Source organism: Oreochromis aureus, linkage group 22 (assembly GCF_013358895.1).
Source record: "Oreochromis aureus strain Israel breed Guangdong linkage group 22, ZZ_aureus, whole genome shotgun sequence".
Lineage (NCBI taxonomy): Eukaryota > Metazoa > Chordata > Actinopteri > Cichliformes > Cichlidae > Oreochromis > Oreochromis aureus.
Window position 1 is genome coordinate 21,075,217 of NC_052962.1, and position 72,089 is coordinate 21,147,305.

The 72,089-nt window shown below is 42.0% G+C and overlaps 1 protein-coding gene across 2 annotated transcripts; it reads right to left on the minus strand.

Moving 5' to 3' along the window:
* Positions 1 to 14,419: 14,419 nt before the first annotated feature.
* LOC116322615 (teashirt homolog 1-like) lies at positions 14,420 to 45,691 on the minus strand. 2 transcript variants are annotated; one of them, XM_039606007.1, is made up of 3 exons: positions 45,098 to 45,691; positions 44,321 to 44,928; positions 14,420 to 19,000 (listed from the first exon to the last, which is right to left on the minus strand). In XM_039606007.1, the coding sequence occupies exons 2-3, from the start codon at positions 44,358 to 44,360 to the stop codon at positions 15,651 to 15,653; spliced, it is 3,390 nt and encodes a 1,129-aa protein (XP_039461941.1). In that variant the 5' UTR covers positions 44,361 to 44,928; positions 45,098 to 45,691; the 3' UTR covers positions 14,420 to 15,650. The 2 variants fall into 2 exon arrangements, with proteins under 2 accessions (XP_039461941.1, XP_031598587.1); XM_031742727.2 differs by having other exon boundaries at positions 44,321 to 45,691.
* Between the last annotated feature and the right edge of the window lie 26,398 nt (positions 45,692 to 72,089).

Here is a 72,089-nt window from a genome sequence, read left to right on the forward strand (position 1 = left end):
AGCTGCTCCGTGCATTGTGTCTTGGACAGGTGTGACAAGAGCAATAACTGTAGTTTCCCCAAGAAGAATGCTTGAAACCACACTCTTCAAATTATGCACCAGCAGATACAATTTTTAATAACCTTCATATTTTAGTTAGAAGACAAGACAAGATGAATCTCCAAAATGAAAACCCACAAAAGTAACAGGACTTTATCTTGCGCGCAGCAAGACTTTGATTTCGTTTTAAGAATAAGAATTTGTTTGTCTGAGCGTATTTCCTGAACACTGAATTGAAATAACCTTTGCATTATGCATAAAGGCAAAGTTCAAGTGAGAATCAATCAGTGTCAAAGAAGTGCGGGTCTCACATTAGATCTAAAAGCTTAGAATTACGCTTTTTGGTAAATCTAAGGTTACGAATTTTCATTCATCAAAATGACATTTTCCACAGCGCATGAGGTTGAGCAGGAGTCATGTTTGAGAAGCTGAGTGAAATAAAAAAGAACGGCTCATGACTGCAGCTGACTTGACTGGAAGCAACAATACACAAGAGTCCTATTATACCAACGAATTAGCAAAATAAAAGAAAAAAAAGATTTATTCACAGGTAAGTATACAGATAGCGTATCCGTTACACCTGCATTCATTTGGATAGAAGCAAAAGATTCACCTTTTATTGTATTAACTGAGCACTGATCATTAAATGTGTTAAAATGATAATTTTTTTAAAAATATATATTTGCTCATATACTGTATCAGGAGTGGTTGAAGGCAATGTGGATCTTCCACTAACTGCAAATGCCTCTTAAGGTTCCACAGTCCTCTGTTAGTATGCCTAACTCTGCAGAATTAATAAAAAAAAAGATCTGATCCACAAAACTGTATCATGTTATGCATCATTACATGAAATCTGTAATAATTTGGCAATTATTTGTGACGAAAGGGCAAACATTGCAAATGTGCTGATGTGTACGTGCACACAAATTCACATTTATACTTACATTCAGTCCGGCCAGAACCTCATAGAAATTACTTCACAAATAGTGACGTAGTTGCTGCAAAATGGCACCTGCAAATAAACCTTGCTTTTATATAGGAATATAAATGGTAAACTGACTAGGACTTTTCTACTATAACTGGAGACTCAAAGGACTTTTTAACTACAAGCCTCATTCCTCATTCACACACACTTTTGTGCGAGCACTTTATTCTACATGTAAACACTTTGACTAACGTTTGTGCTCTGATGGATGCATTGGGAGGAACTCTGGGCTCAGTATCTTACCCAAAGATACTTTGATCAATTCCCTGATACATCAGGAAAATCAATTCCCGGACCTTCCGATTGGTGGATGACCCACTCTACTGCCTGAGCCACAGCTTCCCCAAATAAAGCAGAAAACAACAAGTTGAGAGGAGTCCACTATTGCAAAGACACGCACTGTTTTTGCAATTATTTGCAAACCTTCACCAATCTGTCTGATTGTGACTACAGTCAATCGGAGCACGATTGTGTGGAGACATCCCGCCAGATGACCAGTGCAACCAACTTGTAAATAGTGGTCACAAAAAGGTTTGGGGGCGAGGCGCGCTCAGACTCTGGGCAACTAGTTAGTCACCTCCACTACTTGTAACTGGTCCCTGAATGCAAGAAACTGAATAAAATCGCAGAGCAACCACTGATTTGTGATAGCTGCGAGGAGGTTGCCATCCTGTTCATTTTCTAGCGTGACAACTCCACAGATCTTATTATATTATTCATCTCTGTCTCTCTTCTACAGCGTGTCTTTTGTTCTATCTTCCTTCTCTCACACCCAACTGGCCGCAGCAGATGGCTGCCCCTCCCTAAGCCTGGTTTCTTCCTGTTAAAAGAACGTTTTTCCTTCCCACTGTCGCCAAGTCCCTGCTCAGAGGGGTCTGTTTGATTGTTGGGGTTTTCTCTGTAGTGTTGTAGGACATTTACCTTAAATTATAAAGGCCTCGAGGTGACTGCTGTTGTGATTAGGTGCTACATAAATACAACAGAATTAAACCAAATGTAGAATGAAATAGCGAGGCATTTATGTTGTCCTTCTCTAGTCTTACTAGCTACTTAAAGTGCTTCCCTCTCCAGGCCAAATTCACCCACTCACAGCACTTTATCCAATTAAAAAAACTGAAAAAACAAGGTGGTGATGGCTGAAATGCCAAACACACGTCTTTAGGCCACAAACCAAATGTTAGGATGCCTGGGTCGTTGACCCGGGGCTTTTGAGTTTATTATATTATTTATCATTTCTAGTCTTTGGGTTTCTTAGAGTTCCGTCTTATGGTTTATGTCTCTGTGTTCTATAGTTGCTGTCTCCCCTGTCGGCTGTATCCCCTTGTTAAGTTCGCGTCTCTGTGTTATGTTTCCTGTTTTACTTTGAAAGTCCGTGTTTCATATTTGTGTATCTGGTTTTGCTTTCCTTGTCTCGTTAGTCCTGATTTGCCCCAGCTGTGTTTCCCTCCTGTTGCCCATTCCCTGATTGCTCCCTCTATGTATTTAAGCCCTGTGTTTCAGTTTGTCATTGTCGCGATCTACCCTTAACTTGCTGTGTGTTTTGTCTACGTAAGTGTATTTTGTATTCTTAGTTTTGTTACACTTTTGGGTTCAGCATTAAAGCTGTTTTGAGTTCACGTCTGTCTCCGTAGTCTGCACTTTGGGTCCTCTTCCTGTCTGCACACAGCCTGCACCTAACAGAAGAACGCGACCAGAACATGGACCCAGCAGCACTCGCCCCGTCTGATGAGCTCAGGGAGGATATCATTTATTCAGTGGAAAAATTATGTGACCTGTGGCTGAATCATCCAGGGAGGATTTCAGCGTGCTGTAGCGAACCGGCTACAGCGACTGGTTTCTGGTCTCCCCTGGCTTTTGGACTCACTTCACCCACTCATACAGGAGTTTTTCCTTAATGAGCTTCATCTGCATGCCCCTGTTGCTACCGCTCACCTACCCAACTCGGAGAAAGATGTGCTGCCCAGCCTGCCGGACTTGGAGTTGCCCGCCCATTGGAGCCATCACCGAGGAGGAAGCGGCGGCCGCGCCACCGGCGTGTCACCCCACAGCCGGACTTCGGGATGTCAAAACAGCCGGCTGTGGTGAGTGAAAAGGACACTTTTTCTGTTTCTTCAGGCCATGGGACTATTTATTCTGGGGCTATATTTTTTGCATCACCTGCCCAGCCTTTGTTCATCTCCGCTGGAGGGTCCGAGGGGCCCGTCCAGCCTTCTGTTCCGCTGGGGTTCTGGAGAACCGCGCCAGCCTTTGTTTGCCTCCGCTGGAGGGTCCAAGCGGCCCGTCCAGCCTTCTGTTCCCGCTGGAGGGTCCGAGGGGCCCGTCCAGCCACAGCAACCTGCCTCTGCTGGAGGGTCCGAGGGGCCCGTCCCAGTCTTCTGCCTCTGCTGGAGGGTCCGAGGGGCCCGTCCAGTCTTCTGCCTCTGCTGGAGGGTCCGAGGGCCCGTCCAGCCTTCTGTTCCCGCTGGGGTTCTGGAGAACCGCGCCAGCCTTTGTTTGCCTCCGCTGGAGGTCCGAGGGGCCCGTCCAGCCACAGCAACCTGCCTCCGCTGGAGGGTCCGAGGGCCGTCCCAGCCACAGCAACCTGCCTCCGCTGGAGGGTCCGAGGGGCCCGTCCCAGCCACAGCAACCTGCCTCCGCTGGAGGGTCCGAGGGGCCCGCCCAGCCACAGCAACCTGCCTCCGCTGGAGGGTCCGAGGCCCGTCCCAGCCACAGCAACCTGCCTCCGCTGGAGGGTCCGAGGCCCGTCCCAGCCTTCTGTTCCCGCTGGAGGGTCCGAGGGCCCGTCCCAGCCTTCGTCTCCACCACCTACATCGCCGCCTGCAGCGCCCACATCGCCGCTTGCAGCATCCCGCCTGCGCAGCTTCATCCACGCCACCTGCAGCAGCAGCTTCAGCTCCGCCGTCGTCTGGTCCAGCTTCAGCTGCGCCGTCGTCTGGTCCAGCTTCAGCTGCGCCGTCGTCTGGTCCAGCTTCAGCTGCGCCGTCGTCTGGTCCAGCTTCAGCTGCGCCGTCGCCTGGTCCAGCTTCAGTGTCGCCTGCAGCGCCGCCTTCGCCCGGTCTGGCCTCGGCCACAGCTTCGCTTGGTCCTGCCTCGGCCACGCCGACGTCCGGACCACATCCTGCGCCTCTACGGCGCCGGCCTCCTTCCAGGCCTCTGATTGTCCGGCCTGCTCGTCCTGTCCGCCTGCTCGTCCTTTCTGGCCACTTTCCAGGCCGATGACTGGACGTCATTGCCGTCGTGGACGGCCCCCTTCCAGGCCGATGATTGGGCATCCTCGCCATCGTGGCCGGCCTCCTGACCTGCTCCGTCGCTGCCGGTGCCTCCCGCCCGGCCGGCCTCCTGACCTGCTCCGTCCGCTGCCGGTGCCTCCCGCCCGGCCGGCCTCCTGACCTGCTCCGTCGCTGCCGGTGCCTCCCGCCCGCCGGCCTCCTGAACTTTTTTTCTGGACTCCTGGGCCGTCGTCCTCCGGGCCGCCCCTGAACTGCCCGGGTTTGGACTATTGTGCCGTCGGCCTCCGGGCCGCCCCTGAACTTTGTGTGAACTGTTTTCCTGGCCGCCTGCACCTTTTGTGAACCTTTTCTTGGTTGTTTGGAGTAGTTTTCTGGGTTTCGTGTTTGCTGTTTTCTAGCTCCTTGAGTTTAGTTTGTTTCGGTCCCTCCGTCCTGGACCCCGCCCGCCCGCCCTGGTTGGGTTGTTTTTGTTTTTGGTTTGGGCTGTCTGGGAGCCAGCCCTTTAGGGGGTACTGTTAGGATGCCTGGGTCGTTGACCCGGGCTTTTGAGTTTATTATATTATTTATCATTTCTAGTCTTTGGGTTTCTTAGAGTTCCGCCTTATGGTTTATGTCTCTGTGTTCTATAGTTGCTGTCTCCCCTGTCGGCTGTATCCCTTGTTAAGTTCAAGTCTCTGTGTTATGTTTCCTGTTTTACTTTGAAAGTCCGTGTTTCATATTTGTGTATCTGGTTTTGCTTTCCTTGTCTCGTTAGTCCTGATTTGCCCCAGCTGTGTTTCCTCCTGTTGCCCATTCCCTGATTGCTCCCTCTATGTATTTAAGCCCTGTGTTTCAGTTTGTCATTGTCGCGATCTACCCTTAACTTGCTGTGTGTTTTGTCTACGTAAGTGTATTTTGTATTCTTAGTTTTGTTATACTTTTGGGTTCAGCATTAAAGCTGTTTTGAGTTCACGTCTGTCTCCGTAGTCTGCACTTTGGGTCCTCTTCCTGTCTGCACACAGCCTACACTTAACACCAAAAGGTGATGTTACAATGTAGAGGCTATTGTTGCATAGAAACTACTAAAAAATATGAAGCAAAAATAATTGGTGAGAGAGTCAAACACATCAACAGTTAAGCTAATCACTTAATTTGATTTAAACGAGGTAAAAGCAAGCCATGAAACTGCAAACTCGCTTAAAAATGGAAACCACACTATGTTTACAGTCAGTATCCCCAGATTGCAGCAGTGCTGTTTATAGAGTTCATATCACACGATAGACATCTCAAATTCGATCTCTCGTTTGACTTGTAATGGCCTCAGATTAAATCTGCCCTTACGCAGCCAGTCCTCTTTGCTAAAACAGCTATGTGGGTGTGCTCAGCTCACCAAACTAGCTCATCGTATAATTCAGTTTAGTGCAATGTCCACGCTCGTCACCGCTCTTCCACCGCCCACCCCCTCCCTTCAGTTCCCTGTCACTCTCATTTCTGCTGCGATCATGGTTGTTGGATAACTGTTAATTAAAGAGATGTCAAACACTTGCCAGTGATAGCAACTTAATTTGGGGCTAGAAAATAAAAACAGCGATATAACATATGTAGTGCCTTTAAAAGAGTAAAAGAGAGAATGGGGGAGGCCTGGTGTGACTTTGCAGGAAGTCGGTTGTGTTGCGGATCCAGGACATGAGTTACCCTCGGTGGAGATGTTAGGCAAGGCAAAAGTGACAGGCCAACATCCATCCGCCTCCTCAACTTGTCTATTTATATGTATATTCATATTCATGAGCTATTGGACCATGCGCTGTTGGCGATGCATTTAGCTTTATTGGAAAAACTGAATCTCAGTCCTTCCCCCTGGCAACTGACAGAGAAAGATTGCAGTGCCCAAGTGACAAAGGACTGGCAGGGCCTGGTACTAAATCATTATATTGACGTGGGCAATGAAAGCAGAATCTCAACTGTGGACTTGCAAAAATGCCTCAATATCACTTTGGGCATTAAGTGGATTGTTACTTATTCTATTAACACATCTTCTAAAGACTTGTAAGTCTTTGGGCAGCGTTTTGAAGACAGGGGAGAGGAACACAGATGACATGATAATTTATTATGACCCCTGTGCTTCAAGACTCTTTCAAACTTTTACCTCTGTGTCGCTACAGACAGGAGCAGTCTGTCTTGAGAACAGAGTGCATATTCATCTGATGAGATGACTGTTAACCTTTAAGTCAGCCAATAATTTTAAAACACAGCAAAACTAAGACTTTCAAATTATCAGTGTCTGCTGGAATAAAAGGCAGCCTGACATCTGTAACACAGAGGAAATGCTAAAGCTGCGTTTGAAGCACTAACTCAGCTGTACCCAGTCAAGAGGAAGATAGGAAGAAAAAAAACTAAATATAGTTGTTGCTTTTAAAATAGAAAGGACTATTAGGAGAAAAAGACTGCAGTAACATTTGAAAAATACAAAAAATAATTATGTATGTATATTCAGCTCAGTGTTATAAGGTTTCATGTGTCAAGACGTAATAAATAAAAATCCTCTGGTCACCCCATAATTCAGCAGCTTGCAAATCCACCTTTAGCAGCAATAACATGAACTAAAGTTTTCTGTATGACTTGAATGAAATGTTGACCAACTCTTTTTTACAACTTTGCTTTGGTTCATTCAGGTTTGTGGGGATTCGTTAATGCATATCTGACTTTCAGTCAGGTTGAGGTCTGGACTTTGACTGGGTCACTGGAAAACCTCAAATCGCTTCTTTTTCAGTGTTTCTGTTGTAGATTTGCTGCTGTGCTTGGGATCATTGTCCTGTGTCATGACTTTGCTTTAGCCCTCAGAAAGACTGCCTCACATTTGATTCCAGACTCAATGACGGCAAGGTGCCCAGGTCTGGTGGCAACAAAAAAACCCAACAAAAATGCCCAAATCATCACCCCTCCACCACCATGCTTGGCAGTTGATATGAGGTAATATATGTTGATATAATGTTTGGTTTTCTGCAGACGTTGCCGTGTGCATTATCACCAGACATCCCCACTTTGGTCCCATCTGTCCAAAGGACATTGTTCCAGAAGTCTTGTAGTTTGTATCGATGAAGCTTTGCAAACCCAAACTGTGGTGCCATGTTCTTTTTAGAGAGAAGAGGCTTTCTCTTAACAACCTTTCAAAAGAAGCTCTGCTTGTTCAGTCTCTTTCAAATTGTACTTTCATGAACTTTAACAGCTGACATGCTAAATGAGGCCTGTAGAGTCTGAGATGTATGTCTTGGGTTTTTGCAGTTTTTCTGAGTATTGCACATTCTGACCCTGAGGTGACTTTGCTGGGACAGCTACTGGGATAATTGACAGCTGTCCTGAATGTTTTCCACCATAATTTTTTGCAGTGAGGAATGATGGACTTTAAATTGTTTGTAAATAACGACTCCCAGATAGATGGGTAGTAACAATTGCTTTTCTGCAATCACTGAGGAGTTCTTTTCTCCTTGGCATTGTTTTAACAGATATAATACAGATAAAATAAGCTGCTTTTGTAGAGGTGCACACACTTCAAGTGCATTTGATAGCAGGACCTTGCTACTATCCTGATTTTTCACAAATTACTTCTGCATTTTCACTTAATTTTTGTTAATTAAATAGTGTCATGGTATAACGTGTCCAATATTTTCGTTTATCTGATCTTATATTTACATCATTTTATGACCTGGTATGGACTGGATGATTTTTCTTATTATGTTCTGACACATAAAACGATTGTAGATACATCAAACTCCCCCAAAATACCAATAACAACAATTTCGAGGTTTTGCAGCGACTGAGCAGGGCAGGCGTCACTGAGTCAGTGACAATAGCACTCCGGCACTCCAGAACGTGATCAGTGCTGACACACGCCCTACTGTGTCTCTAACTTGAAAGCAGTCCAGCTCAGAGTGAGTCATTAAAATGCCAGAGGGCACAGGTGAAAAAAAACACTGTTATTTTTGATAAAAATGCTCAAACAAATCTCACATGATGACAAAAAAAGGCTGCAGTCGAATCATAATCTTACTTACTTAAAAGCAAGGGAACCTCGTTTTTATCAGCATGTATGTTTTGGAATATTCCTGAAACACAAATATCCTTCACTTTGTAATTTTATTCAAAAAGAAGATTTAATTTGCACGCAAAACATGAAAGATTATCTTTTTTTGTCTGAGAAAGATGACTTTGTAGCTCATAATCATTACTTGAAGCTGATTCTTGCACTTCTCTTATTGATTTGTGGCTTCTCTCTCCCCAGATCTGCGCCTCCCCTCTCTCTTCCCCCAGTTTCCTGCACTTCCTCCCTCAGTTCTTCAAGCCTCTGACAGTAGCGCTGCACATATAGACACTGCTGCCTTTGCATAATGTGGATGCGTCGTCTGTAGGTCGAATGAAGCTCCTTCGACATGTGTCAGAAGCTTACCGTGTACGCTTGGACTAATGATGGCACAACGGCCAGCCCACTGCCCCTCAGCATATGCCCACTCTCACTTGTGTGTTTGAGTGTGCGTGCGCGCAGGGGGCGGCAGGGTTCGTCATGCTGATTAAAAGCAAACCCCCCCCTCACAAAGCTCCTCAGAAAAAGACAGCAGGGAACATGAACCACTGTCAGGTTGGCCCAGATGAGGACACAGGATCCGTGTCACCTGAATTTACCGGCCTAATATGACAGCCAAGTTGTGATCCCTTGTCTGGGACGTGTCACGTTTGCAGAGTTTGCTCTTATTCTCATGCAAATGATGTCAGGTTTGGACAGAATGTGAATGAGACTCGTCACACTGTCCAAGGGTCTAAACCCAACCGCATGACAGTGGTTTCCCGCTCAACTCAAGATGAAATAAATACGACATTTGACATTCAAACCTGGCAACCCAACCCAGGAATAGTTCAAAATAATGAGGAATTTGTGAGAGCAACCACAGCACCGCGAGTGTAACCTATTTACTTTTTCTGAGGTGCTAAATGGCACATATTTACATTCCAGCACAAACACGCGCACAATCTGCTGCCTCGAGATTTCTCTGAGAAAAACACTTACACAGATTCACCCTTTATTCACATAAGTTGGCACAGACTAAGGTCTTTAATTACATAATATAAAGTAATTTTTAATAGGCTGAAAAGAATGACACTGTATATAAAGCAGGTAGACGCGCACTATCTCTGGTCACAAAGACATCTCGAAAACTGGAAAGTTCCTGTGGAGCACTCGCTCAAAAATTAAACTATGGAGTGGTGAAATGATAGGATTCCCCCTTAGTGACACACCTATATATAAATATCTTTAGCGATGGTGTGGTGCATCACACCTGTGGGCTTTACATCACTGGAAAAAAAGCTTTGATAGATCCTAAAAGACACTCCATCCATTCAGAACGCTGGCAGCCGTCATTATTCTCAAAAGAATCGACTTTGTCACTTCTCCATTCTTCAAGAGCCTCTCGCTCGGCCTGATGAATTATGTCGTCTGTATCTTCCAAAACAAGGCTCATTCCTGACAGGTACACAACACTTTACAAGATGCTTTTGACTGCCTGCAGATCTCAGCGGGGACAAACTTGTCAACAAGCAATCAAGATTCAACTCTCTGTCCATGATGAGATGTCTCTGGTGATTTTAAACCTTCAGCTTCACTTCAAATTTGGCATCGAGACTTAATGTTTTTACAAAAATTTAAGGTGCTATATTGTTCTGCTGTCAGGATAGCTGCGGTGGAAAGAAATAAGTCTGACACCTCAGGTGTATGTATTTGTTACTTGAGAAAAATAGTTTGGTTTTGATTGACATCTTACAACTTTCAAGTTGAGGTTGGTTCATCGCTTAGGCTGTAAGTAATACATTTTTAGGCTACTAAGATAGAGTGCAACACCCGAAATGACTTTAACAAACAATATTTTTAAGGGATACTCTCTGCAATTTAAAGGGTGGCTCAGTGTGTATTTATGGGTACAGTTTTTTAGGGGCTGGATTGACAGGAATGATCAATACTTACTGATCCATAACCAATATTTATAATTACATTTTTACCAAGGAGAAGGAAAAACTATAAGAAAAAAACACACTTAGCTACAAGGTAACCAAATTGTTTTCTGTATTTAATAAATATATTAGTAATGAATTATAAAAAGTTATATAAACTTTTTTGAACTTTTTCAACTTCTCATTAAAACCTATAATTCTTACAGCATTTAGGAGCACAGGCAGAATAAACGATGGATTTTCTCTCCTCTTTGTATGCTTTTAATTAAGATATTATAAATTGTTATATATATTCTGAAATAAAACAAAACTACTGCTGTTTATAATCCTAAAATTAAAGAAAATAAAAAATCGTGTGGTTTTACTAACTGTAGTCTGACAGCAGAAACTGCTTACATGAAAGCACGCTGTCCGCTTTGCCACGGTGCTGTAGCAGAGAGATTTTCCCACCTATGTTTCATTATAGCGAGCATGCGTTTTGAAAGCGAGGTGCTGCTGTACAGGTTGCTCAGGGAGCACTGAGAGGGGATGGAAGAGGACGAGGTTAATTCGCCAAACCCTTGCTGTCGGCACGAGTACACATGTATGCGTGTCACAAGGATTCAAACGCCGCCCGCGCCGTCGCTCCCTGACATGTAATTCTTCATGGATGTACAGATGTTGCTACTCAGTACCAGAACAGCTTACTGCGACTTGAAGCGCTCTGTTTCGATTATTATAAATGGATAACAGCCTGCATCGTGACGCCTGTTGTCATAAACAGCCTTTTGTTTAACATCAGATTTGTGCTGCTGTCTTGTGAGCCTCTGTTCGTCTGATAATGGTGATGACACGGAGCCAATTTATTTTGTGTCTTTTTTTTTTTTTAAGCAAACAAGAGTCATGCAAGAACAAACAGAACACTGACTGCCTGACAAAGTCATACGTGGAGCTTTTGTATACGTTGTGACAAGAGAAAGACGGTTTGTGTGAGAGGACATATACGAAGCAGCATGTCAGAGCTGTATGTTGACAACATAATAATGAATGTATTGAGTGAGTGATGCTGGAGAGGACAGTTTTCACAAGTTGCTCAACTACTGATCTCCTAAGGCAGTTTAGATTAAAATTATGGAAGCATAGTGTGTGTTGTATTTATAATTATACAATGTAACTATCATTTCACAAATCTCTTAATGAGTTATCCATGCATATGTAGTTTTGAAAGGATTTCCTTCTCTATCATCTACTTTTATTTATTATAATTATTCTGTAGCATTCAATAATACTCTATTTGTGACTGAAGTTCATCTGGCATCACATCAGCTCTCTGTAGGTCTGTACCATCTGTTGTAAACTATCAAATGTATATATATATATAGATATAGATATAATTTCATAACTATCATTCTGACACGGTGATCTCCCTTTAAAAAAATGCAGTGTTTGACTGACTCATCCATCCACCCCAACCTCCTCCCCTTCTTAAACTTAATTTAGACTTCCCTGTTGAATCTATCTAGAGTTCACAATGTAGCTTATGCAAGTGGTCGACACTGTTGCCGGCATTTAAGCCTGCGCCAGCTGTGATGACATTTCAAGGGTAGGGCATGTCAGGTATGTCAGTGTTTGTGTTTATGATGCAACTATGGCACAGATTGAACGCAGAAGCATAAATTTACTGTTATGCAGACTTTTTTGCTTTAAATGTCGTCACTACAAACACAAGTCATCTTTGTCACCGGTAACAGTTCACGTTACAATTAAACATTAAGCTATTATTTGATATAAGCTGCTTGAACAAATGACACATGGGATTGTTTCTTGCGTTGCAGGATTTGTCAAATAGCAACAGTGAAATATTTAAGAAGTAATTTTTTCTCTTTTTTGAAATATTGACTTTTTTTTTTAACCCAGAGGAAACTCAAGTGCATAAAGTTTCCTGCACATTTCTGTCGAGTCAGTCGTATCTACACACATTAGCTGATCTTTTGAGAATTGTACTTCAGCACATTGCTGTTACGTGAGGCTTTATTGCTTGTGACTCGGCTCCGTATTTATCACTGCTGCGTCTTATGTTTCGCCGCCACACAGAACACGCTGCAAGGCACCGGAACGCTATTGTTTCTTGGGAGAAATGCCTCGGGCTAGTGTTCAAGAGCAGCGTAGGGTGGGAGCGTGTCGACTTAAATACCTTCAGTGAAGACATGTCATGGCCTCTTTTATCAGGTGTCTCACTAGCTGAACTATAAAGCTCGGCTCTGTGTTAAACCATTAAGTTAAATCCTGTTTTCTATGACAATGTTTTATTCACTTGCTTGTGAAAAGGATTATTCTGTTTGAAATTGCTCATAGACATTTACTGACTTGAATTGAAAAACCTTACATCAGTTTAATCCTATATGAAGTATACCATCGTAACAAGGTATGTATTAAATTTGTATGCAAGTTTTTATTCAGTGGCTTTTCGGACCAACAGTGTGTAAAGTGGTAAACAATATATTTTTCTTTGGTGACAAACAAGATTTTCATTTACATTTGGTTTAATTCTCTGAACAGCTGCTTGTATATACTGTAATGGATGGGCTCAACAAGAATATGGAAAGTTATGTTAAAGGAGAAGTTTGGTAATTATTGACACAGAATGTTAGAAACCTGCTTTTTTGTTGTTGTAGAGGTTCTAAGTTAACCAAAACAATGTCCAAAGGTTACAAAAAGCTAACTTAAACACACTTTTGAAGATTTGTCAAAAACTGTATCACTGAAAAAAAATTAATGTGGCTCACTTTCTTCAGTTTAAATCAGCAGCGGACAAAACCTACACTGATTACCCAATTCAGTCTGGCGCCATCTTTAAAAATCAGGAACTGAGCATAAAGAAATATTGACCCTTCAGCATGATTGATAACACTGCATCATTGAACCTGTTGTAGAGAACTTAAGATGTCTGCAGCAAGATTTTAGAAGTCTTAAAAGTTTATTGTAAGCCACACTGTGCGACACAGATCTAATAAACATGTTTAACATCTCCTCCTTAACAGGAGAGCCAATCTGAATAAAACCTATAGACATATAGATGTTAATAATCCCTGTATGTGTGACAGCGTATGTATAAAACAGATTTATTATAAATTCCATTTTTTTAAATTCTCGTTTTCATTCCCCGGGGATCACGTTCACGTTTAAATGTGAAAAAAAAGGGTGGTTTCTATTAGTTTTTTCAATAAAAGAAATGAACCAAACTACAGGACACTACAGGAGCTTCTTTCACTGAAAAAAATGAAAATGCAATTCTGTGCTACTGGAAAGAGGTATAAATAATTAAATGAAAATGAGCAGATGGAAAATATTTATATAACAAAACGACTGCTTTGATCAGTGGCTCATTCCAAACAGCTGGCTCTGAACTCTGTATAGCTTTAGCCTTGGTTAGCGTCTTTAAAATGTCCATTTTCAGCTTATTTAAGTATACGAGTAGGTCTGTTACACATATTCTCTACAGTTTACATTGATGAACTATGTGTTAACATAACTGTTACCTTCGCTACTGTTTCCAGCTTGTAACAGGACATAAATGAGGCTGAATGATCTGGCTCCAAATACTAAAAATGAGCCATTTCCAGTCCCTGGACTTCTGCTAACTCACCACAACTAGATTTTCATTTTTGTTGGAATCGCCAATAGTTTTTTATTTCCATCTATCAGAGTCTATTTTGATTTTAAATAATTGCGGTTTTTGAGCTGTTTTGCTGCATTTGTATTGGTTGGTGAGAATATTTAAGCCATAACAGCAGTCGTACTACTTTTAGACAACGCGGTTAGAATTTTGTTCCTGGCTATCTTTGGTTGCAAGTTTGTTACAGAAGCCAACTTTGAACCTCTCTCATCATAGAGCTATTATTCTGAAGCCATAACAAAGGTCTTCTTAGGATTTTTGTCTTGCTTCAGTGGAATTAAAAGTATTTTACCAAGTTAGTATTACTTTAACCCAAACGCTACTATAGTGTAAACTATAGTTTAATACCCAGGTAGAGATATTTTCGTGTAGAAAACTGAAGAATTGATAATTTTGATGAGCATTTTAGGTTTAAAAAATTAAACTGATGGAACTTCAATATATAAGTTCAGCAAAAATAGTGAAAAAATGTTTGTAGAGTCATGTTTATCTGTGTTATACTCTTCTGAAAATCACTCAGACAACACTGCATCTTATTCCAGGACATGGGATTTATTTTACAACTGAGAATAAAAGAATGCCATTCTGAATAACTGGGTTGATGACAAAACCTGGAAATTAGTCACTGAAGAATGTTTTAAATGTTATATACAGTTCCAAGCATCAGAACAGATGCCAGTAAGTTCTGTCACGTTATGTAGACCACACCTAGGGACCTACTGGTTACTGAAAAAAAGGACGTCGTGGTCCAACACGATCCTGTAGCTTTACACAGCCTCCCTGCCTCACATTTGTGTAGAAAATAACATTGTAAAAATGCACACAGTACAAATAATGCAGAACTTTAAAGAGCAAGATATGCTGACATACATGTATACATACTTGCTGATTATTTATACAGTAAGTTTTAAACTTCATTAACTTTACAACTGTAGCTTCACAATGATAAAATTGGTAGCCTTCAAAAGCAAATACTGTACACATTGAAACAACCAGGAAATGATATTTTACTAGATAAACAAATATCCTAAATATTTTGCAAAACTTACTGTGATTTGATGGTAAACAGAACAATTTTATGATCAGCTCCCCAAAATGTTTGTCTAGGGCATAAAAACTAAAAAGGGTAATGTGTTGTCCTTTTTACTCGTACATTTCTTCATCAGTTGACACTTAAAGTGCTGAAATTCACCTTAACATTTTAAAACACTCTTATTCTTTCCCAATATACCTTTACATAAACAGCTGTATCCGAAATTTGCTAAACGGGTATTTCAGTTTTGTTGTCATGGCTGAAATTTTCATAAGACATAATACACTCACTGGTTTACATGAAAACATGCACAAACTGTCTCATAAATAATATGCAAGTCGTGTTGAAATATATTTATCTTAGAAACTGATTCCAAAACAGTGATCGAAATAAGAGCATGGTTTAGTTGTAAAACAACAGGTGGACCATTTTTAAAGGCTCAGATAAGATGCAGTGCATTAGGAAAGCAACAATCTGTCAGTGACTATGTAGTGCCATGGCTACTTTAATTTGTCACCAAAAAAATTCACTGTTTACTGTGTGGCCTAGAGCCTCTGTAGTGCAGGCTCCTGCCATGTTTTTTAGCTGAAAAATTACCGTTTACGGTATTAAAGCTCCTGCGTTTTCATGTCTTGTAAAAATACAGCTTTGGCACTATCTGTTACGACAGATTGTAGCTTAGAGTCATAGTGCAACAGTTATCTGTCATGCTATCGGCTTTATTTGACTTCATTGTTTATCGAACTTTTCCAGCTCTTTCACGAAGATGAGATGAGCCTCTGGTGATTTTCCGTGTGTTTTGCAAAGATGCAATTTGATTGCATGTTTGCTCACAAATGTCCGATTGCAAAGTTTGCACTGATATATTGAGCCAGCGTCCTCTTCTGTGAGTCCAGGTGAACTAAAAGTCTTGTCCTCTATTCTGCTGACGGCCTGCTGCTCTATTAAGTCTATGGAGAGCTTCGAAAGGTCTTTTAGGGTAAAACCAAGGTGGGACTCCAAATGGTGAATATAGGATGAAGGAGTCCTGAATTGGGAAGCACAGTCACTGCACAAAAACAGAGGCTGGCCAGAATCTATGTTTTTTAGGAACTTTGTTCCCCCTGTCCGCTTTAACTGGTATTTTACATTGGCCAGCCAATGTGAGATAGTAGTCATTGAGAGACCAGTGAATTTACAGATGTGGACCCGTTCCTGGGGTCCCAAGTCACTAATTACAAACTTTCCTTCTGGGGTTTCTCGCAGACTGGAGGCAAACTGGGCCTGAAGAATCAGGAGGTGTTGGGGATTCCAGTTTGACTGTCTGCCTTTCCGTCTTTGAATGGGAGATAGCTCTTCCATGCCATCCTCCAAAGTACAGCCATCGATATCGGATTTCTCTGAGATGGAAGATGGGGTTGTAGACTTTGGTGTTAAACGGCCCGTCAGATTTTTCACCATGTCTGAAATGTCCATTAAAGCATTCTCTCTTAGAGGTGGCGATGATGTCTGAGAGAAATCTTTGAAGACCGACTTGGTGTTGTTTACATTGCTGTTTGGTGTCGCAAGAGTCCCCTTAGCTGCACTTCCATTGCTGTTTTTGGATTTTGTCAAGTCGATGGGCTGATCATCATCGACGTCGTCATCATTGTGGTAGTGACTCATAGGATCTGTTTGCTTAATCTGGGCAGAGTTGTTGATCTTATAAAGCATTGCAAATGGGTCTACAAAGGGTGTGGACACTTTTGCCGCTTTCCCCAAGTGGTTGTTCATGACGGACTGCAAAGCACTAAGAGGGTTAACAAGGGGTTGTTCTGGTGAATGATCAGTGATGATGCTCAGGTTACTGCAGCCATTGCTTACTGTCTTTTTGGGCGAATCCGCTTCAGTTTTTATTTTTATATCTATTTTACTCTCTGTTTGCTCTCCTTCTTTGCCCTTTAGCTCATTCCGATCCTCCATTTCCCTACTCTTCAGTACCTTTGAGAGGTTTTCAGGATACGGTGAAGCCTGTTTGTCCTTAGGATTTAGCACTGGTGACTTTGCAGATCTACACTTATTCTCTACAGGTTTTTCCTCTTTCTCATTCTTCACTAAGCTTTTCCCTGTAACTTTTTCCACTAGCTCTTCCATGGCCAGCACATTGCTCTTGTGACTTGGGGGTGGAGAGGGGCTATTTGGCGAATGGATCAGAGAGCCTAACTCAGAGGACATTACCTTCAAACTAGTGCTACTGAACAAAGGTTGAACCTGTGCACATGAGGGCAAAGGCTTCAGAGATCCATGGAGCTGATAGGCAGCGTGAATGCTGGGGTATCCACCCCAGGTTGGTGTTCCTGTTTGGGCCTTACTGATAGCACTTGAAACGGTGTTCTCTAAAGACTTCAGGATGTCCAGCCCACCTTTAGGTGCTTCTTCTAAATCTTCTTCTGTAAGGTACTGGTATGACCTGGCCCTTTCAGGTTTTTCTGTTTTTTCAGAGGGGTCTTCTTTCTCCTCTTTTATTTGTCTCTCTGGTTCCCTAACTTCAGTTTTCTCATCCTCTGTATCTTCATCTTTCTTTTCTTCGTGTTTCTCCTCAGGGCTGGAGGGCTGCAATGGGGAGTCAGGGTGTGGCTTACCATTGGGCGCCGGGAGCCGCGTGGTAGTGGGAGGCAAGGGAATCGACTGTATTTTCTCTTCAATCACAGGATCAAACACTAGCTGCTTCCCCTTTTTAGATGCTGTATTTGTGACTTTAAGAAAGTGTCCCGTGACCATCATGTGGGCTGTCAGTTGTTGCAAGGTGTCATGCGAGCTGCCACATTCCATGCATTTGAGAATTTGTGCCTTTCGTGCCTCAAACTGCCAAGTATAACTAGCACCATTTTGGTAACCGTATCGATTGTTAGGAGTGACATAGGGATTGGCCAGTTTTTGGTCTTTGGGAGATTCTCCCAGGTGTATGCCAGATGAGACGGACTCTGGTGAGCTCGGCGACATCAAGTCTTGAAACGCTCTTTTTTTGGTTGGGGGGACCAGTTTTGAGGTGAGGGCTGGCATTGGTTCTTTTAGAGGCACTTTCTGATAGTGTTTTGTTTTGATCATGTGAACACTAAGGTCTTGCAATGATTCAAAAGAGTGGCCACAGTACATGCATTTCAGAACTTTCTGGGCATCTTCTTTGCCTTCCATCTCCAGCAAGGAACGTTTTCGTGGCTTGGACCACTTCTTGCTTCGATCATCCTCTGCATCTTTGTTGTCATCGCGGTAGTGGCCAGTCTCGTTCATATGTACAGTTAGGCCTACCAAAGTATCATAGGCAGCACTACAGTCCTTGCACCTAAACTTGCTAGCTCCAGTAAACACTGGGCCATACAGCTTGTTGTTTTGCCTATAAAGCTGCACAGTGCTGAAAAGGCTGGGCTCAGGAAGGAGTTGATACGGATTATACTGCAAAGTTTTAGCCAAGGCTGCTTGATGCCAGTCATATGCTACTCCTGTACTGCCAGAGCTTACGCTGATCCCACTGTTGCTGTTACTCGACACTGTTCTTGCACTGGTACTGCTGGTGGTAATATTTGTTGTGACTGAAGTGTTGTTACTGCTACATCTGTTCTTTACATGGACATTACCCGGGCTATGACTGTTCAGAAACCCATTGCTCCCTTTGTGATTGCTCCCACTGCCATTGCTTGCTGAAATATTGTTTCCTTGTTTATTTTTAAGCATATCCAGAGCAACATTGGACCAGGAGGCATCCGAGATCAGGTTTGCATAGACGGCTTTCATTTTTTCCAGACTGTCCTGTAGTGAAAGGCCATTGATGGATTCACTACCTTCCCCCAGCTTCTCCTCCGCCCTGTCCGGATCACTTAAGGAGGGGGTGGTCTTAAGGTCCACCAGCTGATCACTGGTAGTGCTGAGGGGAGAAGCATACCCAGCATCTGGGTTAGTGCCATTGCTGAGTGGAGAGTTCTGGCAGCTATAACGATCTCTTGCGTCCTCCTCATCATTGAAAAAATAGTCGGCATCTTGACCATCCAGGGAAAGGCCATCATCCTGAAGATGTTCCTCTTCATCAGCTTTGCCACCCTTGAATTCATCTTCAGGTCCATAAGCTGGAAAACAAAGCAAGGAGGAAAACCAAGATTAGATATAAATGTCTTAGCAAATCAATACACTTGAACACAAGAATACACCTCTGGCCCTCCCTATATGCAGGTGGTGAATGCAATAATCCTTAAGAGATTTGTGTCAATAGTCCCTGTAGAGGACAAAGATATAATAAAGTGGCAAACATCCATGTCTTGACAATGACAGATAGTCCTCTTCACTGCACTGCCAAATGGAACTGTTGAACACTACAACTTATCTTGGGTAAGGAGCAGACATGACTCAAGAAATGTGTCCACCAAGTTTAAAAATAGCAAAAACATAGAAAAGAAATTGAATTAGGCAGAGAAGATTGTATATATTCTGTGGTAGTACTCCACAATGGAAAAGACACACTTTTGCTAATCATATAACAAACGACAGGAAAAAGTGTGCAAAGCCTCACAGTTTAAGATTTAAAGTATTCTGTTCTTTATTATATGTCTTACATAAACACACACTGGTACAATGGTGGCTAATCATACCAAACATGAACAAAGTTTACAATGATGAGGTGAGCATATAATAAGAAGTAACACCTGAGAGCTTCAGAGTGCTTTAAATGCTCTGTTGCAGACAGCTTTTATACTCCTGGCTCTGTATGACATCAAAAAGGGGGTCTACCCCTAATAAGGTCATCTCAGCCACACAATTAATTTTGAGTAATAGTATTGAGTCATAGTAACATAGAACCTTGAGATGACTCTTGTGATTTGGCACAAGATAAATACAACTGAAATAAACAGAATTTTAACCCCACCTTCTGTTTGTGAGTGGCAGCCAATAATAAGAAAGCTTGCTTAAAAAGGGTGGGGAAAGGAGCCAATATCACTTGTTTTAGAGAGCGACTGAAAACAGGGTGTGCACCAAAGTTAGTCTAGCACAGTTAAAGAAAAATATGTGAGGGAAAAGCTGACCAAAGAGGCGGAGAATCTCGACTGTGCATAAAAACAGCCAAGCAACGATGCAATCAAGAACAATCAGAATTTCCAATATTTCCAACGTTTGATCTGAGTTTTATTTATAAAAGTCCACAACAAATTATTTTTGACCCTTTTCCAGTAAACCTCTCTGTTTGAGAGGAGAATACCCCAGGTCAGTGAAGTCACACGAGTAGGGGAACAACCTGGTCCATCATTTATTTGCTACAATGACAATGAATTACGGAAATGATCTATTTCCATAATTACAAAACCACAGTAATTCAATGAATTGAGAGCGATTGAGACATCTTTAAGTTATTTTTTTTTAAAAAACAGGGAAAATAAACTAAGATAGATAAATGACTGTTTAGTGAATGTTAATTTAGAAGTTCTTTTTAAGAAACATAAAAAAGTATTACAGCATTTGTGCAAACATTACAGCTTATCCACTTAATTTAGATGCCAAACAGCACAAAGCCCACAGCAACATAGTCTTCACACCCTACTTCATTGTCTATTTTGTTGGTGTTCAGCAACCACAGATCTATTCCTGACTTTAATTTGTTCAGTTCTTCCAACATGCCGCACATACTATGGATTCACAAGTAAGAGATAGTGGAGTAAAATGCCAGCTGCATCAGCCTTGCCAAGCCATGGTTGGCTGAAGTCAACTTGGCATCGGCTGTGGAAGTCCTCACAGCGTGATGCTAGGAAACGGCCAGTGGACATGACAAGCCGTGTTGTTACTGCCTGTGCTCCCTGAGTACTCACAGCATCAAGTGTGCCATTTTAAAAGAGGAAAGAAAAAATTATAGTATCAATGGAAATGGCTGCCTTCTCCCGCCAAATAACTGCCCATAACTCAGCTTGGAGGGAAAAAAAAGTGATATCTGAATTAAAATTCACTTTTTATTGTCTTTGTCTAAAAAAAATAATAAGGAAATAAAAAGGTTTAAATGTGAACAGGGAGGTAGATTAAAAGGGGAACATTACACCGAGGCAGGGAAGAATCTAGGGTTAAATATGCTAAGGCACCTTTTCCAATCCATCCCTCGTAAGATGCTTGTCTGAGATGCCAGAATCAGTCTCCAGTGAGGAGGCAGATGTCCTGTCAGCTTCAAACAGCGTGTAGCTCTCTATCCCATAATCGGAATGGACATAATACCTGATGTTTGTGAGGTGCCAGTTACTGCTGCCTGGGAAAAGCTGGAGGTCCTACAGCTGCCCGGTATGTGTGTGTGTGTGTGTGTGTGTGTGAGAAACAGTGCATGATCAAAATACATTCTTCCTCTTGCTCCCAACTGTGTGCTCTTAATTGTCCACAGGATATACTGAAGTAAATTTTTTATTTAATCACTAAAAGAAGAATTAAACATTTTCCCAAAGCAGCTGTACGGATTTCTTTGAACCCTTCCTTTCCTCCCTAACAAGCGGCAGCCTGCTGCATTGAAATAAATGCAAAAGTGAACCCATTCAAAGTTGTGAAAGTAGTTAAAGACAAATCAGCAGACCAAGTGAGAGAAACCTGACAGCAGTACACACACACACACACCCACACACACACACACACACACACACACACATAGAAGGCACACCACCACTAAATTCTTCCCTTTCCCTGCCATCCTCCGTATGTTGCCTTGACAGGCATCAGTGTCAGGAGTGTGTCAGTGTCAGCCTGAGGTGTCAGTGTCCACACAAACAAGCCTGAGAAGAGGTGGGAGGGGAAAGTAACAACAACAAACACAAGTCAGCCATTTTTTTTCTCCGCCCCCCCCCCCCTTTGCTCGAGCCTGCTCCTTCACCATCTGTGTCAGTAAAGCTGCGGGTGCCACCGCCGGCTAATAAGGCAATCAGAGATGGAAAAGATGCTGACATGGCGGCTTTCGAGCGTCACTCAGAACAAAAGAGGAAACGGGGAGGGAGGGAGAGAGGGATAGGGAGGGGATTAAAACGGGGGGGCGGTGGAGGGGAGGGGAAGGGGGAGAGTGTCTGTTGTGGTTGTCAGTCAAAAACGTAAGCCCACTTTGTGCTGTCAGGGAGGATAGGGAAAAGAGGGGAAGTTTTGAAAAGAGGAGAAAAAAAGATGTGTTTAGGCCAGCGAACAAGAGGTGTGTGCGTCTGTGTGTGTGTGTGTGTACGTGCATTTATGCATGTGCATATCTGACAGGGGGAAAAAAATGACAGCGAAACAAGTTAACAGCAAAGCAGATAGGTGAGAGAGGTGTGAGAAATCAGCTTCTGCCATTTCTGTCATTGCGTGTGCGTGTTTGCCTAAGCTAGGTGTGGCTGATCAGTTTTATGTGTGTGCGCGTGTTTGTGTGTGTCACAAGTGTCACAGTGTGTCAGGTGCAAGCAGAGATGCAATGTGGCTAGTGGGGGGAAAGCGAAGCCATCTGCGTCTGGAGAGGAGCCTGTCACTATTGTTGTGCCCGAAGTCCAGGATTTCCTGCTGTAGACAGGTGACACCACAGTAGGACATCCCCCAGTCTCACAAACACACACACACAATGCAAACCTGCACTCCTCTCCCAAAACTACATGCATGCCTAAAGCCAATAAGCTTGTGTGAGGTCCACAATTGAAAAACCTCATATTTTTTAATGCAAGTTTGAAACACAAAGTTATAACAAGGCTGAATAAAACACTAAAGTATAGTTTTGGTGATCGTTGCCATGTTTGGATACATCACTCAAATATATCTAAAATCCAAGACTGTGCACACATAAGCATTACAGCTACGGCTAAAGAAGCTTCATGCTAAAAGTTAAACAATTTTGATATTAAACTTAACATAGTCTTACTTTTTACTCTTCTTTAACTTAACCTCATAGTTTAAATTTTTTTTTCTTTTTATCAGTCTATAATAAAACTAACTCCCTAACCGGCTGTTAAGTAACTTGAGTGCGACACGGCACTGCCACAGCCAGCGTAGCTCTTCTTTCCCTCCTCAGTCACTTGTACATACACACAACACAAGCTGCACACACTTTCCCTTTAAACCTTCTTCATTTATTCATGTTGTCTCAGAGAAGAGGGCAATCCCGGCTCTCATTTGCAGTGCTAATGTCCAATTCCGCCAGCTTTCAGCCTCCTGATTTACCCTACGTGGCGGAGTGCTGCATTCGTAGCAGGGCGGCCGCCGAGGCTCCCTCACAGCGTTTAGCGGCCCTTCAAAACAGGAGCTCTGGCGTGGCAGTCTTATTTCTCTCTCCCGTTTCGCTTTGTCACCGGCCCCTCCATTCCCTGCCACTCACCTCTGATGGCTTTGGACAGGCCTGATCAGTGTGTGTCATTGACCTGTACGGTGTGCATGAGTGTGTGCGTGTTTCAGCAGAGAGAAGGCTGTAAATAAAATGACATTATTATTTCCTCTGTCCTATCATGTAGAAAAGCCAATTATGGTAATGCTTAGTATGTCAGGCAATCTCTGTCTCTCTCTCGGCTCTCTCCCATCCTTGTTCATTCCTGAGATTTTTTTTTCTGTCTGGGGTAGCTGCCGCTGTGGTTTCATAGGACCTGACACTCTCTGTGGACTAGCCTGCGGACAATGCTGTGGTAAACTGGCACAGACCAAAAGTCTCTCTCAGCCCAACTTGCTTTCTGTCTGCATACTTAAATTTCTTTATACAATTTTCACAAAAAGGTGGAACCCAAAAACGAGATGATCGTCAAATCGTCACATTAACTTTCTGCGAAGTAACCTGTTTCTCTCTGATTATATGTCCTTTGCACATGTGATAAAGGAAACTTCACCGGGTTAAACTCAAGGGCATGTTTGACATTACAGCCAGTTCGTGACACCAGGTCCAGGCGTGAGCCGTAATATAACCCACAGCTTCCTCGGCCAGGCACGTAAAAAGCTTACCTAACAGCACCCCCTCAGTTCCACCCTCCCCTAACCCACATAGAATAGTCCACCATATGGCACAATAGCTCGGGGGCTTCTAATAGCTCATGTGTTGTACAAATCCACCTTCTCAGCTTCCACAGCTCTGCTGGTTGGGGAAAACAAAGCAACCCATCCGGTCTGCTCTTCACGCTGATGGCCGTATGGGCAAACAGCAATTGTTGTTATTGTCAGCCACAGCAATATCAGATGAGATACAGTCCTAAAAAAATAAATGATCACTTCTGGCTTGGCTTTTACATGTCTCAAAAGATTTAAGCCTGAATGGATGCTTTCAAAAATGATGCCCCGCGTATTTTTCTTGGCCACTAACTTTCCAAAAAAAGGTAACTAAATTAAATCAGTACTTGGTTTTCAGGGCATGCTGAACCCAGGATCTCAAAGAACTTGCCAATTTGCTTCTGTGGATACAGGCGAGCTTCTGTCTTCTGTTTCTCTTAATGTAATCTGAGACCAACACAGTGATGTTGAGATCAGCTTCTGCGGGGGCCAGACCATCTGTTGCAGGTGTCTGTGCTCTGCTTGCAGTTACGGATGTTTTTGGGGGTCGCCACTTCTGCAGCATGACTAGTCGACTGATAAGATGCCTCCCTGACCCTGCATGATGAACCTAAACCTTTCCAAACAGTCTGCAGTTACTCACGATGCCCAAAGCCTTTTTAAATCACAGCCAGTACCTTTTAATTAGTTTTACTCATTTGACATAATAGATCAGTGATGGATTAAAAGAAAAAAAGTTTATTTTTAAGAAAAGCCAGTTTTCTTGAATTTCTATACCCGTCTTTGTTTTCTTTTTGTGCTCCTTATTTGTTCAGCTCTTCCGAGAGCCAGTTTTTTGACGCGCCGCGACACCGACTGCGGTCTATAAATCACCTTTTCCTCGGACTGTCAGTGCCTGCTTGTTCTAAGAGGAAACAACAGCCATTAGATCATTGCCGCCACAGATTAAAGCCCTCCGTGCTCAAGTTTTCTGCCAACCCCCTCCCTCCACACCCTACACACACCTAACCATCGAACATTGCTCCGGTGCTACATACACATTTCGAACCATCTGGTTTCTTTTCAGGCAAAGTACGGATAAAGCATTACTAATGCTAATTAAAGATGATGTGAGTGAGATTTACTCCACGTATGCCAAGAACTGTTTTAATGTAGGCTGTATCAGACAGATGCCGTTTGCTAAACAGACTCTTTTTGAGAAAACATTATCAATTCCTCTACCGTTTTTTTCCCCTCTGCCATTTTTATTCCCTTCACATAAACAAGCTTCATTTTAAATTGTAACCTCGTGAAAATGAAAATACCTGTATTGTCTTAATCTTCTGTTGCAGTGCACACCTCTGGGGAACGCGCAATATCTTTAATCTCCTGCAGTTGTTCAATTTTTGTTTAATCGGGGGTGGCCGCTGCTTTGACAAAGAGGTGTTCTGTTTAAATCTAAAAAGAAGGAATGAAGCACAAAACCAACAGGCTCGTGAAATAACAGAGCTCCGTCTTTTCCTCATAGATGCCGTCTTTTGAATTCACCTGCATTGCCCCTGACAGCAAAGCTTCCCCCGACTAAACAACAGCTGCTACCATTGCCTAGCAACAACCAGTTGATGGATGACCCCAAAGATGGATAATTACCATAAATCACTATGGTTGTGTGGAGAACAGAGGCAGAAAATCATTGCAGGAAAAAAACAGGATGAAACACAGTTTAAAGTAGTGTGCCCAGTGTTTAGGTTAACTCTCCTAAATTTGTCAAACAAGGTTGTTGATGAGCTCTTCTGCGGGCAAGAACTGGTTGGCGACTGGGAAGTTTCACCAAATCAGAGGCAGCACTGGCTCCGGTGTGCTTCTTGAAAGTGTTTTTTTTTTTGACAGAGAATATATGAATAAGGGCTGTAAAATGAACCCTGATGATATGACTCATGGGACAAAACCTGTCCTGAAAGAGCGCTGACAAACAAAGTGGGCTGAGGAAGGAAGAAAGGAAACAGCGGACAAAGAACGATAGCAACGACGAGTTTAAGTGCAACAATGAAGATGAGGGGAGCTCGAGGAGAAGAAGCAAGAGGAGGAAGTCTTTATTTATGTATTGTGTATATCTGAGCGTGTGCAAGTGACAGAGGTAGACAGTGAGGCACAGGGAGAGGGAGAAAAACAGCTAGAATTTAAAAAAGAAAATGAAAGAAACCAAAAGGGCACAGGGCCAAAACAGGGTCACCACCTAACCAGTTTGGTCTAGCTGAGTCCGGTTGCACAATATGCCATCAATCAACCTTCGCTGTGCTGTCAGCCCTCCCCTCAATTTACAGAGGCCATCCACTTTGTACACTGCTAAGAAACAAAACACGAAGAAGGAACAGAAACACAGAGGAAAAAAAATGCACACACACTTCCATGAATCTGATCTTTCACTCTCTGCAGAGAATAAAGGAGAAGAAGCACCCTAATGGCTCAGTAACACAAAAACATGTTCTCAAAGATATGTGGGGAAGTGACAAACCTGCAGGGGTAGTTGGTGATTTAATGTAGCCAATAAGCTAACCTTACACAGGTAGCACACTGCTAACATGCTAACACTTATTTCACAATTACTCTAGCCTCTGTACTGGGCTACTTTACTGCATCCCTTGCATTTTATTCGCTAAAATGTTCGCAATTTCATTAAAACAAGACACTCTTGCTAAAGAGACAAAATGCCCAAGCAGTTTATTTGAAATATAAAGTATCTGTACCATTGACGGGTGTCTAACAGTGCATTCATTTACTCTTTGGATGGTTCTGAGTTGGGATGTTATGGATTCAAGAAGGAAGATCAACACATAAAAGCTGTAATAGCTACATGATAAACAAATGCATTTTGTATAATCTATGTAAACGTGCATGAACAGCAGCAAAGGGGCTAAGCTAAGGCCGGTAGATTAGAATTGATTAGAAATTAAATGTTAGCAAAAGAACGCACGTGCTATATGTGAATTTGTACCATTAATCAAAAGCTTGTAATTTATAAATGAGATCCCAGCAAGTCATGCACCAAATTTTTATTTATTTTAGTACATGACTTAACAGAGCATTCACATGAAATTTCCCAATTGGGAACTTTTTAGCATTATTTGAATGCCAAACGAATGCATTTAAAGACGCACCACTTGATTGGTCAGTGACTTCTCAGCCAGGACCGGTGATAACCTTTCATATGTCCGATTATGAGCTGGTCTGATTCATGCATGCTCAACTGTTTGACATTGGTTTTGTTCTATAAATGTGTTGCTCCTGCTTTTGTTTGATAAGGTGAAATCTGTCAGATAAAAGTGGCGCACAGCGACTAATTTTCAGTTAATTGTCTGTCTTTCCAGCAGCAGAGCACTTTTTTTTTCAGTTTCCCTAACAGGAGATCCTGTACCTTACTGTAGTTTAGGGCGATTTGTAAAGTTTATTAATTTAGTTGATTTTTGTTTGTGTATGCTGTTTATATCCTGGAAAGAAAATCTAGTTGAACAAAAATCAATAATGGCAATTCAGAAAAAATAGAATCTGTGCATCTCTAAAATCTAAAATTTTCATTGTGTTTGCTGCATAAAGTAAAATTGGACACAGAAATAGTAGAAAGCAAACCCCCCTAATTGTGACCAATATATTGAAAATAACTCAATTTGTCTTTTATAGTGCTGCGTGAGCTGAGCTTGAAACTTTTTAACAGTCTAGTATAAGACAGTGAGGTGACTCACACAGATTTTATTTTGTCTGCCTGCATCACAATATTTCATCAGCTCTTTTCTGCCCTTGTCTACGTCTCTGCAACGCGCTCAGAACACAATAATGCAGAGGGCTTTGTAAGAACCAGACCTCAGAGACCTGACTTACATATCCCTTCCCAACATGCACACTGACAGACAAAGAAATTATAACTTTAAAAACCCCTAAAGTCACTTTAGGGAATTTAATTAGGACGGCAAACCCTCAGGGCAGGAGGCTGCTCAGGACAGCCAAATGTCCCCAAACATTTTAGTGCTTTTAACTGCATGTGTCACCAGGGAAATTCCAGCAATTGTGCACCATCAAAACCGTTATCCTTTATGCATCGCCACATTTTTTTCTTCGTTCTGTCTGCTCGAGTGACGAGTTAGTGCTGAAGTCTGGCGCTCCATTAAACAAAGTTCCACTGTTTCATTTCAACACTAGTTTAGGACTTAAGCATGATGAATAGCATAGACGCGTAACAAAAAATATATAACAAAAGAAAACGCTGAAGCACACAGCAGTTTACAGGGTGTATGTGTGGACTCCCCCACTTCCTGATGACCATAGCAATAAAGCGACAAAAGACAAAATGATATGGGGGGGGCATTAGGGGTAGAGAAAGGGTCCCTGGAGAAAGTCAGTAAATTATGTAGTGGGCTTTCAAAGTGGACTAGTATTAGTAGCCATCTCACCCTAATTGTGTCTGTGCGAGTATGCATGCATGCCGTGTGTGTGTGTGTGTGTGTGTGTGTGTGTGTGTGTGTGTGTGTGTGTGTGTGTGTGTGTGTACAATGGTTATGAACGGCTTCACAGTCGGAGAGAGAGAGAAGCAGGAAGAGAGGAAGCAATCCTTCAACAGAGCACAATATCAGACTGCGGACAGACAACGAACGGCTGGAAGGTTCTGGAAACGAGAGAAAAGCCTGCCTCCCTCGCATTTCAGCTCCCAGCGCCGCCTCCCAAAGTGCCCTCCATCTAACACTAACACACTCATACACACACACATAAATGGCACCATAACTCTATATCCGCAATCAATCTCCGCTATGAAGACGCATCCATCTTCAGTAATGTTAATGGGAGGGTTTTGGGGGTTGGAGGGGGTGGAGGACAGGGGTAAAACAGAGGGTATGTGACTGCAGAGCTTACCTCAGAGCAGCGTGAGGTAATACGGCCTGTGTGTGTGTGTGTGTATGTGTGTGTGTGTGTAATAGAGACAGGGCAAATGAAAAAAAAGTGAGAAAAGAGCTGTGCATTTGCGCATAGTGTATTTGTCTGCGTGTCAGGAGGTCAGGTGTGTGCGTCAGTATGTGTGGGAGAGTGACTGATGGCTGTCAGCTTGCATCTGGCAGAGAAAATAAATTAGGCTTATGAAGACAAATGAACAGGCTATGGAAAGAGTAAAAGGAGGTGGAGGGGGGATCAGGACAGATACAGAGAGAGAGAGAGAGGGAAGGGGAAAGGGAAGGAGTGGAGAGGGAGACATAATGAAGGAGAAAAAATGGGTTATTGTGTGTATGCGGTGGCACAGATATGAAAGGAAGGAGATGAAGCTGCATTGCCAGCTAAGAGAGTTCCTTTCGGCAGCCAATGAGCGTTCATTAAGAAGAACGGGTCTGCTGCTGGCAACAGGAGAAGCTTTGGCTGGGGCTTCTTTGGCTGCGAGGAAAACATATATGTGGGTGTATGTGTGGGTATGTGTGTTTGTACATTCGCTTCCAAACACGCTATAAAATATAGATTTTTTCCCCCCCTCTTTTACTTTTCAAAGTCTTGTCGTTCTTTAAACACGACCAAACAATGTGTTTTAAATCCACAAAGCAGCTTGAGTATAATACGCGATCAGTGGGTTTGCATCTGAGCTGGAAGCGCCTCTCAGTGTGCGTTTCCTCCGCTTGCGTGTTGGTGTCAGCATGCATCCATGTGTGTTCTATCTCCGTAGATTTGTCAGTGTCTACCCCGTGACACACTCCCCTCGTTGCGAGTGGAGGAGAGCTCTTGGGGGGGCTTTGTCATGAGGCGGTCTGTTCTTTTCCTGAGGTCTGGCGCCCCTCGTTTGATAAATGACACATGTCATTCTGTCAGCCCCTGCCATCCGGGCTGGGAGGCCCCAAGCTGATGTATGGCCGCCTAGGCTAAAGGAAATCAGAGTGTTTTGGCAGCACCCTGAGAACACGGCCTCTTATACCGAGTCTACTTTTGTGTCTGTGCGAGTGTGTTTATGTGTGTTTGTGCCTGTCTGTCTGTGATACTGAAAGCATGTTTAATTGTATGTGTGTGTGTGTGTGTGCGCCTAATAGTGAGTGTCTGTGTGTGTGTGCATGCTCTCAACCTGTCAGGAGGACGGGTAGAAGGAGACAAATCATCGGCATGGCCGCCCCAGCTGTTCCCCAAATTTGGTGTGAGGAGGAGAGCGAGGGGAGAGGGGGAAAAAAAAATCCTGCCATTTGAGTTTTAAACGGCTGATGCTTCCCAGAAACGGGAATGAGTGAGAGGACAAGTGGAGCTAAGCGCACACACACACACACACATACGCCCAACACACAAACTGAATCAAAACTCAAGCCGGTCCCAGCAGGAAGCGGCAGACAGTCAAGAGAGGCTTCTGGTGCAAACAAACATGCCCATATACACACATATAAACACACGAAGACAAACTTTGCACAAGGCATTTGCGACTGTCGGGCAAGCAAAAATTGGAATTTCACTCCAGTTCTCGGTTTTTAATGTAAAGCATCCTTAACTTTCACTGTAATTCCCCGTCCGTCTAGATTTTATCCTCAAAATGTCTTCGGATCCAGAGATAATCTTCGAAACTACGCACTAGGCGGTCACACAGGCACGCAAACATTTCCCTGGAGGAGGAGGACGGTCCCACCTGGAGGTTGTGAACTCTGTATGACCCCGTTTGATAGGGTGCGGGCCAAACTCTGTCCTCCCCCTCTCTCCCACAGAAAAGAAGCGGGAGGAGAAGAAGAAGGAGAAGAGAGAAAAAAAAAACTGCGTCATTAAGCAGTGAGTGATGAGTGGCAGCCATGGGTGACATCCTCCCCTCTTTCTCTCCCCTCCGCTACCCAACTGCTTTCACTGTCTCTCTGTCTCTGTTTTTTCTTCTTCATTGCCTTGATACTTTTCTCTCTCGCTTTATTCACCTCTCTCCATCCCTCAACCCCTCAAGTCATTTCTCTTTCACTCCTCTGTTGCTTTGCCTCCTCTTTTTCCACTCCCTCATATCCCTCCCCCCTCTTTCCTCTCTGGTTCTTTTTTGTCTACTGTCAGTCTCTTTTTCTCCTCTTTTTTTCACCCCTTTATGCCCCTCCTGCTATTGCTTCTTTTTCTGTCCCCCCCTCCCTTTCCCCTCACACACACACACAGACACACAAGCACATGCACAATAGTGCCTCGCTCTGTCCTGTCTAGCTCTCTGGCCATGGTCTTGTAGACACTCAGCTCCTCCATACATAATAGATCCCAAATATCCAGAGGAGGGGTGCACATTTCCACCCGCTCAGGATTGTGCCATCAGAAGTGCTTCAACAGTAGGTCTACTGTGTGGCATTGCAAAGCTAATGCTATCTTTTTAAAGCACAGTTTAAAGCATGAATCCAAAAATTGTTCTAAGCTAACTTCTCCAAAGACAGGCTTCCCTCTCAAAGTGAAAGTTTAGACATACGATAAACAGCACGAGCGTCACGTCGTGTATTTTAGCATTAAATGCGCTCCTGCAACTTAACTTTGATGTTTTAACAGTGGATTTCGCTCCGAAATAGACTCGGACGCGTGCTACCTCGACATGACTTGCACCTTTTTATTTTGTTTTTATGAAATCAGCAGAGACTGGTGTGTTGCTCAGTAAAAAGCTGAGCTCACTGAAGCTCAGTGAAAATGGGTTTCACAAATGCACTATTTTCGCTTTAAAAAAAGGGGGGAGTCAGTATCCAAGTACAAATCTCCTTAACTGAAATTCAGTGGTTTCCCCAACAGCCAGCTAATCACGTCTGTCTGTCTGGCTGGCTGACTATATAAATACTGAGGGGAGGGGAGAGTCTAACGAGGTAACGGGGTAATTGACTGACCTTGATGTACGTGATGTTAATCAGCTCAGGCCATTCTGCTCCATGATCCTGTTTAGTTTGAGGAAGTTTAATTAAACATCCCGGACACGCACAGTACCGCACTCTACTAAAAAGAGATGTTTCTATTCTCTCGACTGGCACAAAAAATAGGATCTAATGTTTAACTAACATTAGTTTTACACCAACTGTACTGTGGTCATTTCACCTTTGCAGTCTTGAGTAACTTATTTCAGACTCATACAACCAAAAGAAGCACACATTTGCTCATTTTAGTGTGTTTTATGCAGTGATAAGAGATTTTAAAAATTCATCCCTTTTTCCTTTTTGGACTCAGAGTTGGAAAGGACATTTTTACGCCGATTGACAAAGAAACTAGAGGCCAAATTAATCAATACTGAAAATCTGAGTGTGCAGCGTACTGAATCCAAATTTTCCATTTCTCAACCCAAATTCAATTTAGCTTCTAGTATTAGATTTACAATGTGCTACATTTTCAGCAATCAAGTATTGTGGTTTGTGAAGTATATTTTAGCTGATGGCTGCTGTCCACTCAGATGTCTTATTGTTGGGACTTTGATCCCAGTTAATACGACGGTGTTTTCTTACAGCGCTCGCTCTATTTTCAGCTCAGTGCAGAAAAAAAATGGAAGGTGCAAAATATGAGGAATGGAGTGATAGACTTAGAAGATGGAGAGGAAAAAAGTATGTCACATTTACCTAGAAATGACTCACACTCACAGACACTATAAAACTGGGAATGTGGCCATTCTTGGACTTTTGGATTCGAGCACCAAAAATACTGTAATTATTCAGGAAGACGACAGCTATATTACACAGACCTTCACAAAGGTGAAACAGCAGGCAGCAGCCAAATCATACGGTAAGACGGAAGACAGAATTTGAATCTGTTAAATCAAACTAACTTAGATAGATATCAACTAAAAGGCAAAGAACAAACTTTAAAATGCCATGTGGCAAACATATTACACTTGTGTAAGCAGCTACTACGTCCAAAAAGGCTAAATGTGCTTTTATGAAAAGTTGAAATACTCAGAAACAATCACAGATAAATTATTACCAAATTCCAGCAAATAAAAAACTAGCAGTCAGTTACAAGCTGAATAATGTGCAGACATCCAGGAGTTTTGAGTTTGCACACAGGCTTATGGACATTAGCTAAAATGTTATGTTATGCATGTTCAAACATTAAGTTAGCCCCCCCCTCTGTACTCACAGGTAACTTTGTAACACATCAGTTATGAATGAATTTACAACACACACACACACACACACACACACACACACACACACAGCTAACCAGATGTGTTACTTGAGGGTAAAAAAAAGTTAGTCGCGACATCGTTCCAGCCTGAAAGTTCTGAAGAGTTAGTCCAAATGTGTGTGAGGTGACATTTTGTGGTTGACAGAAAGACTGACTTATTTTAAAAGCTTCGGGAACAAAACTAACCTAAAAGCATAACAAGCAGCCTGTTAACTTATAATTCAATCTGTATGTCTGCAACAAACGCACTAGCAAATAAACACGCAATATTTATTGATATAACACGATTTACAGGTTAATGCCAGAAAGAGCTTTAAAAAAGGAATACACAGCATGTAAAAGTGGAAGTAAAAATAACAGCAATGGTATTAAAATAAGAGTAAAATCAGAGTCGTGCAAAAATTTAAGAGGCAAAAAATAAATTAATTAATTGAAACTTTTGTTGATGGAATCCAATATTTTTTATTTTTTATTAAAATACACAGTTTTTATATTTATGCACTCCTGGTGTGAGATTTATTTATCCCCCAGTCAAGGAAAAAAATATATATATATATATATTAAAAAACCCAACAAAATGGGGTAAAGGGGAAGTCAGTCTGGTGTATCTGATAAAAAAAAATGGAAACATCTTCCCATAACATTCAATAAAGTAACATCATACAATCCTCATGTTCGGCGCCTGGGGTTAGTACTTCATAAATAAGTTAGGTCATCTTTCAGACGCGACTCCAGCAGACAGCACGTCGGTCATTTTTCTGTGTTTATGCCAAAGTTCAGTGTCGGTGCAGACGCACCACACAAGCATTGCTCAATGTCAACATGTTCTCTGGCTTGTTACTCTGACATAGCGGCAAGTCCTGTCATCGTGCACCATTGTGACGAGAGAGACGAGAGGCAGATGGACCAGAGACAGACAGGTAAACAGGTCAACGCTGGGATCATCGCTCGAGCGGGCTCACGCGCGGAGACGGGTGATCAGAAACAGATGCTCGGGTGGACATCCAGCCAGCCAGTTAGACAGACAGTCGGTCTGGCGAGTGAGGGAGTGACTGACGAAAGAGACACAGTGACACGGGAGGCTGTGCGAGAGGCCTCCCGCTGTTCTTTTTGAGACAGACGACTTAGAGGGACAGCTTATACCCCCTGCGACTGTCACTGTCTGCGACAGCACAGCGGCTCTGGGAAGATTTGGGAGGAATTTTCTGGAGGTAACATGTGGTGTTGTTGAATCACCCGGGATACTGAAACATTATATCCCCTTTCAACTGCCCGTCAAGTGTTGCACTGAAGCTGATGACTGTTAAGTGATTACTTTGCGTGACCCCAAGCAATTTGTGGTCACCGGGATCCTTTTAAATGAAAGGAGCAGATAAAAACGAATCGTACCAAACCAACAAAATACACTTTGATTTTTTTCCCCCTTCTTCCCTGAACAACATGCTTTATGGAAAGACTGTCTGCTTAATAGGAACTGCTCTTGGAAAATATGTGATAGTCATGTGTTTAGACTTCAAAGAACATGACACAAGTCTTCACTGCCCTGTGACTTTTGGATTTTTGTAACTCACAAGTGTGACTGCAGGATGTTGCTGAAATTAGAATATTAAGAAGAAGAAGTATAAAAAAAAAACAGACTCTTGAAATATGAGAACAAGGCCAGCGGGCCTGAAAGAGGAAAGTATTACACTCTCCTTTTCAGATGTCGAGTTCATGTTCTTGTAACCAGTTCACTGACTCTTGAGCATCCGGTGAGAGAGAGCGATAGATGAGGGCGAGAGACAGGGAGGAAGATGAAAGAAAATATGAGCGGGGTAGAGGAGAATTGAGTCAGTAAGATAGAGATTGATGACAGATAGGAAGATGAGAAAAGGCTTATAGGGAGAGAGAGAAGAGGGCCAGTAACCCCCCTCTTCCTTCCAAAAAAAACAAAAAAAGTCCCACACAGCAGATAGACGGAAAGACGGAGGGAGTAGGCTGAGATAAAGATGAAGAGGTAAAGGGGAGGAAAGAGGGATGGCAGTGACTCCACACAAGGCTGCGGCGTGACCTTCCCCAGCGCCCGCTCTCAAGGACAAAGTGTCATCTGTTAACTGTATCCTTACCCAGATGGCTTATCTGCAGTAAACTAGTGTCCAAAAAATCATATTCATTGCTTCTCAACCCACGTTATCAGTTACATAAACTCTCCTTGGGGGGATAGAAATTTCCACCCCCTGACTTTTGTCCACTTGCACTGGCTGCTGCTTGGACATGCTGAGGCCAGCGTTTATCAACTGCTATAAAAACAAGTAACCTGTCTTCTGGTGATATACAGCACTGGGTCCTGCCAGCTTTACTCTACCTGACAGAGGAAACGAGAGACCTAACCACAAGCTTGTGCGCATATGTTTATTTGATGTAGTGATTTTTACAGGGGGGTCTGATTATGCTCCCACTCCTGACCAATCTTCTGCCGGCCTTTATTGTTCGCTTTGAAGAACTGATTCAACTATGCTTTGCAGCTGTGGTTGCATTTTTGCTGCTCACATGGAGTTTTCTTTGCCTGTCCTAGAATGGCTAACACCTTGAAACTAATATAGCCGCTGCTAACAGCACCCTCTGAAACAGCAGCTCACTGCTGTGTGGCAAAGTTAAACAGCAAGATGGAAATATAACTCACTATTATTATTTTGTTGGCTTCAAATGTCTGTAAATACCACAATGTATTTACTTTACAGTGATATATCAAAGAGGGGAGGCACAAGTGCTCCCACTGTGCTGGAGCAGGATATGTTTAGTATTTTTACTACACCCTGGGGTATCTGAGAACAAAGCAGTTTTCTATCATTCTCATATTAGGACTCTTGAAATACTTTTAGCCCCCAAAAAAGCTACACCAGAGAGAAAGTCATTTATGAAAAGAACAGTGAATTACTTTTGCAGTAAGGTTTTATTCATGTGCTTTCTTTCCAAACTGAGCTCGAATGATGGAAAAAAACCAGCCATGCAGGCAACTTTATGCAACTGTTGCAAAGGCAGGACTGCCACATGCATTACGCTAATAAATTGATATATTTTGTTATTTAATAATGTTTTTAATTCCAACTGAATGTTGTTTTAAACCGTCTCATGTCCCAGAGCTCTCTTTAGTGAGTAAATGTCCCTCTGAGGTTCAGTCTTTTTGGTGTTTTTTAGCTTCTGCTTATTGTCCCTGTCTCTTTTCACCTCCAAAAGAGACTCTTTTTCCTGTTTTAGCTGCAGAGTCGAGCCTTTTTTCACCCCCCAAGTTGTTTCATATGCAGTGAAAGACATCAACAAACCAAAGTGCCGATGGTGTCATCGCTCTATCAGCCATAAGCCAAAACCTTGCTTATTGCCCATCCATAAGAATGCAAGGCAAGCACAGTTATATCAGTCTGGTAAATATCTTGAAATACTTAAAGGATTAAAAGCATTCGTTTGTCTATTTTATTCTTAAATGCGTACTTGCCTCTAAGGTTAAAATGCATCTGCCTAACAGCAGCAGAGGGTATGTGCATGTGCTGACGTGCATGTCTTGCAGTATAGCGCAGGCACATATAATCAGCAGCTAATAACAACACATTGGGAGTCGCTGCCCCAACATAAATCAATGGGCAAAATAATTGCTAATACACTGGGTATTGATTAGAGTGCCAGCCAATGCACTCATTTTCTGGGGCGACTGTGGCTAAGCGCTAACGCAGTGACAAGGGTAAAGCGCTATTTCTCAAAAAGGCGCACAGACGGACGGCCGGGCAGGAAAAAAAATGACTACAGGGCCTCTGCAGTAATTCTTAATTGACACCTGTCAGAGCGATGGCAGCAGTCACAGCTGCTGCTGCAGGAGAGCGTCTCCCCAAGTCTTGTTCATCTGTCACTTTTAATACCTTTTCTTCAGACCCTCTGTTGTCTTCTTCCCCTCTCCCACCCGCCCCTCTTAAACCCAGATGTTCAAAACTGGTTAACAGAAGCAACTCTACTTCAAGGCCACACAGCACAGCCGTCCGGTGGTCACTCTCTCACCTAAACACAAAGCCCTTATAGAAGCTAGCCTTGGCAGCCATATTGAAACTCTTCGGGACAGTTATTTTGAAGCATTACGTTTCATTTTAGTGGTTACAGAGACATAAAACTGCCTGCATAGAATCACCAAGCAAATCTGACAAATTTACCCCCGAAACACTTTTACTGTGCCATTGTCACATTCTCTTATAAGATCTCTGGATCACATCAGTTTTTCACTCGTACCACAGCTGACTCAGTACTAAGAATAGTTTTCACTGCGGCCATGTATCTTCAGTTTTATCTCTCGCGTGATCGCCTAATTACAGCAACGGGCACCGCCGTCGTGGCAATTTCCAGTATATCAAGTAGAGATTAAAGGAAAACGTTGTTGCAAAGCAATTTCCAAGATCGCTGTCGCAAAATGCAAAAGACGGATCAGATCTATAAAGCCTCGTCACTCCAGTGTTCCAGCAAGCATCATCAATCAATCACTGATGCAACATGCGATCATGCTAAAGCAGTTCTGCTGTGAGCTAGAAAGTATGAGGAAACAGACACACAAAGCACACAAATCACAATGTGTATACTATAGTGGAGGCAGACAGGTGCTCCCCAGAGTACACACTGACCTCTGAGTGTACCCTGGACCTCCCATCGTCCTGTATTTAGTCACGACTGGCCATTTTTCTTTCAGTTTTTTTGTTTCGCATCCATTTTGCTTCGTCTACGCTCGGCCTAATAATTCTTTTTGCCTGCTTCTTTAATTATCAGCGTTATCGGAGGTAGTGACAGAGTACAACTGAGTTTAGCATTTGTGTAGAACAAAGTAAGTGCAGCTGGCCTCTCTCTGGGGGTTTGACAACCCACCAGTTCTTCAGTGCTTTGCTAAAGAGGCTGTGGTTATTTTCAGTTGGCCTCAGTTACATTTATTAACTGGAACTCCTAGTTTCTTAAAGAAAATGTGCAAATGAAAGAACCGATTGTGTCAAATGAATAAATTAGGGAATGATTTTAATTTCAAAAAATGCCTTTTTTTTGTTCAAATAACAAAAAACGTTGTTTTCAGTCGCTGGTGGTGGGTTTTCTTTCTGATACACGAGAGCTCACTGAATGTTCTGCATTGCTGATTGAATATATGTACCAGAAGATGTAATCTTGAAATTATACTGACTATTTTCTGAGAGAAAATTAGTAACAGGGGAGAGAAAATAGTGGGCAATAAGAGCAATTCAAGTAAGTCGCAGCTCTGTCCATAAATCCTGATTGTCACAGCGAAGCAGAGGTTTTGAACGGCCTGGAGATTTCTTCCGATGGTTTGAATCAGCAGCTGTGAAGTCTCTGAACTTCACAGAAAGATGGCGGTGTCATCAGTGTAATATTTAGCAGCCAATCAGAAACGAGATGGGAATGACACCCTGATAAACAAGACAGAGAATCTTGGGTTAACTTGGTAAAAGGCTAGATTAATCTGGATAGGTTTGATTTCCTAAACCTAAACCCAACGACCAAAGGAACAAAAATATCAACAGTCACACCTATTTCTCTTGTGTGAAAGTCATATGTTTGATTTGTGCCTCCAGGACTCCCATCTTGCATCAGCTGTTTCTGGATTCACTGGTTGCTTCTGAGGATGTACACAGACGTTATCTCTGCTTGTCCATTCACTCAGCTCTTTTCCTTTTTTCTCAGTTAGCAGGAAAACGCTTCTTCATATGTATGCTTCACAATAATTAGCAACCGGTGCCCTAAAACCCCCTCGGGTCCAGTCATGTGAACGGTTTCATTCTTGTTATTCCTCTTCCTAATGTTTTACATCCCCACTGTAAATTGTGGCTTTTTGTTTTGCAGCTGTTTTGAATCGTAGCCAAGGTATCGTTACGAATCCAAAACAGGCGCCGAAACAACAAAAAAGCTCAGGATGTATTTCGGAGAGGCAGAGGGGGTTTCATTCTTGTAAAGACGACCTTGTTTTCCTTTTATTTCTTTGTCACGGCTCCTCGTGTTTGCGCTTGAGCGAGAACCCAGGTTTTCCTGCTTCCTCTGAACCTCATTAAGCTCGGGGATAGTTTTACCTCGCGCCCGCGGCTCTGAATGCCTTTACGTCTTCACTCGGTTGGCGAGTCTAATTCCCACATATTTTCAATTCAACCCTCTTTTCCATAAGAGCAGTCATCGATCTTCATTTGTCACTTAACCTCCACGAAGATGAGGACAGAGAGCGGAGTTGTGTGAGTGTGCGTATTAGTGTGTGTCTTTGATTTCCTGAAGGCCTACTGAGTCTGACACCACATGCAAATGAAACTAGAGTGCGGGATAGCAAATATATCCACCGACTCCTTCAGTCAATGTCACCTGTTAATGACACTTTACCTACACTGCATTATCACAGGATCTGAATATTTCTCACACACACACACACACACACACACACACACACACACACACACACACACACACACACACAGGGCTGAGCAAACTCCTCATCTTACCCAGTGATTCAGATTGCACATTCACAGCAAGAAACACACTTTTCACTCCACATATGTTTTTTTCCCCTCTCAGCACTGCTTCAAACCCTGACAAATGTCATTAAATCCATTAAAGGAAGCATCCCGATAAAACTAACATAAGGTTCTAATAGTCATCATTTGGTGCTTGTTTCTCAGCTGACAGACGCCGCGAGCTAAATTCCTGCAGAGGAATACAATGCCAAGTAGCAACAACAAAATGTATTAACCCTGCTCGGCTAGGAACTTTGTTCCTGCTCTGTCAAACAAACCAAAAAGCTGTTAGCAGAAGGATCAGAGGGAAAGGCAGAGCATTAAGAAAATCTTCTCACACTCGCGGAAAGCCGCATTCTCATTAAACTATTAAAAGGCCTCTAACGCCTACCGCATGGCTACTTGAGTCGAGTTACCCACGATCAGAGCAACGGCTTCTTTGTCACCGGCGCCTTTTTGATTTGTCACGTGACGCTGCAGGCAAACTCGGAGCCACCTCAGCTGTTGTTGAGTTTACACTTGAACAACTGAGGTGGGCACATGAGAAGCGGGTGAGACTGAGTTGATTTTTATCAAGGCAGCTTGCAGACTTGACACCTTGCTGAATTTGTCAGCAGTAATCGGTGGACCTGTCACTGATCTGTCAGCTACCTGGATAATTAGGGACCACAGCTAACGATGCCGTCAAGGAGAAGGGAAGCCCCACCCCCCCCGAGTCATAATTAAGAGACTCCTTTTGAGGCAGAGATAGTGGCAGCATAGGGCAATCTATTTAGGAGAGAAGAAGGCAGCCGCTGATGTCAGTGAAGACGCTCACAGGGCTAGGCAATGTGTGTGCATCCTGGCTTGTTGTGGCTTCGGTGTAGCCGAATGCTGCACGGTGCTTTAATTAAACGTGTTGAGCTAAGCTACAAAGAAATCATTAAAATGCAGCAGTGAAGTTAGTTTACAGCGCATGTCGAATGATGCATATTTAAAAAAAGGAAACAAAAGAACAGCATCCACAGTCTGTGATTATAACCTGAGTGATTTATGTTTAGAGTGCTAAACTTCTAATTAGCTACACAGTCAAACCTACTCAGTTACCTTACAAATTTATCAGGAGAGCAGGAAAGGAAAACCAATTACTGTCTTCTGAAAGGGCCACGCAGCCATGTTTAACAGCGTAGCAGCATCTTTCTCTCTCATCGTGACCTGCACTAATTCTGTCAGCACGGGAACTGATCGCTCGGCTGTCAGAGGAGATCAGGATCAGGATCAGGATCAAATATTTCGAAACTTGGGCTTTTAACAGCGAACAGGAACTGAAAACAGGGCACGCGTGAGTATATAGACATTTATGGAGCTGCATCCTGCTCAGCTCACAGTGGATTGGTCACTTCACAGTGTGCTCCCTCTTCCTCTTTCTCTTTTACTTCAGCCAGTAAAAGTGAGCGTGATGCGGGGTACGTAATCAAGACGATCCTTCCGTCCTTATTTTTTTCTTTTTTTGAAGCTAGACCTTTTTAAATCCCGAGGAATACATTTAACGCGGTGTCACAGTGTAATCACGCTCACGTGTTGAATGATTAGTTGACAGATTCATTACTTAGAGTGACAGTGTTTGATTTAAGATATCGCGGCTGGCAAACTAAAAGCAGGATGAGACATGCGGCTATACCATTAATTTTCAAGCAGCAATCAAACCTGTGACCTCTGCATCGAGGCAAATCCGGAGTTATGGCTTCTCTGTAAATGTTATATAAAGTATCGCCTATCTGCTAATTAAACTAAACACTGGTTATCTTTGTCTAGTATATAGAACATGCTGTCATTTTTTAACACAACCTTGCTACTGAACAGTCTAAGAGGTCCTTTTCTTTAAAAAGTGGCACGAGCTTAAGTTAATATCAGAGTCTGTTGCATTGTTTGTGTGCTTTTAAACCTTTTATGGTGTAGCTAACCATCTCGACTCATCGGTTAATCCGCAAAATGTCCAAAAATACAAAAAAATACGACCAAACGCCACAAACTGCTTGTTGTTTCGAGGCAAAACCCAAAGATGTTGGATTTACTGTGATAAACAAAAGTCAACATCCGGTCAGTGTTGGATATTTTTCTTGTTTGATAAGCAACTAAACTCGCTGGTGACGTTTAAATTGTCGGCTAATGGTTTCAGGCCCGACTTTAATTGCACTTAAATTAAAGCAACACTGCCACAATGGCAATACATGCACTCTTTGCAGCTGTTTTACCTTAAGCTAGCATGGGCAAAGTCAGCAAACTGTTCCTATAAAGATAAAAAAAAAACCCACACAGGTTGCTCTTTTAGTGTGGTTTATTTTTACAAATCAATCTCTCACCACTCTTGTTTATTCTCATCCTTGATTATTGTTACTTCACATCGCTGCATTGTTTAGCTTCCATTAATTACTCGAGGAATGCATGTACATAGCTGCACTTTGGTGAAGGGAGACGGAAAAAAGAAAAGGAAAAAAAAAGAAAGAATGAAAATGACGACAAATGACTGCAGCAAAAGTCTCTACTGCTCAAATTGCTCTGCACTGAACTCAACTGCCAAAACTAACAGATGCAGTAATGCGGTTCCAAATGAAAGAACACTGATGTATTGTCACTGGTCATAAACTAGATAGGGTACAGCGCCATTACAGGGTCTAAAATCATCACTGTGACTGATGAAACAGAGCCCATTTGAAATGGCATACAAAGAGCTATTGAAACCCTCTCTCCCGCTCTCTCTCTCTCTGAGGAGCATATGCAACATTTTGTTTCAGTGCAACTCCAAAGTGACAAATCTGGGTTGTGGAAATATCTGGTAATGCATTATAAAAATAGCCTGTGTTTATAGGTGTGTACACCGTTTTACTGAGGAAACTGTCTCACGCAGGCACACACACATCAGCGGAGGTGTTAAAAGTTTTTGGATTGACCGTATGTCAAGTACTGGAAATAATGTCGAGACAAAGCCTGCCAAGTTGGGATTGACCATTACTGCCTGTGATGTATGTGTCTGTCAGAAAAAGCAGACAATCAAATCAATATTCAAAAGCTGAGTAGGAATGGGGCCACTTCAGAGCTCAGCCAAATGACCAGAAGAGTCTGGAAAAAACAAAACATAAAAAAACCCAAGAGAAACTAAACCCCATGTTTTCTGCTCTCCTATGGGGGGGTTTTGCTAGCAAAGCTGTGGCAGAGGTATATAAACCGCCACTATTCATTTTCACCATGCAGGCTTGTTCTTCAAACACATTTCTCTCTATCATCACTAAAGCCTCGCGTCAATTAGAAATTACAGCCCCACCGAGTTCAAAGTCTTCCCGTCACAACCTTGATTAAGTCTGCTTAACCTCACATTTCCACCGCCTGCTTAACATTCTACAGCTGTTTTATTCGGCTTTGGTCATTACTGCATGAACTTCAAAGGCTCCTCTTTCCCCCGTCATTTGGAAATGCATGTCAATCACAGCCGTCTCTCGCAGGGACATCAAATGGAATCAGGCAAACATGCGACTCTCTCGCAGAGCAGCTCACGTCTGGTCAGCTTAATGACAACATGTAGGCCGGACTGTCAAAAGTCAGGCTGTTAAAGTGGAAATTACTTCACTGATCTTTCCCTTTTCTCGAATGAAAACAGGACTTTTGGCACTTCATGCTACACCTTCCTCTGAATCACATTAAGCTATGTTTATAGTGTGCGATTACAGTTTTCCATCTCATATTTAGGAAGCTAATAAACAGCCTCGCCAAAACTGGAAAAGTTAATTAGCAATTGTTAGTTTGATTATACTAAACTTGCATTTTTATACCACACTGAATCAATCAGATTCTTCTAATGACTTCCAGAACAACTTCTCCTCACTTTTCTATCCATGCTTAATATCAGATGCACTCAAGTTAAACAGCATTTCCTGTTTCTGCAGGATGAACACAGAGGTCAGGTCTGAAGTGACCATAAGAGTTCACCCTGTGATCTTGCTACGCCCCAGCACCCCTCCTCCCTTATTCCCTCCCCCTTGGGGTATTAAACGCAAAGTATTTATCCCGCTTGAGAACTTTTCTTTCAATTTGTCTTTTCTTTGCTCCTCTGCGGGGGCCAAAAAGTTATCCTTTGAGGGAGTCCAGCTGCCGGGCGCATGCGTGTCTCTATGGTGAATGATTTACTGATGTTTATCAGGAATGAATAGATCAAAGGGAGTCGCATGACAGGCGATCAATCAAGCATCAAATCAAGGATGGCAATCCCAGAGCGGAACACAAGCTGAAAATACGCTACTTTCCCTTTTCCCCCTTCTTTCTTTCTTTTTCTTTTCTTTCTTGTTTTTTTTTTTTCTGACACTAACGCATCAAGCACGTAAGCCTGTAAAAATGAGATAAGATGAGCTTTTGTTTGGAGAACTTGGATGCTGGCAACCTAGTGGAGGATCAGATTTAAAGCTTGAAACTAAAGTGCAGCTCAGCGCATTTGCTTCTAACGGGAAAAGTTGGCACCGAATAATGGCTGCTTAAACTAAGGACACGCTACCGTTCCCAATAGAGATCGGAGATTACGCTCTAGGTCATTTAAATAAACTTTATTTCGGGTTATTTGGGTGTTGAAAACTGCGCAGATTAAACTTCACATTTGTTTTGCTTCACTCTGAGCTACAATTCACCGATAAGCCACAGACGTCTGGTCTTTGAGCGCTTATATCGTGTCCTGCATCAGGCCTTTGGAGCTATGCGTGAACTTGTCCGGGGTACACACATCTGTGCTGATCCCTGGCTTTATCCTACCCGGGGAGGGAGCGAAGTGTGCGTGCTGGAGCCTTTCTGATGTGGGGGGTGGGAGTGTTCGGTTGCAGAGCCGGGGCTTACCTGCTGACCGCCGCGGTGCTTGCTGCTTTCTCCTCGGCATGCTGCTGCGAGACTTTCCGCTGGACTTTTCATGCAGAGATCAAAATAGCGGACGAGCTGGAGAGGAAACCGGCGCAAGGCGACGAAATCAGAGCCAGCAGCGGTTCATCGGGCTCTTCGGCTGGGGATGATGCTGAAGAAATGTTTCTGAGATTTATTTTGATCGTTGTTATTATCGGGCTGTCCGGCGAGGAAAACGATGCGGATCGTTTAGAGCAGAAAAAAGAAAAAAGAAAGAAAATCAAAAGGAAAAAATGGGGGCTCGTCCTTTAACTTCTGCCAGAAGAACTCATCGCAGGCTGGCGTGCTGAAAACTAGCAGAAAGCTCCGTGCGGATCTCAGTCTGTCGGGCAGGGATTATATGGGAGAGCTGCCTGAAGCCCGTCGCCTCGTTTCCATCAAAAATACGTTCGCCCCGCTGGCTGGACAATTTCATCCCCCCGTAAACAGCAAGAGTGAAGAAAACGGAGATCCTGCTCGTGCGTATTAACTTACACTCCGCGGTGAAGATGAGTCCAAAACTGCGATCTCTCCCTCCGTCCAGGTGCCACAGCTCCGGTCTCCTCCAGCTACAGGAGGAAATCAGGAGGGGAGAAAAAAGGAGAGGAAAGAGTGACACGTTAGGCGGGCTGGGTGTATGTCAATCAGTCAAGTGTGAGCTTGTGGAAACCCCGCAGCAATCAACTCACATCCCATCTCCCTGAAAGCACCCACTGGATAAAGAAACAGGCTACTCACATACGCTTACCGCCCGACTGTCAACACGGACACTTGACGAATTTGTCACAAAGTCATCACAGAAAAAAAAAAGATAGAAAGAGGGAAAAAAGCGAGCAGATTCCGGGTCTCAGCTGTTATTATTCCCTGATTTTTATTTATTGTTATTATTTATTTTAAAAGCGCAAGGAGGAGCGTCCCCGGATATTTCTCCGCAGTGAAATGTGCGCACATTGGTGATGCGTGGTGCGTTCCGACAGCTCCCACTGATAGACAGACACATCCAGCTGCCTTTCCGGCCTCTCCTTTACTCCACCCCTCCACAAGCGTCACCCTGACAGTCAGAGCCCACCTGTCAATCTGCGGCTGTTAATTGTTCACTGGGACGGCTTTCATTTCAACGCCCCGCTGTCCCCAAGAAAGGTGCGTCATGTTCCTGGACACACGAGGAGGCGATGTGCAACCTTGTTTCCAGACAATAGAAATGAGAGGTGCCTGGAAAAGTATGAAAAGTGTGTTTGTGTGTGTGTGTGTGTGTGTGTGTTTGTGTGAGAGAGATATTTGATGTAACAGTCACTGCTACACAATCTTACAGCCAAATAAAGTTTTAAGTTAAATGAGGACTCGGGGCACATCTTTTATCTACAGAAAATAAATTTGTTGATTATTTTTTAAGCACCAGGCAGATGTTATTGATCCTACATAATAAAGAAGATATTTGCCAGGAGAACGGCTCATTCAGGCCAGGCTAACTGTTAGATTTGCAACTTCAAGCATCAAACACACAATAATTGAACTACAAGCAGCTTGGAATCTGTAGTTTTTTTCTAATAATGTATAAGAATATAAATTTCTTTCAACGTTTTACTTGGAGAAAAGGAAAAAAATAATGTTTGCACTTGAGTTTTCAGCTAGATAAGATGCTGCTGCAGCATTTCCTTTGTCAGTGGGTGTTTGGTCTCAAAGTTTTGGAAAAACAAAAACCACAAAATGTGGATATTTTTGGTGACCTCTTTAGGGGGACAAAGGAGGCTGAAGATCGATTCGTTACACCTTTTTAAAGTGGGGCTTCTGGTGAAGGGGAGGGGCTCTGAATCCGCAAGAGGCTCCATTAATAGCCTACACTCCATCCTAACTATTATCCACCATAAAGTGTTTATAAAGAGCACACAATCTCGGCTAGTGTTATTTCTAATGAGGCATCATGGTACAGCCGCCTGATGCGGCAAGCGCCGAGGAGCACGGTGAAGGAGAGGAGGAAAAGTCTGAAATTTGCTTTACACTGAGCCCGATAGAGGGTGCGGTGATAATCACAGCATAACTTGGATGCCATGAAATCTGGCACAGCCTGTGTGCGCTCCGTCTGCAGCCAGGCGTCGGACTTATTATTCATCCTACACCGGCTTCAGTTCAGGCTGTAAAGCAGAGGGTTTGGACCGGATCAAGGAAGAAACTGGATTAAAAAAAACCCCCAAACAAATCTCCCAGCCGTTCCACTCCTGCTTTGACTAATTCCGGGTGAGTTTCCTAATTTATCCTTCAGGTAATTTGGCGTTTTCACAGTGACCGGGTAGTAGGTAGGTATGCATCACGAACAGCAGAGAAGTTTTCTGCTTCTCGACTGACGAGTTTATTTTGGAGCAAGCCTCCTATCTGTCTGCAGAACTCCTAATCTGCGCAGGGAACACGTCTGAGGTGGCTTATTATATGGTAAAAGAAATACCAAGTACCGCCCCAACATCTGTCTGTCCCTGCCTGGCTGCTGATTGATGGAGCAGACTTACGTCACTAATATTTCCATCTCAGAGTCTGCGGACAGACAGGAGAGCTGCGTCTCTCCATCTTATGATGCTTTTCATTTAAAGCTAACACAGCTGTGGAATATAAATACACATACACACATATTTCTGTTTATTTAGACTGATTGGTAGGTTTCATTTCCTACATTTTTGAACGTGAACACACATTTACTGGAAATCAAATGTAATGATTTAATATCTACTGTTATGTAGTATATGTTATCCTCCTTATAATAATTCTGATTGCTGCCATTAACTAACTAGTAAACATCTTACCTTTGCTTATTCTTATACATGTATATGCTGCATTGTTGTGTTTTGTGACGAAGGTATTAATGCAGTAATATAGAACCAGAAAATCAACGTTTGGCTGTAACTGCACAGCCACCACCACAAACTAATTCAGTGCTGAAGAACAGTAATAAGCATCAATACCAATATAATGAAAAAAAAAAGTTTGATTAGTTTTACACTTTCAGATATATGCTGAACTTTAAAATGCTACAAAGAGGTCACAGAAATCTAATCTGAATTGAGTCAATAATGATGAAATATGAAATAGAAAGAATGTAACAGTTGTTTAAAAAAAATAGATTAATTGACATTAACTGTTGATCTTTTGCATCTGCAAGAATTTTGCAGAGGGGCAGCAAAAGGCTTAGAGGAGACGGCCGTGCAAAAGCTGATCTGAGGCCGGGGTGGGGAGATGTGGTTCAGGGAAAAGGGCAGAGAGCCATCTCAGCACTTAAAACATCCCTGCATGTGCACTGAGACGCTGCAGTGTTGTTTCCTATCCCATCTTTTTCTCTTATTCCTTCATCTTGTTAGAGGACGCGTACACGTTAGTGACCTCGGAGCTGAATTTCAACAGCCTGTTGAAACACACACACACACACACACACACACACACACACACATTTTAATAAATGCCCCTCTCTGTGTAACCTCTCACCTAGCACGTATAGGGTGTTAGGTGTACAAGTGAAAGTCGCTGTCTTGCAATTTGGAGATTGTGATCCAAACTGCTCGCTATAGTAGATCCTCTAACCGTGATTCAGCCACTCGTGTCCATGTGTGCGAACGAGAATTGCCAAACACAGAAAGAGTTGTTTCCCGCCTCCCACCCCCAACTTGTACACACAAAGCACCTTCCTCCACTTAACTACAGCTCACTGACAGCACGATGACATGTCACGCGTTTTCTGCATGGAGATAGCCTCTCAGAGCGGGTGAGAACATCCATGCAGCCTCTGCGCATATCTACATACGTTATAGTTTTTGCTTCCTTTTGTCTCCTTCCTTTTCCTCTTTCTAGGTCTGACATGATGATGCAAAGCAAAGCTGTTTATACAGTCTAGCGGATCACAATGCAAACAAGTCCTGTGGGTTGTCAAATCAGGTGAGGCACTCTGAAAACACTGATATTCTCAGATGACCAAATAATGCCAAACGTAATTATTTTGCCGAGCAAATGCTGTTACTTTTAATAACGACTGTGTTGTTGCTCTAGCTGCAGTCATAAGTAATCTGTGAATTATACGCCGGACTGACGTATACATAAAGAACACTGAGGAAAAAAGTAGGAAATTATACGTTTATTTGTTTACTGTTTCCATGCAGTGTAATGATCATTTTTAAATTCAGTTTATACTAATGATAACAGAGCTCAACAGCAGGGCTCTGTTACTATTTAGACCTAGTTTTGTACGCCGTCTAACAAATCTTTGTAGAATCTAAAGTTGTTAAAAAAGTGAATAAATCCACTTATGCCTCGAGTTTTGTGCTTTCACATTTTGATCAAATTTGTGCACAGTACCCTCAAACACAGGCACTCAAACACACAACACATTAAGCATCCATTCATCCATCCATTGTCTTCCACTTATCCAATTTAAAATCCTACTGAGTCTCCTTTTTTTAGTTTCTTCCTCTTTTATCTTTTCCTTCAGTACTATTTCAACTCTCGTGCTCCATTTGTTATCATCTTCGTCATCGTAGTCAGCATCTTAGAGAGGATTGTTCGGGGGAAAAAAAATCTAAATAAAATAAATAAATAAATATGTGTGTTTAGGCCACACATGGTTTGTTTACATTTTACTTTGGGGAGGATGGGCAGTGTCAGTGTGTGTTGAGGCTACGCAAACTGTGACGTTCTGTAAATTCTGCCACTTTAATTTACAGTTTGTTTGATTTTTGTTTTAAATTGGAAACTTTTATACAAAATGTATAACTTTTATATATCTGAGACATAAAAAAACCTGTAAATGTCTTTAATACGTTAAGAAGGAATTGTTGTAATTTTTTCCCCATTTGATGAATTACACAATAAACCACACCAACCATAAGCTAAATGATAGTTAACACACCAGAACTATAAATGTATATATTAGCGGATAAATTATAAATACTAAAAAGGTTTTGAGACTAACATAATCTGCAGGATTGTTTTATTCGCATTTTAGAAACATATTTGTTACCCTTAGGCTTTCATTTGTGCTTTTATTCTGAAAAATCTATGCTTATCATTTCAGTTTAAGGGTTTATTTTATGTAATCATGCAAATGGCGAAGATTATTGGGAAAAAAATCCTGCTGGAATAAAGCATGAATTTAATGCCTTCCTCTTAATATTTATAAATAATTAATGTGGCGTTGCATATTTTTGGCCTTTGGCTAACCGTTCAAGCTTTTTGCAGCCAAAAACCTCTGATGTCAAAAGGTTTGGGCTCCGCTGGCATACAAGTATGATAAGTGCACCGCAGATTTGCTGTTGGGGGTGTTGTTACCGTCTGCAGGGCACACTGCTGGACTCATAAACGCATTTATATAGTGGACTGAAATAGGGTGTAATCTTTGCTTTTAGAATCGTTCAAATAAGTTAAGAATTAGAACGATGAAAGCTCACGGCTTATGATAATACCTCTCCTCATAATCTTGAATAATCTTCAATCAATGAAGGGTCCTATCAGATTCCCGACAATCATTGACAGCCCGAATATAAGAATATATAATAAAAAATTAATAAAGAACAGGCTCTAACTTTGACACGAGATATATCTCCACATCTATCAGATAAGACTGCATAATTAAAATGCCAAGTGTGAGTATCGAGTGAAGGAGAGGGGTTTTTTGATATTTTTGATATAGAGATTTACTTTTTTCATGACTTGTTTAAAGTGTAGACTTTAAAAAAAATGTGTTGCTGTAGTTTTGACAATGCAATTAAAGGTTTGCAATCCCCACCTGGGCTTTTTTTTGATTCTGTCAGTTTGGACGAAGAACGTGATGAAGTGCGGTGCAGCGGTGACAGATGCAAGTTTATTAAAGGATTGGAGTCTCGGAGGGATTCGAGGTGTTATTTTACAGCACGCAGAACCTGAACTGAGCCGCTTCAGCTTGTTTACATTAGCTGTGGCGGAAACAAAGTATGAGCAAAGTAAATGCAGAGCATCAGGATGCAATGTGGTAAACCCCCTCCCCAAAAAGAAAACTATTTAAACACTACACACCACCACGGGTCAAACTTTACTCAGGCAAACAGTGTAAACGACGAGATTTCCCGCTTCCTCAAACAACCTTGCTAAAAATCCTTCCCAACTTGGCTGAATAAAGTGACATATTTCACGTTTCAAAATACCAGCCTCTCTGACACGCACATTCCTTCCCTCTCCTCCTCCCTTGCCTTTTGTTTTCCTTGACACGTGCGCGCCAATTAGCATTTTTCAGCCATTAAGGAGGAAAGAGAAGCAGCCAAATGTTTGTCTCTCCCAGCTCTTTTTCCGACAAGAGTTTTCGAATGTCAGTGAGGGAGGGGGGAGAACATTCAGACAGAATGTGGAATATTATCCTCAGTGTTAACATTATCTTCTTCACATAACAATTACCAGTAGCTTTGTCTGGGAAACTGGTGTGACAATGCAACCAATTGGGTTTACGAGAGCAGTCGTCAGTCCACATTTAGAGCAATTTAAAATGATTTTCAGTGAGAGTACACAAGCAGTCGGGATTACTTTCATCTCCAGTGACGTCATGTAAACCTGTATAACATTTGATTTTATGAATTTTTTATATTTTGACTTCTGAGCACAATCAGCTCCTTTCAACCGCGTCCGTTAAAACCTACAACAGTCTGCAAGAACTACATCTTAATGCTAACTCGGGCAGTAAGACTATAGATAGATAGAAATCGAGCCTTTTTGTCATCAGGTCCTCTCGTGTGTCAAATTAGGGCGTCCTAATCTTTTCCTTTTACTCTTGAATTTAAATCTGCGAATCTCATATTGCACACATCCCTCGCTGCGGGGCTTTCGGCTGCTAAAATCTGTCACCGCAGCTGGTGTGTCGTACATTAAGGGAGAAAATGCTCTTAAAAAGGTGCTTTTCTGACATTAACATGACTTGTGTGCATAGCGCCGGTCGATCTGTGTAGTTTGAGGCATATATTTATGAATAGGAACCTTTAATTAGGGCTTGTGTTTCCTCCCTAGTCACATTGAGGGATGGTCCTCGCCGACATTCATTAATGATAATCACCAAGAGCGATGGCATAGCTACAGGCCAAGTCTCAGGGGAGCCGACACTTGAAAAGAAGCATTAAATTACACAGAGGGACTCTTTAATTGCAAAAAGGAAAATATATAGCCATCATTGTTAAATATGATCTTTTGTAAGCCTTTACTGGTTCAAGGATTTGTCCCAGGGTTTTCTTATCCTCACATTCGTTTAAACGAATCTAGGGCCGCAGTTTAGCCGTAATACGCCACAGAACCTTTGCGCATCCAGATTTTCGCCTCGGTTTTATGTATCGCAAACAAAGCACCAGCTGTAAGTAAATCTACAGCAAAATCCGAAACCTTGGCAAACCTGCACGTGGAGACGAACAAATCTCAAAGATTATTAATGCAAAAATATCTAAGCGGATGAGGATGGATGGATGGATGGATGGATGGATATCTACGTTGTGTTTTTGAAAGTGCCTGAAATTGTACACCGGCTTTCGCTACTTAAACGTGTCTGCGATTCAAGCGGAGCATGTGAGCAGTGGAAACAGGCTGTCAGGGAGGCAAATAAAGGAGAAAAAGTGTTTCTGTTCCCAGATTCTGTCGTTTGGCAATAAAATGGTCTTGATATAAATAAATAAATAAAAGTTATGCATGAACACACACACACACGCCTACTCATACACACCCAAACTCCTGACCTAATTGCTCAGTCTCATTCAACTAATTAATCACAGCTGACTTAACATGGTGACAAGGTTAGGTAGGTGACATTCTCCAAAAAATCCTGTCTTTCTGTCTCCTCTGTTGCTTTTTTCCCTTTTTAGCCTTATTTATTAACCATTTTACCCCTTCTCTAAGATTTTTTTAAACAGGTTCGTCTTTTTTAAATATTTTCTGTCCTTTTCACTTCCATCCTTCTTTCCATCTTCCTCCCCTTTGTGTAGTTTTTGTCTCTCTTTCTGTCCTTCCCATCTCTGCCCCCCCCTCACCATCAAATCATGTCTAGCAAAGGAGTAAATGGAGAGCATAACTTGGCCCACATCTATTTTTACCTGTTATTGAAGGTGGATGTGTGGGGGGCCCTAGCAGAGGTGAGAGTGGGCATGCTCGGGAAAGAGGTGTGTGTGTGTTGGTGGTGGTGGGGGGTTAGGGGCGGGGTCACAATGCTCCATTAATCAAAAAGAATGACACTCATGTCGTCCGTGACAACCATCCTGCCACCCGTACGTCTCTTCCCCTCCTCCTCCATCCCACTCAAACAGGACAACTTTAGTGATGGGGAGGGCGAGGAGGAAGAAGAAGTAGAAGAAGAAGAGAATGAGAGGGGGGTGGGGTGGGCGAACTTTATTAATCAAGCATCTCAGATTAATTGTTATGAAGTGTCACCCATAAATTCTCCATTTGGATTTAATAATCTTGGAGGTAGACTTAACAATCTCTGTCGTGATTTGAGTTTTATTGAAGAGGCTGCAGAGAGAGAGAGGGGGAGAGACAGAGCGAGAGAGAGATGCAGTGACACAAATAGCTTCTCAGCGGACAGTCCCTCTCCGCATGACAGTTATGAAATACAATTATCAGCAAGATCTGCTTAAGAATTCATCAACTGCACCCTGCCTTCCAAGGAGAGAAGGGGAAAAAATATCCTACATACAAAGCAAGTCTTAACTGATAAGTCTTCTCTTTTCCCTGCAGCCCTTAAACTATCATTTCAATTCCTCTGTCTCAGACACGTTAAGTCACTGTAAAGGTATGGTACGCGTGTGTCTTTGAAAGCTCCCTGAGCCTTATATAAAGCAGAAATCATCAGGTAATCAGGGACTACGGTAAATGACACACCGCAAGCAAACCGGCACGATAGCGAGCATCTCGTTTGAAATGTACAACCCGTTGGTTTGCGTCAGGGTCAATATTAGCAGTTAATCTGTGCGTGCGGTGAAAACATACTGTCAGTGAATTGTACAACACACTGTCAGCTCTCAAAAGTAAGGCAAATGATTTCAATCAGCTGTCGTCTAATTGCAGTCGCATCTTTTGAAACGGATGAAGAACGGCCACTATGTAGGTTGACAGTATGCATAAAATTAGCATAGCTTTGCATATTGCAATTCCATTAGTGGTAGTGTTATTGGAGGCTTGGGCTTTCCTTCTTATTGCACAGTGGCATTGTCTTAAAGGGACACAGGCAGGATGATAGTAAAAGATAAGAATCATTAGGACTCAAAGCGGAGCTAATTTCTACATCAAAGAGCAGAATCTCGCAGGATAACGTCGTCCGATACGAGGAAGGTGTTTTATAAGAAAAGCGCTCTGACAAAAGACAGATCTGAGAAATGGAAAGGGGCTCTGTCTTTGCTCAGAATATTAATGGAAAGTCTTTCTGTGACCGTTTTTGGAAAATGCCGGCGAAGCTTGTTAAACATGTGCCTTTAACTACACTTTCCCCTGCGCCAGATATCGTCCTGATCAATGATGCCTCGCCTGTGTGAAAAATGACTATAGCTGGATTCACGGTAAATGTTTTAGCTATCAACACTCCTTCATGGCCAATCCCTCACTGACACTACATCCTGGCGGCAGCCTGGTTAAATCCGAGCCCGTCTTCTCCCCTCAGTGATTGCAGTCGTCAGCCGGTGATGTGTGGCTCCTGAGCCATCGCGTCGCTTCTGGCTCATCGGTTTCGGTGAGTTGCGAGCGCTAATTCAGCGAGGTGGCGGAGAAATTTTCTAATAATTTTGTGACACTCGAGCACCGCAAGAGGCCAGACCACAGACAGTTTGTTTACACACACTTTGATAATGTAATTAAGACCAGAGTAAAGCAACACAAATTACTACAACTACCATGTGAACTTTTTTTTAATTATATGAATTAAAGTCATAATCAGGGAGCATCAAACTCAATTAAGAGAGCTCGATTACACGTCAATCTCTTCCATCACTCATGTCAGTTTAAGTCTTTATTAAGTCAAGGAAAGCAGTTTGTTTAAAGCGATGCAACATTTTGCTTCTTGAGCTTAGCAATCTGACAATTCACAGACTAGCCATATTGTTCTGCAGTGACGTACAGTGACCGTGCATTAGTCACTGATATATGTGTAAATATACTGCTTGTTTAAAACTGCAGCTACTGTAGGCACAATCAGGTGGGTATCATTAAGCACACCCAGCTCTTTAATGTGCATTTAACCCTAAAAAAATATAAATGCCACAAATGCACACCAAGAAAACAAATACAATGTGTCTTTTATACAATTAAATAACCTAATACAATTTTTCTGCATGCAAAACCTTAATGCTGTTCATGTCCATGCAGTTCATGCGTCTTCCACTCAAGCAGAAAGCCCCAAACAGAGATGCCATGGTGGTATTTTTTCACTTAAAACAAACATTTTGAGAAATTAATATATAAAAAACTTTACATTTACAAATATCTTTTTTTGGTCAAATTTGATATTTCTAAGACAGCGGTCCCCAACCTTTTTTGCGCCACAGACTGGTTTATGTCCGACAATATTTTCACGGACCGGCCTTTAAGGTGTTGCAGATAAATACAACAAAATAAAACCAGTACCGGTACCAAAAAAAAGATTTATTCATAACACACAGGAAAAGACCCAGGGAAACTGAGTTAATGATAAAAACAATTAAAAAAATGAAGATAAAAACTGATAAAAATTTCACACCCGAGCCTCAACTCTCACGGCCCGGTACCAAACGACTCACAGATCGGTACTGGTCTGTGGCCCGGGGGTTGGGCACCGCTGTTCTAAGATCTTGACTGGCTGGGGCTTTGACTCATTGTGTGCTGGAGTATACTGTATACTGTTTCACATGTGCCCGTGTGGTGTGACGTCGTACGTGCTGTCACTGGCACTTCATGCACACAGTATGCAATTATATAATAATATATTCCTTATCTGAGCAAAGCAGAAACTTTAACAGGAGATATCTCATTTGCTGTTTGTGACATGTATAAGTAAGAGTTGCCTTTAAGGCTTTCTGTCAGACAGACCTGGTTTATGCTGTTGGAAAGGTGCGCGGCAATCCGTTTCACCATCTTTTCCTAAAACTGTAAAAACTGCAAATACAATCAAAGGCTTTGCTCGCCACCATTAGCATTTGTGTTTCTGATTAAAATAGCAATGTCTGTGAATGCTTACTGAAGTACTCATGCTAATCCAAAACAGCGCTTTTCCCTTTTTACTACATGCTCACTTCTATTTTTTTTTACCCAAACCCTGAATTCCAGGTTGTTTTTGTGTACAAACTGTAAACCAAACCTCAGCTACTGCACTGCCAAAGGAAATGGGCTGTCATCAGATCAGAAAATGCTTTGATGTGTGATTTGTTCTGTATTTTCTGTGTGTTTTCAACCATTTCCTCTTTGGGATGTTTACCAATCAGCCATAAAGCGTTGAACTTTGTCACGTTTTGTGTTTTGCCCACAGTTTTTGAAATCATTTAATAAAACAGGTTTATAGGATTGTTTTCTCTCACCTGGAAATCACTCATAAAATCGGATCATGTGATGCACTTCCTAGTGAATAAAAAATAAAATAAAGGATCAAGTCTCCTCTTCTATGTCTACTTTCTTCATTGCGTCTGCCCCGGTGGTCAAGGACACCCGTATCAGTGGACGCCAGGGTAGGCCCCATCCATCAGAAGGCTACGTGTAATGGAATCAACCGGTGACAATGATCATCAGCACTGCAAACAATGGCCCATAAACATCGCCTGACAAGTGGTCAAATGTGCGAAAAGCGAGATGGGGGGGCTGGGCGAGTGTTTCAGGGTTTGTATATGTGTGCGCACCCACACACGTGAGTCTTTCAGACACACACACAGACAAAGAGAGACAGAGAGGGACTGTAACATAAGGTGAGGCTACTGTAGAGTAGCAGAGAAATGGTGAGGAGGATAATTCCCCCAGGGGATGATGTGGCGGACCAACCCACTACCCCTGAAAACAAGAGTCCCCTGTGGGTGGGAGTTCAAACATTTCTCTACCTACTTCCTACTTTCTCTTTATTTTTCTTCTCCCTTCTTTAAGATTAGTTTTCCTGGGAGTTTTATCAGATTGCTTGCAGCGGTGAGGGTCAGGAGAAGAGAGATGGCTCTACTATACACGTTTTTTTTTTTTGTTTTCTTTAATGACAATTCTCAAAAATACTTCCAGCCAAAGGCTTAAAAATCGCCTGTTCTTAATACGTGGCAAATCATTACTTTCCTTTCTCCCTCAGTCAGCGTTAAATAAAACCCAATTAGAGAGGCTGAAGATTTCAAAGAAAGCAGAATGATTTCTCTTTTTTTTACCCTATTCATCTAAAGTTTCCATCACAAAAAAGTAGTTGCTTTTGTCAGGCGGGGTGTTTCGTCACTCCTTTTTTTTTGTCAGCTGGTTTCTCACTCTGTAACACACTCTCTCTCTCACACACACACACCACTTTAATTAGCCACCATTTGTCTCAGCTTTCCCTCTTTTTCTCTGTTTATTCAAACGTCAGGAATGACACTGGCCAATTAACGCAGTATGAAATAGTTTAGCCCTCCGCAACACTTGGAACACTACAAACCAAGTGGGATATTTGCACCGAGCTCAAGGACCGCTGCGCTGTGTGAGCTGAGGTGTAAGGAGGGGGATCGCTACAGTAGCGTTCGGCAAAGACATTTTTGTTGTTTTTCTTTTTTTTAATCCAGCAGGAGGTCATTATTGTTTGTATAATTTCATTTCAGACTTTCAAAACAAAAGACGACTTTGTTATTGGCACAAAGCGCGTGCAAAGTTTGAAAGCACGGATCATTATTTCGTGTTTTGTCATTAGCGGCAGGCTAAATTGACCCTGAGATTGCCTCACTCTTCAAAAAAACCCAACAAAATCCTGAAATCTAGGGCAACAGCTGGATAATGGGTGCTGCAGTGATTTACTAATTGTCTTCCGGACTCAGATTAATAATTGGCAAAGCTTTAGCTGAAGTGCACATCTAAGTAGTCTTTGTCGTGGACTTGTATCTTCAGAAAAAAAAAAAAAGCACAAAAGGCAGCTGAGACGATATCATTAACGCTCTTTCCAAATTGAAACAGTCATCGAGAGCGTCTTTAAAATGTCTCCGGAAGCTTTCTTTTTCTTTTTTTTTGTCGAGTGCAAATGACATCTCGCTCATTTTGCTGTTGGCTACATGACTGATGTGTTGAATAAGACAGTCCGTTTTGATGCTTTTGAAGGATCCCGGTTTGAAGTATATGATTCTGAAGTGCCAGCATATGCTTAGCGAGATAAGTAATTTGACACACAGACATCACAGCCTGCAAATCTTTCGTCTGGCTGCCTTGAGTGTCCACGTCGGGCGCTTTTTCAAGAACACTTTACAACTGTCACAACTGACTGTCAGCGTGCAAACGACACACGCAAACGAACTCATTTTGAACACAGATTAAGACAGCTGTCATATCAAAAAAAAAAAAAATATGTATAAATCCGAACTAAAAATAACATTAATTTGATCTCTGGCGTTTTTTAAAAATTAATTTGCTATTTAGGAACCAAAGCTTCCTCCTTTTTAGCATCAGTTTGTTCATTAAAGTAATTAAATTAACTACTTATCCTCGGGATTGATGCTAGATATAAGGCGGCAGTCATTGAAAGCAACACAGCAATAACACAGCCACTCAGAAAGTCTTCCCCTGCTGCTTTTCCTTCCTCTCTCTCTCTTAGAATAAGACACATTTGACAGAGTCACCTACCTAACATAAATAGACAAACACTGAATACTACTAGACACAGCACATAGCATGCATACACACAAACACGTGCACATTCACGCACACGCCAGCCGGTGGGGTCAGAGCTGCAAACGGAGTGGCTGACATTGTGGCACTTCTTTGGCAGCGTTGTGCAGGTGTCGTCTGCACACAGGCTTCTGAATAAATGGATCTGAAATGATTTACCGAGGGTATCTGCCACCTGAGCACAGACACACACACCCATGCACAGCTCCCCACATATACACCCGCTGCTACACACACACACAGCACAAACTTCTACCCTCTCTCACTGTTCATATGGAGACGCTGACGCAAAGGCGCAAACCAAAACCAAGAGGGGAAACGAGAGAAATCTGGCAGAGCGGCATCCTTTTGTATCCTTACTCAATGAATATCTGAGGCGTGTGGATATGTTAAGATGCAGTTTGCACTCTCATTTAGTGATTTACACCCATTTGCTTTCAGACGTGATGGAAACTATTGCTGAGGTCACACTGAGAATAGCCAATCCCCCGACTACTTGCTCAACTAGCGCCATCAGCAAAATTAGCAGGTGAAACGCCCGCTTACATTCTAACAGGAAGAGACGCTCCTACAGAAGAAGCAGCGTGTAGGATGAATGGCTTAGGGCGAAACATCTGGATCACAGCAGCTGTTGTCACCTACAAACCGCTTGCAGTCACCCGGGAGAAAAGAGCACCTCTTTGTTTTTGGGATAAAATGCAGTTCATGTAAGTTCATAAATACACTGTGTGAGCATCCTGTGGGCATGTAAACTACTAAGCCTGTGCATGGCATAATGGATAAAATATAACCACACACCTAGCTCCAAACATGGCATTAAAAGAAGGGCAAAGAATCTTTGCGCTGCTGTATTCAGTCTATTCAGTATCCAGTCTATTCAATAAAAAAATAAATATAACAATCAAAATTATAATTCTCTACCCTGTGAAAATCAAAAAAATCCCTTTCCGATTGTGGATTACACATCTGTCATTTGGGGGTAAGCAGCAATCCAACACTAACGCCTACGTGACGCAGTATTTGGTCTCCTGTGTGGAGGTGAGTGAGATTTGAACTGTGTCCTTGACCATTAAATTATAGACCTACATGTATATATTCATATAATTCTATTGTTTAAATTCTAAAAACGCAGCCTGGTTCTAATTCAGTGAATAAATAACGTGAATGAAAAGAGACAAAATACCTGTGCAACTCCAACCACTGGGCTAGCATCCCAAACAGCCTTTCATTACCATGTGTAGACCAAGTTTTCACTGGTATAAAACTAACACAAAGGATGTCACATGTTAGAAAAAATGCACTTAGGTTATTTTAACATTTTGTTAAAACATTTTTTGACAATATGCAAAGAAAAGTCCAAGATATGTGAAAAATCATATCTCTATTTTAACACGAAACATGTGCGACATCTAGTAAGACATTAACCACACAGCAACAGTTAAGTGACTACTTTGTTTTTGTAAAACTAGCCTCTGAAATATATGAAAAAAATGCTACAATAACTAATGTGTGTCAGACAAACCAACAGGTGTAGTAGGTGAAGCAGACGGAGACTCCACCAAGTCTCTTTTTGGTTTGTTACTCGTTACTTGCAGACGATACAAAGCAATGCTCTGTTGCAGGCACACAGACCGTTAACATTCTCGATGTCCAGCTCTGATGGGAGATGCGTCCCCAACAGATGGGCAAAAAGAGTAAAGAGAAAAACAACAAAGTCAAGAGGGTAAAAACGGAGACATCAGAGAGATACATCATCATCCCACCTCTCTGACACTCTGTAGGGCTTGACCTTACCAGGCTGCTGGGTTGTCAGAGTGGCCTAATCAAGTAGTAGGCAGGGCCGCCAGACCTGCCCTGGTCGGAGAACATGCACAACCCTGACTTGATGAGTCCAGTCTGTGATACATGTGTGAGGGAGCGTTTAAAAGTGGCATTTTTTACCTTTCTTCATTTTCACACAAACATCACAGCTGAGATGTAGGTCAAACAGCAACAGCATACACATCTAGAGTGACAGTGAAGTACTACAGAGTATTAAATACAATACTTGATGTGCCAGAGAGCCACTTGATAAATAAAGAGTTCTGCTTTCATAGATTGTGTTATACTGCTTTTGCTACATTTCACTCCCACTGAGAAAAAAAACTGCAGGGCTGAGCAAAATCAAACTCTCTTCTAACACAAAAGTGCATGCAGTATTTTTTAACCCATGAGCCTTTATCTATCTATCTATCTATCTATCTATCTATATATATATATGTCTACTATATACTACTATATGTCTACTCAGACAGTTATATCTTGATAATGGCAACGTATTTTACACAGACACACATATCTTCAGATTTTTTTTAGATGGTGGAATTAATTCCACTGCTCCCCACAAAATCCAATTTAAAGGTGATGACTAAGAACATGAATATCATTAGAGGCGTATTAAAAAGTATTATTGACCTTTCTGTGGCTGCGCGAGTGGACATCAAACCCAACTTTCTAACATCTCTCCCAAGCAGAGTGTTATTATCATATGCCGGTCTTAATAAATTATTTCTGTCACACTGTAAAATAAGTTAAAAAAAAATTAAGCACAACTCTACAGTTTTATGAGCCTGTAAAGGTGAAGGCCATGCATATTAAGTTTTTCATGCACCGTGAACTTTGGAGGTATGCTACAATAGGTTACATAATTAATTTCTGCAGGAAAGCTTGAGCCATATATTTCAACATTTTTTTTCCTTATGCTTAAAGGGTGATGCTGCCACAGACAGGGGATATTGTAAAACTGGGAGAATCACCGTGATCGTCGTGTAACGAGGTTCAAAGTTCAGTTTTGCTGACTCCTATGCAGAGAATTACCACAGAAAAAGATAAAAGAACAGATATAAGAAGATGAATAAGGTTACGATAAAGTATTTAAAGACGCTGTGAAAAACAAATGGTGCTAAAGTTGTCATTTCTTTACATATCAAGAGCTTGTTTTCACTATAGCAACCATGAGAGATTTTTAACGCATACATAAACATCATGAAGCTACACTCGCCAGCCTTACAAATGTGCACCTGCACACACTATTTGTATTCAGTTGTAAACCGTACAACCACATGATGAATCCACCTCAGTCGGTGCAGAAGGTGACTGTTTGCTCTGAGCGCTTGTCACTTTGTGGTTGTGCGGTTGTACTAATGCAATCATCTGGTTTACTGATGGGGTAAATTTCCACCTTCGTGACATCCGCTGCGCGCATAAGAATGTGAAATCATTTTGCTTCATTTCTCGTGATAATTGCTTTGTGGTGCACTTTTTCTTATTAGCAGCACCTGCTTTTACTCATTTATTCCTCGCTAAGATTTCCACTTGAGGAATGACAATGTCGGGCTTTAAGAGTCATGCGAGGTGTTTAACAAGCTCTAAATATCAGTTAACAGATGAAATGCTGAATATGACTATCATTCTAGATTAGTTTGGTGCTACTATAATATATACACTCAGAAAAAGCCTTTGATGATGTGGCCAAACGCACAGTGCAACAAAGGCCATAAATATCAGCTTTTATTGGCTAAATTTTACTGAAGTATCAGTTTTATATCGGTTCAGTTTCAGGTTCGCAGCAGATGAGAAATTGCTCTAGACCAGCAAAGACTTTTATGAGAGCAAAGTAATTTATTCAAGAATTTCAACCTGAAAAAACACAATAATAAGTCAACGCTTTGGTCCAGTATACTTGTTACTTGCATATTTCAAACAAGACCATTCTCACAGTTCGTAACCGTCATGGTTTCCACACTGAATCACACAAAAGCGTCCAGTTTAGTTTCGCTGAGCAGCGTACAGAGCCGAGGCTTTGGTGCTCTAAGCACCGGCATCCTGTTGTGATTTTCATTTGAGTCACAGTGTGGCAGATTGGTTAATTTGATAAGCTCACGCTCGCTCCCTCGATCACTCTCTCGCATATATTTCCCGTTTTAAACTTCATCAATGAATGCCACACCGATGCTTGTCTTATCTACATCATTGGTAAATTCTTTTAGATCCAGCTGTTTTGTGACCCTACTGCTTGTGTTCGACTTTTTTAATCTTGCCATTTTTAAATTGATCAGAATAATTCAAAAGTGCAATTTAAAAGTAAAGTTCACATGTTTTCGGTTCTTTGCTTTAATGAACCATATTGCTAAAATGAGGTATTTTTCAGGCCTTTCACTCTTTGACTCTTAACCACTGGTTCCAAAATACTTTCTCAAAACTTCTGGTCCACTTGATCATGTAACAGCACTGTAGGTTCATGTCCAGGTCATTGCTTTTAATTATTGCACCTTCATTTCTTAATTTTTTTTTTTTTATTTCTCATACTTTTTATTGCCAGCTGTTGTGGCAAACTGTTCTACATGCTGCTATACCCATGAGCCTCTGCAGGCACTTCTATATGCCCGAGACACCTGTCAGAGTAGCAAATCAAAGCAAATTCATACACTCTGTCATTGGTCCTGGGAACAAACCACCTGTCCAAGCTCCAAAAAACCATCTTTAAGTAACCATCAGTCCACAGGAGAACTGTTGCAGGCTGCCTTCTATACAGTCAGGTTGCACAAACACAGCAACTTTTGATTTTGCAAAGAGGCAGGCTTAAAGTGTTGTCACGAAAAGGCTTACTTTTACATATAAACAGGATAGTCGTTATTAAAGCTTGATTTTTATATAGTCAGGATTTCTCAAATTTATCAGAGGATCCACATACAGTGAATCTTCATTTCTTAAATTTAAGATGTCTCATTAACTCCCTCGACCACTCGAGTCCAACATGGTGAGATCTGCCAATTTAGGAGACTCAATCCCTGCGCTAAAAATGTGTTATTTTCAGCTTAATTCCAGCAATATTATAATGTTGTTTTCTCCCACAGCACCAAATGTGTCTACAAGTGGATCAAACTAAACAGTCTTCATGAAAACTACAAAAATTCCCACTGTTAGGCTTGTGGCAGTTTTTCCAAATTATTCTTTCTGTATTTAGTGAGGAGTCGAACAAAATTCTGTTGCAGTGACCGTTAAGTGATGTATGGGTGACATACATTAAGTGTGATACAATGGAAATGGAACATTTTTTAAAAAATCAAAAGAACTAGGATTTAAATTCTTTTTTAAAAACATGCTAATAATTGCTGGATGGATGATGACGTTCATGCACAGTTTCATGCAGACTGACCCGCCTGGAGGAGACAACATACCTATAGATATACATGCATACATACACGGCGATCCTTATCATGAGATAGGTATTGTAAGAAGTTGGTTGACGGTTATACTGAATCCCAGTATAACTGGCAAATCAGGGCAATGCCAGAAAGAATGAGGCTGGAGTCAGTTTGCATGCACTGGATCTTTGCCTTTTAGAGACTTTACCGTTGGAAAACGTGAGAAGCTTCCAGAGATTCTTTCCATTGCTTTGGTGCAACGGTCATTTCCAAATCCCTTTTCTGAGTAGACTTTAGAAACAGATTGATTCTGCTTATTAAGTAACTGGTTATAAACAAAGGAAATTAAGGAGATTCTCAAAGGATCAGCATGAAACATATTTTCTGAAGAAAGGTGACTCTAAAGGTAAATTTCAAAGGAGGGTATGTTGTGCTAAAGTCACACTAGAGAAGTGGTTGGAGACATCGGCATTACCAAAATTATTGTGACCCTGTGCAACGAATTCTCACTGCTTTAAAGACAGGGACCAGGTCTGCAAAATTCTTCCAAAAATAATGACACAGTTGCTACAGGACAGCAAACTGCAATAAGAGCTCAGCAACCTTACATTTATATAGGAAAATAACCACAATACAACCAGTTGAGCAAAGAGGTGTCCTAGACAAGTTCATCTTATTGACACATACTGACTCAGAGTGATTGCAACATGTTGGCAATGGAGAAAGACAACATGACTGCAGTCAGTCTGAATTGGATCATGATTCGTTAAATCTGTTTGTTTGGAGACGGGTTGCCTCCCACCAAGCAACCTGTGTGCTCACAAAGAGGGTGTTGCATGATCAACCTCAGGGCAACTATTTGCAATTGTTTGCTGAATGCAAAAATGCTATTTTTACTATGTTATTTTAGCCATTAGTTTTAACAAAGCTACTAACCTGCAAAAATCAGGGACTGTGGCAAATTCCCTTTATTTCATAGTAAAGTAAATATTTTATTCACAAAAAGAGCTTTTATGTTATTTATCAATTCTGTTTCTCAACATTAAATGAGCCATGGACTTCCGACAGAATGGTTGGGACAAACTGGAAAAAGAAGAAAGCTTTCTTACCATTAAATCCATTTCCTTTCAGAAGTCCATGTTCTACACCACCATCTCTCCTGTCTCCTAACACAGACTTAGTCACTCTTTAAAAGAGAACTGGTGCCTCTCATCACTAAATATTGCAGCAGCTAGTTCATGAAGACACCTTTTCCAAAGGACACCCTGTGTGCAGCTCTGTGATGACAGAGAAAATGGCAGCATTTGATGCATGCATGGAAGCGCACCAGCTACTAATCACCTAAAACTGTCTAAGGTATCAGATATTAGATATGACTGTATGGACAAGACTGTAATCGTAATGGAAATCTTATGGGTCCAGGTTTACTCTGGTATCTTACAGAAAACATTTATTTCAGAAAGCTCGACCACAGAGAAAGTCTGCACAAAAAGCCATAACAGGCCATTCATGTGTATTGTACATTAATCTCCATTCAACTACAATCACTATAACAGGCAAAAACTATTTTGAATATTATGTTGGACAAATAAGGAATCCCTGTTTGTTACAATGACACGTTTCCACTTGCTGGGCATTGAGAAAACTACTTATTCTCACCCACCTCCGAGTGTCTCAGGTGTGAAGTTTTACAATAGTCGTATATTTCAAATGCCTCAGCCTACTATCGTCAGCTCTGCAATACAGACAATGCTGGAAACAGGCACTGCTGCGCTATGGAATAAGCCTCGACAGCTGAATGACGTCAATACGAGAAGCCGGCATTTCTCTGTACTTGACCCCTTACCAGCCTGTGTGAGCCGACACCAATATTGCTCGCTGTTGCCACTCAACTCATGACAGCTGAATGGACACAGAGGGAAAGTTTGGTTCTGTTTCTCGCTCTTCCTTATCTGCCTCTTACAACAGAAAAAACAAGCAAATCCCATGCACTTGGGGAGAAAACGACACGCAACAATGGCATCCACCAATAGCGCTGTCAAACAACGCCATCTCTCTCGGATGTTAAAAGCTTTAAGAGCTGAGGCCTCTGTGACATCCATAGCCTCGGGATGTCAAAGATGGTTGAAGACTTGAGAGCAGGCCTCTGTTTTAAAAATACTGTGTGTGGGTGTGTGAGTGTGCACGTCTCCGAGCAGCAAAAGTGACATTTGAGGGGCACTTTACAGAAGCCAGCGGTTGCTAGGGATCTTCTGTATCACCTAAAGAGCCTTTGTCAGTCATTGGAAAGCTGTCACCTTTCGGGGGGCCGATACGGTAGGGGGAGCCGGCTGACAGGTAGGAATTAATGAGAGGTGTATGACAGCAGACCTCGGTGCTCTGGTGTATGTGTGTGTCTGTGTGTGTCCACATGTGTGTGACTGAGGTCCTTTGTCTCAAGAGGATGAACCGCCGTCTTTGTCATCCTGATAGAGAAAGAGGGGAGAGAGGATGTTCAAGAGAGACAAAAAGAAGATTCAAGAGATGTTGTTGATATTTCCAGATGGATAAACATGTAATCCCGTTTCAATACCCGCTCGCTAACACTCATACTGACGCGGGAGTCTCATAATAAACACCTGTGTACAAGCTCAAACTGTGCATGGAAGTAGTGGCCCAACGCGTTGGCACCTCTGGTCACTTCTGCCTCCGCGGCTACACGTACGACTACAAGTTCACATCCTCGCAGAACAATTTAAGAAGCTCTTCAAACGTGGTGCCAAATTACATTCACTTTTACAACCATGTGTATCTGTCTGCTGTTGTGTGTGTGCGGGTTGATGTAATAATCTGTGTTCCTTTCCACATTACACAGTTCTCCATCGCAGTAAATGAGTTCTGTCAATGTTTCTGCATCTCAATTACACAACTGAAATAATAGGCAGCGGCATGGCTTAGGAGGAGGAGGAGTGCAGGGGCAGCTCATCCACAGAGCTGAGAGATCAAACGCTCTCTTGATGACACTTGGTGACTTCCTCTTGCTTAGTAAGATGCAACATGGCCATTACTATTTATAAATCACTGGTATTTTTAAAATCACCGAGAATAAATGTGTGTTGATACAGCGACTAGGCACAACTCAGTGATAAAGTGGGCAATGACAGATGCTGAAAGCCAGTGATAAGTCACTGTCCACGAGCTAGTGCATGTGTCTGGTTATGTGTTAAGATGTATCTTGAATGTATCTTGAATAAAAATTAACAACCCGTTCAAATCACTGTATTGGAGTCAAATAACCATTTTAAATCAGAACATGAGAGGGTAATGGTAAGTATAGCAAAAATGCAGTTTTATAGTGTAGACTATTTGATCACTGCCCACAAACTACTCTCGAAAGCTGTGACGTGCTTGCAATAGTTTGTTTTACCTGAAAGAAGTTACTTTTTTTTTTCTTTTTTAATCTCTAATTTTGGTTGGCAAATAGCCTTTAAGTTTCATTAGTAGCACACATGAGAACAACAACACATAAACCGTTTCTTTTTTCATACGTGTATTTATCTGGACGGGGAAAAACGTCACACACGGATAATATTTTATTAGAGTCCATTTAGCTGTGGTGATGGATTTGCATTTGCTGTGGCATCTTTTTGATAAGCTTATGCAGCGTCACAAACTTTAAGTTTCGCCAAAATCTCCCAGTGTTCAATTTGGACTGCTTCTCCAGCACATCCTAAAGATGCTCAGAGGGGTTAAGCTCCGGACCACAGACAAATAAAACATGGAAATCTTTTAGTAGGTCAGAAGAAGTGCAGAAAGTCAATGCAGAAGAGCCTTAAAACTGCAGTCTTTCTGTAAAGGCTGCCAGATAGCAATAGCTGTGGTTGCAAAAAACCTCCTGGTCCTATGGAAGTGTATGGAAACAATTTTGTATATAGTGTCAGAATAAACTGAATTTTTATACCAAAGCTAGATGAAATCACGTTCTACAATGGCTGCTGTTGCTAGCACTGCTAAGGTTAGCCAGAATGAAAGCTAATGTGACGTCAGCAAGTACCGCACATTTCAGCAAGTAACATGTTTAACAGTTTTATATAACTCCTTAAAAACGCAAAAAAACATTTGTTTGGCCAGTCTGTAACTTGGTCCATTAGCATATGCTAAGTTAATGCTAAGTTGCTAAGTTTTTAATGTTTTTTTTAACGTTTTGGCTTAGCTCAGTGTATACATCTATTTCTTTTTTTACCAAAGCAAGTGTGCCATAGTCCCATCAGTTTTGAGTATTAAAAACTTTTTGTATCTAATATTTAGTAAGATCACAACTGAACATCAGCAAAATACTAATGACAAGAAGCGTCCATGAGCTTGTCTGACTCAATCTTAAAAAACCCCGCAAAACTAAAAACAGTACCTTTATTACACTGAAATTTGGGATCATAATAATTTTCATTTGTGTTTTAAACTATTTTAACATTCTTTAGTGATGAAAGCAAAAGCCAGTCTGAAACATGTCAAGGACGGAGTATAATTATCTTGCTACAAGGCCCGACTGAACTTGAGCAGCTAAAGAAAACATCAAATTTATTTGAACTCTCAGACATTTGACTAAAGAAGAGGATGTGTGAAATCAACTGAGACTGAGAAATAAACATTTTGAGACCAATCTTTGTATTGGAAATCTGACAACCAAAGTCAGCAGGCCAGAGAGACGAGCCCAAGGACACCTGAAAGTGAATAAAAAGAAAGATATGTGTGTTAATGTGTATGTGTTTTCATGTGAGCCAGAAAATTCTGATAGGAAGATGTTGATTTAAATAACTGACTCTCTAAGGATCTGACATAAAACTGCAAAAAGAAGAAAGCAATAGAAAAAAAAAAGTGAAAAAGATGTGGGGGGGGGGGGCAGCCTTCACCAAGTGAGTTTATCAGCTTGGCACCTGCTACTGGAACATTCTTGATGAACCAAAGGTTGTCTTCATTAAGCGCATTAATATTCATGACGCATGGTAATTTTGACACAGAAAAGGTCTTGGTAACCTTTTCGCGTGTGAAGAAATTTTTTTACTTCTCAAGGAAATTACAGTCCGGCAATGACTTAATTAACGCTCGCTTTCTTGGCCACGGTTTGAGGGCCTGTCAGTTTGGTGCAGCGCTGGCTGTCAGGCATGCCGAGGGCTCGGGGAGAGAAGGATTGAAGGAGAGGAAAAGACAGGGAAGGAGAAGAGAGAGGAGAAAAAGAGCAGACAGATGAAGTCAACATGCACTCATCTTGCCCACAGAACATGGTAATAGGTTGCTTGTTGCCTTCAGATTTGCTTTTTCCCCTCTCTTTATCTTGCCTATCCTGACTTTTGGACTTGCTGATATACGACAACCAGGACTTGACCAAAATAGATGAGACAAAAAAAGAAACATACAAATGTGTGATCTATTTGAAACTGAGATTAAACAATCCGAATACAGTAGTGCTGCCATTTGCAAATGAGATTAATCTATCACTCTTGATTTTTCCTTTAATTAAAACCAGCCGTGCAAGACTCGTGCGCCTCTTTGCTGTTATGACTGACGCGACAATCAAACTATAGAACTGTCTAATGGCTGACAATTTTACAGCCATATTAATGCTCATTTTCTCTCTTTCTACCCACCCACCAATCCACCAACGCAGCGACACACACACACCTTACAAAGTACACAAACTACTTTCCAATATAGTGAATCATTGCATGTCCTGCTCTAACATCGGGGCAGTAAAAAATGTGAACATAAGGTAGCATTTCCTTTATCATGTCCCATAAAAATAGCAATTTGCCCAAGCCCTTGTAGCACAATATGGAAGGCGGTGTGTTTGGCTGATAATGTTGAGATGACAGATCGTTCCATACAGGGAGGTTTCTCTGCTGTCTGCCTGCCCTGCGCAATAAATCGCATGGCGGGACCAAAAGAGGGAGAGCGAGGGAGAGCGCATTTGGAAATGAAAGAAGAGCGCGGGAGGGGTGTGGAGGGTGGCGACAATGAGAGGCGATGAGCTGGGTCAGGGATGTTGCGGAGGGTAAACAGACAACAGTACAGAGACATTCTTAAAAATTAAATGTTTGTGGGATTTTCCTCCTCCTTTCCTGTTATCTATCGCCATCAACGTCATCGTCTGACCTTCCCGCCGCTGACTAACTAAAGACACTGATGTTCATTACCGGTTCATTGACCAGCAATTGAGATTGGAATGAAAAGCAAGCTTTACATGCATATTTTATAAGATCCACAGTCAAACACAGTAACAGCTTATCACGTGCGTTGTTTAGATGACAATGAATCATCTCAACGATGAATTTATTGTCACTCTGCACATACTTCATGCATCACTTAATATATTAATCTATTTCAAATAAATGCCCAGGGCTCCTGTGTGCATTTGTGGATGTGACAGTTTGTTGAATATGTAAATGCTGTTGAGTCAGATCCTGGGACTGATAAAGTAGCTCTGTCAATGTGTGTGTGAGTTACACTTTTTTTTTTTTTGCTCAAGATATGTGGATGTGTGCGTCTCTTCTGCTGTACTTTGTTGCTTTGATCATGCTCACTCAGCTCATTGCTCACAGCAGACGTTGCCTTAAGGTGTGTGTGTGTGTGTTTGTGTAAACAACTGTGTCCTAACTACGTCCTCTCCCCCCCTTCCACATTCAGTTTATTTGTGTCAGCGCTAAAAAGTACATCTCCCTACCTAACCTGCTGCAGTCTGTGACACAGTGCTCATGTATATCATTTGATTTGTGCACATAGATTCAAAAGAATACAAACGTGTAAAAAAAATGTATTCTGATGGATGTCATTTTTGCAGATACTGCCCAGTCAACAGACCTTAATTAAAATAAATTAAGTTTAATTCATGTTGTTTTAGCTTGTTTTTCTTCTTTAGATCATCCGTTTCCATCTCTCCCCGTTTCTATCATTCTCCTCTGTCACACCAACCCTCTGCATGTCTTACAGAAGCACAGTTTCCACTCAAACCGGACCAATCGGGGCCCAGGTATGGAAATCTCTTTGTTGATAATATTATATTTGGCAAAGATTTTACATAGGATGCCCTTCCTGACTCAACCATTCATTCGGATTTTGGCTGGTATGGGAAACAAGCAGTTAGCAGTAGCTTTATAATTAATTTACTTGTTTATAGATATTAAATATACTTTAGCCAATTTTTGTTGTCTATGTTAAGTCTTCAGAAAACACTAAAGGTGCAGGATGGACAGCTGAGCAGTGAGTTGAAACTGAGTACATTTCTGTCAGTGAGTCACGGGGGAACCACATATTCTGGTGGCAATACTGTCATTTGTTGCCTTCAAATTGCCACTTGATAAATTGTTATTATCCAAATTATAGCTCTTTAGACATGACCATTAAGAATTGCATACAAAAAACAAACAAACAAAGCAATCGTTTATCTCATTGATATGAACTGTGCAAATCTTGTGGCATTAATATTTTGCCGCCAGGGAGCAGCTATCTCATTTTCACTGCTCAGCACTAGTGTGAGCTGTTTGCATCACTTTTAATGGTTTAAGATTGGACCCAATGCTTTAACCTAGCAGCAACCTCTGGGGCAAAAAATTAAGCCAGCAAAAATGCTCCATGCTAGAGTTTCAACTTGAAACTCACATCAAAAGCAAACCACTTCACACATTCACATTTTGAATTTAACAGCAACAAAATGTTTCTTTGTCTCTCTAGGGCTACGTCCACTCCCCTCCCCCTCAGAACTGGTATATGTGTAAATGTATCATGACTCATATATTTGGGTAATGTTCAGGCCTGATATGCTGAACCAAGGAGTTGACAGCTGTCTGCTAGGCCCCGCCTCCTGAAATTCAAGCAACTAAAATGAATCTCTCGACTGTGCTTGCTAGTTCCTTTTGGAGTCTTTTAATGGAATTATCTGACAAATAATGTGATTTGTTGTGTGGTACAGACAACCCAAGAGGTTTGTGCTTCAGTTTTTGTGAAAGAAATTCAAGTATTATTAGTCTGATAGCACAGATAGCTAAGTAGCGGACTTAGCAGCGATCTGTGGTGGTGTGTTATATGACAGTCCCGGGGTGCATGGTCAGCATTTTAAACCACTAGACCATTCAGAATCACTAAAAACATTCATTTATTTTACTTTTTGGAAACTAGCAACCTCAGTGTGTAGTAACATCCTCAAAGTTGACATGACGTAAAGTGCTCTAAGAAAAATTAGCCATCCATTGCTAGCTTATGCTGGTGTGCCGGATTTCGCAAAAAATTACTTGCAGGTAATTGAGGTAAAGCATCAGCCTCAAACATACATACTCGAACATACGACATCAACTGCTACGGCTGTTCTTAAACAGAATGGTCTGCAGACATTTGCTGTTTGTGGGACGGATACAGTACATTAGTTTTAGTGTTACTAGCCTGTGAAGACAAATAACACAGAACGACAAGTGCAGTATCTGCCTTTGTGCCTTTTTCAAATGTGATACTCAACCTTTCATCTGTCCTGCATGCTGTCTTCCTCCTTCTTCATCCCTCTTTCCCTCTCTCTCTGCCTTGTATCTGTCTGCCATTAGGCAGATAGTTGCCGGTCTCATCTGTATCATGTCTCCAACCGTCCCCATAGGAGTACCACACAGTTGCTTGCTTAAGGATTCAGGAGCCACAGCCCCGTCCCACTCACCGATCCCATGGATCAAACTGACACTTGGTCAGCATCAGCACATTATGAACTATGGCCACCTGCCACCGCA

Bases quoted from the DNA above. Each gene is read 5' to 3' on its own strand.
- LOC116322615 (XM_039606007.1), bottom strand. From the start codon at position 44,360: ATGCCGAGGAGAAAGCAGCAAGCACCGCGGCGGTCAGCAG. The intron at 19,001-44,320 runs GTAAGCCCCGGC...TTTGTTTTCCAG, and splicing joins AGCACCGCGGCGGTCAGCAG to CTTATGGACCTGAAGATGAA.